Consider the following 72,089-nt stretch of genomic DNA (forward strand, 5'->3'; position numbering starts at 1 on the left):
ACCTATAATATAAACAAAAAAAAAGTACCTAATATACAATACAACCTCACTTTTTAATATTGTGTCAATTTCAGTACAAGAAATTAGAACATGTTTTAATTTTTAGTACTAAATCGGCGCGCGCATCTAATTTGTAGATACAATATTTTTGGTACTAATTTCAGTACTAAATTTAGCATAGTGTCAAGTGGACCTAAGATACAAACCAAGGACGTATGACGTAGATTATGGAGACCTACACAGAGGAGAGGAATCGAGATAGGACGACCTTGAAATTTTTGTACACGATTTTGCCTGTTTGCTTGGTTTCTCGCTAGGGCGGCGGTGGCGTAGAGATAGATGCTACTTTTGCATTGGAGTGAATGTGAAAATTTCGAAAATAATTAATTATTCGTAGTTAATATAAGATTATTGGTTTTGGTGGTTAATATTATTTAAATATGAGTGCCAAGAAAGCTTACACTAAAAGAACTTGCTTCGTACCGGGATTTATATTGAGTTATCGTTCCGATAAAAAATTTAAAAGGGAACTTAATGAAGTTAATAAAGACTTTTTATAAATATTTGTCTTTACGTTATTTATAACGTTCATGGATTATACCTATTCGTTTGTATGTTATTTCCTTCGGTGTAAATAAAATTTGTCCCTATTATTGGTTTTTATTTTAACCTGAAAATTATAGTGATAATAGTAGGAGGATCTTGGAAAGTTTTTCTGTCGAAACAATGCATTTTTTGAGACAAAATATTTCACAAAAATTAACATTAATTTTATAAAAGTCAGACTATCGTCTGCGTAGTTTATAGACATATATTTTTATTAACTAAATTTAAACATCTGATAGGTAAGCTTTCAGAATATAGATAAATGATAGTATTCAAAAGAAAAAGCAGTTTAAATTTTGATAAAAAGAATAATTAAAAAAAATTGATCAATAAAGTTCAAATTATTTAAATAACTTTTTAAACTTTTTAAAAACAATTACGTACAGTTAAGTCAATTTTTTCAACTAACAAACTTTTTGATATCAGTTACAAAGATATTAAAAAATTAATTTGCAGTTGAAATACCATTGGTATAAAAATGTGGCAGTTAGATAATGTGACAAAATATTTCCGCTTCAAAATAAGCTGTCCTACATATTAAAGTAATGACAAATTTAAATTTGATGTCACATCTCCATCTACAATGGTATAAAAAGAATACACTTTTTACCACACGTCGATATGTTATAAGGTTAAAATAATTTGTTTTTGGCATAAAACATATTCAGCTACAATCCACCAATAAATGAATGTCTAATTACGCTAAAAACAAAAATAAAATGAGTTAAATATTAAATAAGTCCATAAGAGCTAATGTATTTGTAGCACCTATTCGAACACTTGCGCCTCTAGCGGCGATTGCTGAAAGTTGAATTAGAGGTTGAAAAGTTAGCCCACAAACGATGCATTGCGTTTCCACTCCTTCTTACAGGTCTCCATAACGTAGATATACTAATATTATGTGACACCTGACAGAAGCTCGAAACAAGTGACAATCGATGAAAAGCCCTATTCAAACTAATCGGACATTACGAATGATTACGATGGCGGTCTCCAGTTACGTCACGACTTCAGGTTGTGCAATATATTATCTTGTTATTGAGTTTTTACGTCAACGTAAACCTTTTTGAAAGGTTAAAAAATACGTTGTGTCTAGGTACACGCTAACGTGTACGCAAATAAAAAAGTTAGGTACACGCGAAACGTCATCAAGTCAGTGACGTCACTATTAAGCGTGCACCGTCACTGGTTTTTGCATACACGCTAACTTAAACCGTGTGTATGCCGCAAGATACTGCGAGTATCAAGAGAGTCAGAGTGTTAGAATTATTTGTTTAACCGCGTTGTGTTTACACTTTAATGTTGATTAGTAGATTTCTTATTTTTTATTTGTTTAGTGTTTGTTTTTAAATTAACTATGGCGTGTGGACAATTATTTAGTTCTTTTAATGAGTTTAACAACATTTTAAAACAGTATGAAAAAGATAAGAGACTACATATAAATTAATATATTAGTAAGTCAATAATCAGTCGTGTGATGGATGACCGAAGTTAAGTTTAACGTTTGAGTTAAAGTTAAGATAACTCTCAGGAGTAACGTGCTCATAACTGTATAGGTAAAATTAGGTGTGATGTATCGCTCCAAGTTATGAAATAGTTATATCATCAACGTTATATTAGAAAGAAGTTTTGAGGAACAAATTTTGAAGTAACAAAGAGAACCTTATGTACAAATAGTACAAGTTGGAGTGAGCGCGAGAGATTGTTCCGAACATACCCGTCGTCGGCTACCGCCGATGACCGAACAGCAAACAGCTGTTTGGGTTCCTTGGTGTTTCTAAGTTGCTTTCAAACGGTAGATAGAAACAGGGTTGCCAGATTGGTGTATTTTCCCAAAATTTTGGGTTAATTTGAAAGCGTCTATTGAAATTTTTCTAAGCAGAAATTGTAGTGGGATTTTTTGGGGGCGGAAAATTATGGATGATTTTAAGGGGTCATGGTAAATTAAATTTGCGAATGTACATAGAACTGTATATTATACTCCCATATAATCGAAGACGATAGGAACTATGAATTATTTCCATGGCCCTCGTTGATATTGTAGTATGAATTTTGCTTTACTGTTCTCTTCATTTGACTAATAATTTATTAAAATGCGGCAACAATTTAAATTTGGGGACTTTGGGGTATTTGAGCTTCAATTTCAGGGAATTTCAGTTTCTAAGTGGGGGATTTATAAAATATCATCTGGTAACTCTGGATAGAAAGCTCAGTAGGTACTTAAAATAAAATTTCAACTTATATCGCTCGATTTGATTTTTGTATAATTTTTAAAATTGTATTACCCTTCTATTCTTAATTATTAAATTACTAGCTTCTAAATTCACTTGATTTCTGTCTAAAAACAAGTCAAAAGATGAACCTAACCTTGCATAACTACAGAGTTATCTCATAACTTGAGGTTTAACGTCGCGTTATAAAGTGACCAGATAACTCAAGAACTGTCAAGAAATAACGCAAATAGTTAAGTTAAGTATGATACATCACACCAATTCGATGGTTATATAACTTTACGTTAACGATAACTTCGGTCATCCATCACAGGGCAGAATATCGAGCTAGTACATTTATATTTTAGTATTACTTATACAGGGTGTCCCGAAAAGATTGGTCATAAATTATACCACAGATTCTGGGGTCAAAAATAGGTTGATTGAACCTCACTTACCTATATACAATAGTGCACACAAAAAGAGTTACAGCCCTTTGAAGTTACAAAATGAAAATCGATTTTTTTCATATACCTATCGAAAACTCCTAGAGGTTTTTTATTGATAATCGACATGAATTTTTATCACAGCAACATCTTAAAAAAAAATTATAGTGAAATTTGCGCACCCCATAGAAATTTTATGGGGGTTTATTTGTTCCCTTAAACCCCCCAAACTTTTATGTACAATTAAATTATTATTGTGGCACCATTTAAACACAATATTTTTAAAACTTTTTTGCCTCTTAGTACTTTTTTGATAAGCCAGTGTTTATCGAGATATTTTGAATATTTGTCGAATCCACCACATATTTTGTATATGGTTAAGTATGGTTATAGACACCTGTTAATAGTCTGAAAATTTATTTATACCTTAAATTTTTTGGTATATTTTGAAAAAGAAGCCACATCTCGATAAAAGTTGATTTATCAAAAAAAGACTAAGAGACAAAAAATTTTTAAAAACACTGTGTGTAACTAATGGAACCACAATAATACTTTAATTGGAACGTACACAAACATTTGGGGGGTTTAAAGGAACAAAACCCCCATAAATTTTTTTATGTAAATATAGTAAAAAGAAGCCGCATCTCGATAAAAACTGGCTTATCGAAAAAATATTAAGAGACAAAAAAGTTTTAAAAACGTTATGTTCAACTAATGGTACCACAATAATGAATTAATTGGAACGTACACAAAAGTTTGGGGGGGTTTAGGGGAACAAAATCCCCATAAATTTTTTATGGGGTGGACAAATTTCACTATAATTTTGTTTAAGGTGGTCCTGCCATAAGAATGATATATATCTTCTACTTTAAAATGTATATGTCTGAATTGCCAATATAAATGAGTCAGATTAAATAAATTATTATAAGAATTTTTTTGCTTAGCAACAACACTTTTGTTTATTTTAGTAATATTTTGTATTTTGACAACGGCACCCGATTTGGGCGTCGAAACGTTAATAAAATTATTTTTTTCATTTTAATTGTGGCTTATTTCCCATATAAATAATTAATCATAAAAATTCCACAAGGAAATAGCTCAGAACAACATTTTTTTAGTTATAAGTGAAATATGTAGTATTAGTATTACCGTCGAAAATTAAAATAAAAGGAAGACCTATAAAGCTTTCACAATAATAATTAACTTGTTCTGAAGCTATTTTCTTGTGGCATTTTTGTAATCAACTATTTTAAATAGAAAATAAGCCACAATTTAACTAAAAAAATGATTTTATTAACGTTTCGACGTCCAAATCGGATGTCGTTGTCAAAATACAAAATATTGATAAATTAAACAAAAATGTTGTTGCTACGTAAAAAATGTCTTCCAATAATTTATTACTCTTACTGATTTTTGTTTTTTGACAACGACATCCGATTTGGTCGTCGAAACGTTAATAAAATCATTTTTTTAGTTAAATTGTGGTTTATTTCCCATTTAGAATATTTTTTTTGGTTTTGTGGCATAGACTTGGGTGTCAATTAGCCAGTCCCAACTTTTTTTCTATTCATACATAAAGAAGGCAATGAGGTCATTAGAGTTCCATAACAAAACTGTTACACAGCTCTCTACTCAGTTCAAAAGCTGCAGCTGGCCTCTATGTACTATCCAAAATTAATAATATAACATTTAGAATAGTTGATTATAGTAATTAACTTACGTATAAAAATTATTTTAACAATATTTTGTACATGTCATGTCAACTAAATACATATTTATTTTGCTAACCTGAATATATACTTCTTTTATATATACATTGATTTAATTACAATTAAGTTTGAAACATCTGAATAGTTCTGCTTCCCTTCCCTTAATAACAAATATTGTTCTATCAAAAAAACCCTAAACATATTAAAATAGCGTGTCACTGCGCACGCTAAATAATGACGTCACTGGCTTGATGAAGTTTAATTCGCGTGTACCTAACTGTTTTATTTGCGTACACGTTAGCGTGCACCTAGACACAGCGTAAAAAATATAAACCTTAGTCAAAAAAATTCAAATTGAACTGCCAAGTTTTCATTATAGGAAGAAAGTTTTTATACTTTTTCAGTAATATTAACACTTCTGGAGTTATTTGGAGGTCAGTTTTGAAGTTGTTCAACGTCCATCTACCAGAGAAAGGAAAAAAAAGCTTGGTGGAGGCACCTAAGTATCCTTAGAATATCCTTAAAAATATATTCTTCTAATACAAAGATGTGCAGTAGTACGTTCTAAGTATATAAATAGAAGGTTTATAGCACTTCCTTGGAATATTCTAAAAAGTACGTTCTTAGTATAAACTAAAAAGATGTGCGGTAGTACGTTCTAAGTATATAAATAGAAGGTTTATAGCACGTCCTTGGAATGTTCTAAAAAGTATATTCTTAGTATATACTGAAAAGAAGTGCGGTAGTACATTCTAAGTATATACATAGAACGTTTAAGTACTGTAATGTAGTATATACTCAGTATGTGCTCTGCACATTCGCAATGGTTATTACGCATATTCTCAGTATATACTTTTTCTGAAAAGTATGTTCTATGAATCTACGAAGAACATGAAATTGTTATGTGGGAATGTAGATACTTTTTAATTTTTCTGCAAATTTTTAGGAAAAGAAAGTTTTGGAAGAAAAATAAGGATTAGGTATTGTAAAATCCAAATGGAAAATAATTTCCTGTCGCTGCCTGTATCTGTATACTGGTGATGTAGCGGATATTCGTATATTTTTTCACGTTCGCATTCGTATTCGCATCCGCAAAATTTGTGCGAATAGTTTGCAAATATCGGATATGATTTTGAGAAAAACAATTATTTAAAGATGATGTTAGATTAGGTTCATTAAGTCAAAATCTATTCACTTCTCATCTTTTTTTTGTTAAGAAAAGGTAATAACCTCGTACAATCACATTATCAGCCTTCACTATATTTTATTATTTGGTATTATGTAAACGTTATAAACTTCTCATTATAAATTTATAAAACATTACAAGAATAGAACCAAATTTAAAGAAACTGAATATTCGCATTCGCATTCGCGAATGTCAGTAGCAGACATTCGTATTCGCGAATGTTCAAAAAATGACATATCGTTACATCATTGTTGTATACCATTAATCAGTACCGGCCGGCGCTAGGGTATGAGACGCCTGCCTGCAACACTAGCATAGGCGCCCTTCGGTTTTTTAAATTAGTATTTTGTATACCACCAGCAGAAAAAAGCTCAGTTTGGCGCCCGCCTGCAGTGCATCCCTTGCAGGCCCGTTATCGCCGGCCCTATTTAATCACAAAAAATTAACAAAATCCTTTATAAAGGTAGGAGGTATATATTTTTATTTAGAACCCCATTAAATGACTAGGTACATCACAACAGAAGCGGATTTAGCCATTTGCCTCGGGAGGGGAAATTTGTCTTAGGGGGGAACTTCCAATGAAACACCAACCAAAACACATAAAAAAGATAAATTCAAACTATATAAAAGACGTAAATAATGACTTATATGCATTATATATTTTCCTAACTAACCTGTTTATTGGGTTGAATTTGTCTGTCTGTGGTTTAAGTTTCATGTTTCATGTCAACCAAATATTTTTATAAATCAAAACGGGAACTGGTGTATGTTCTCAAAGACTGATAGTGTGTAAATAAATTTATTAAAATCAGCTACCTAAGTACTTTCACCATTTTTAATGCCATCATCAGAGCTATCCTATAAAAAGACTAAGTTGAAGAATCTTATTCATAAATTTATAAAGTTAAACTATTATAAACTTTATTAAATTGGTTAATTTTTAAATTACAATGTGTTTGTTCAAAGTTTTCTCTTCATTTGAGGTAGTTACAATTATAAGACGTAAGTTTCACTTTATAATTTTTTATGAATAAGAGTCTTCAACTTAGTCTTTTTATAGCATAGCTCTGATGATATGCTGAAAGTACTTAGCTGATTTTATTAAATTTATTTACACACTATCAGTCTTTGAAAACATACACCAGTTCCCGTTTTGATTTATATAGAAGTGTCTACAAGTCAAACAGTCTGTTTTTATTTACATATTTTTATGTTTCAACCATTTTTTCTTTAATTTTGGACCTATAGTGGGACATTTCCCCTCCCCGTAGATCCGCCACTGCATCACAGAACGTTTTCGAACTAAAAAGTTCATCATCAGCGTTGGGGTTTCACCCGTATATTTTGGTGGCTCAAACACGTTAAAAACTTATTACTATTTAACAGCACTAATGATGAACTTTTTAGTTCGAAGACGTTCTCTGATGTAGCCCTTTATTGGATTTTTAAATAAAATATACGCTTCACAAAGGTTTATACTAATTTTTTTACTGATTTCAATAATTTGCAATAATTCTATTGGCTCCGTGCGTCTCCCCTCTACTTACAATCACGTGACACGCTGTCAGATTTTGTCAGGACGTTTTAACATTAAGTCTTATGGGATTATTTTGTTAAACTTGAATATTTTATTTTGTAGTGATAATAACCGAATACAATTGTTAGAATTCATTAGTTATTAATTTATACTGTAATTTATAGTGCAACAAAAATATTTTCTTTTTCGTTAATAAAGATTTATTGACATAAACTGCGATAGTGAGGTTATGTATACAAAATCAAACTGATAATCAATATTGGAAATAGAAGAATTTATATCAGATTAAGTGCGTTTTTATTTTCTGTTTATATTAATAGGGCTTTTCATTCACAGTCATTTGTTTCGAGCTTCTGTCATGTGTCACATAATATTAATATATCTACGACATACGTTATTGGTATATACAATGATACAAACCAAAGACGTATGACGTAGATATATTAATATTATGTGACACATGACAGAAGCTCGAAACAAATGACAATCGATGAAAAGCCCTATACATAATATCACTAGCGGCACGGCATTTTTTTAAATGTCTCATTTAAACATACACATAGCGTCCTGATAAAATTTCAAAAAACCGCCACCATGAGCAGGTCGGTCGATTTTGCTTTGACACTTTGTTAACGCTCAGAGCGAATACCTATTCTATTACCAGATCTTGATGACATAAATATCAAAGCATTTTAAACATCATGGAATAAGAATTTTTAAAGAGCTTTAAATTTTAGTCTGAAGGCCGCGTCTCACCATCAAATAATATGATCAAACAGTTTGAGCAAACTCCGGAAGTACGTCAAAGTGACGTCACAATTGCTTTTTTTTGAAATTCTAAAAATCTGTGCTCTCTAGTTTGATCAAATTTTTTGTATTGAGTTGTCTAACTTGTTTGTACTTTATTTAAAATTAAAATTTTTCATTATTATCCACAATGAACACTCCGGATGTGACGTCACTAACTGTCACTTTCGTTCAAACCAGTTTGATCAAATTATTTGATGGTGGGACGCGGCGTTGAAGGGAGAAAACTTATTTCCTACTTATTACAATCATTTTGTAAAGGTCTCCTTCTTCATGTGTCATCTCCTCTATATCGGAAACCATCATGGCAATTCGCACTTTCCATACCCCTGCTCTAGAGATTTTTAAAGGTAGAGTGAACTGAATTAAATTTGTGAAGTTAATAATATACATTTATATAAAAATTCCTCAATTATTGATCAAATATGCGATGAACTCTTCCTAACTTTTATTTTCTCCAACCTAATTTTTATCTCCCTGGAAAAACTCTATTCTCCTACTATGGTAAATCGTCTCTACTCTGTGACACACTGTGAATCCGAAATGTGACTGACCTTTAACTTTAACCTCAATTTTAAACGTCACTGTCAAAAGTGACAAAATGAAAATGAATTTAAATCAAAATATTGATTAATTCTGTTTTGTTTTGGTCAGCTCAGTTCCAGTGAAAAATAAAAGGAACAATTAAAAAAAGTCACTTTAATTGAGGGTTTACGCAGAGTAAAACAACAATTGTATTGTTTTATCTCTAGTATCAAAATGAATACTGCTATAAATATAGGTGTAGAAGACATGACTGTAACCATAGTCCGCTATGGTTTATATTTAGGTGCGATATTCCAAATAGTTTGTCTAGTAGCTTGTATTTTTATATCTGACTCACCAGAAGACAATCTTTCATGGGGCTCGAGGGTAAGAGTTATTAAAATATTTAGTTCAAAATTAGTTATGCATTGTGAATTTTAGATCGACAGTGATGATGAAAGTTCTGAACAAAGTACCCCACAAAATACTCCAAGAAGGCCTTATCATAGAGGCAGAAAGCAAGAAAAGAAAAAGAGACGTTAAAGCCTATACATATTATGTTTAGTCTGTACTATCTGTGGAATTAGGATTTTATATTTGTGTGATATTAACTTATTTTTAAAAGCTTTCTTAGTGGTAGCTGCATGCGTTATTTCTTTTATAACTGAAAACTATTTGGTTTAGTTTTAAGAGATTAAAGTCATTATGAAGAATGTTATTTACTGAACTGTAGTACAGTAAACAACTTTTATTTTGCAATTTTTACTGTAAAATAAAGAAGATGTATTAAAAAATATAATATGCTGAAAATTAATACAATATTTCAATTTATCTTTACACTTAAACAACAATCTAAACTTGTTTGTGTGAGGCAGTATTCAATACAGTAAAACCTCGATATAACTGACTAATTAGGGGGATGGGGAGTCTGTTAAAGCCAAAAGTCCGTTATATAAAAATACTTTTAAAATAAATCAGACTATTTATTTTAATATCAATTAGTGGTTTAGTATAAGTATAGTATATTGTTTAATATTAGTATGTATTTTATTATTAAAATATAATGTACATCAGTTAAAATTAGGAAATTGTGTCTATGAAAAAGATAATAAAAGAAAATTTGAGCTGGCCAATTGGTTCAAACTAAGGTCATACATCCAAACACACAGACTATTTAGAAATGTGTCCTCAACTTTTTATTATAGCATATCATGTTTATTGAAATTCTTTGTAAATTACAGTGTTTGGGGTCCACGGGAACCCCGTTGTTATGCAGTGTATCTTGGTAAGGGCAGGGTTAAGTATGTATAATATTAACAGGACGTTTTTAATTTTTTTACATTTGACCAGATTTTTTGTCCATTAAATAGAGGTCCGTTATATCAAGGTTTTACTGTATAAGTAAACTGCGCGTCATAGAAAACGGGCACCCTAAAAAATGGGTCATTTTTGATGTCGCGTATCTCCTAAGCCTGTTGTCCGATTTAAGTGATTTTTTGAATATGTTATAGCCCTATTCTTTGTCAATATCATTGTATTAATATTTTTGCAAAACAGGTAAACTTTCATTATATACCGGGTGTACGAATCAAACTGTGTTTTTTTCTCAAAGTTCGCAACACCCTGTGGCATATTCTAGCATTTATAAAATACTGAAATTAAAACCCAACTATAGCCTCAGGTTTTCTTAACATTCTGTTTTTTGACTCATTCATTTATGATGGATAATACAAAAGTTATGTACTTTAACAACTAGGCATGCTCTTTATCAGTACAGGGTGTTTCTAAAGAAGTACGACAAACTTTAAGGGGTAATTCTGCATGAAAACATAATGACCGGTTGCTTTATAAACATATATCCGCAAATGCTTCGTTTCCGACATACAGGATGTTGAATTTTTTCTTAAAAATTGACGATTTATTTATTGCCCTAAAACCGGTTGAGATATGCAAATGAAATTTGGTGGGTTTTAAGACGTAATTTTTTAACATTTTTTGATATACAATTAAGAATTTTTTATTCACCATTGGCGTACATACGAATAATATGATCGGTCATATTACCCGTATGCGCTCCAATAGTGAATATAAAATTCTTAGTTGAATGTCAAAAAATGCACAATAACCATCTCTTAAAACCTACCAAATTTCATTTGCATATCTCAACCGGTTTTAAAGCAATAAATAAATCATCAGTTAGTAAGAAAAAATTTAACATCCCGTATCTCGGAAACGAAGCTTTTGCGGATATATGATTATAAAGCAAACTGTCATTATTTTTAATGCAGAATTACCCCTTAAAGTTTGTCGAACTTATTTAGTCCCTAAAACACTTTAGACTTATCACACCCTGTACTGATGAAGAACATGGCTAGTTGTTAAAGCACATAACTTTTGTATTATCCAACATAAGTGAATGAATCAAGAAACAGAATGTTAATAAAGCCTGAGGCTATAGTTGAATTTTAATTTCAGTATTTTATAAATGCTAGAATAATCCACAGGGTGTTGCGAACTTTGAGAAAAAAACACAGTTTGATTCGTACACCCGGTATACAATGAAAATTTACCTGTTTTGCAAAAATATTATTACAAAGATATTGACAAAGAATAGGGCTATAACATATTCAAAAAATCATCTAAATCGGACAACAGGTTTAGGAGATACGCGACATCAAAAATGACCCATTTTTTAGGGAGCCCGTTTTCTATGACGCGCAGTTTATATTGCCTGCAACCTAATGCCTTGCAGTCATGTAAGATTTGATGGACTGATTTAGGTCCTCTGCTGCAGAGTCTTCATTTCCCAGTGGGAGTTATGTTGCCTTCAGATCCAGGCTTTTTCCAGTTGTAGACAAAGCTCTGTGGAGGAAGTCGTTTTGTTACATTGTTAATATCGAATATATATTTCTTCTATTATACAGGGTGTCCAGAAACTCTACCGACAAACGAAGACAGGATATTCTTCAGATGATTTAAGCCAATTCACTTAGTCCGAAAATGCTTCCTAAGGGAGCTAGAGCTCTTTGAAGATGGCGTCTTGTAATTAGTTTTTCTTAAATACCTTCAGAAAGCTTCTATTTAGAAAAACAAAAATTCGTACGCGTCTTTATTTTCAAGATATAAATCTAATCCATCCATTGCAAATTTCTAGTACCGATCATAGGCGTCCGTTTTGGGTAGGGCAAAGGTTATTTTATCGCATAACTTTTTTATCTTTAACTTTTAAGCATTTCTGACACTGGATTATTAAATACTGAAGTATTCTAGTACAAAAAGGTACTCTTGTTTTAAATCAGTAGGACACACCGTTTTCTAGGAAAATCGATTTGAAAATTTTTCGTTTTTTTAATTAAAAAAAAAAAAAAAAATTAAAAAAAAAACTGTTTAGAAAGACGAAAACTGGTACATTTATTTATATTCCAGAGATAAATCGATTTCATTAATTGCGAATTTCTAGTACTGGTCATAGGCGTCCCTTCTGGGTAGGTCAACAGTTATTTTATAGCATAACTTTTTTGTCATGAATTTTTGAGCATTTTTGACACTAGATTATTAAATTATGAGGTATTCGAGTACTAAAAGTTACTCTTACTTTATGTTGGTAAAATACTTCGTTTTTTGTTGAAAAGCTGTTTCATTTTTTATTCAAATTCCAAAAACTAAAAACTTTCAAATCGATTTTTCTAGAAAACGGTGTGTCCTACCGACTTAAAGCAAGAGTACCTTTTAGTACTAAAATACCTCACAATTTAATAATCCGGTGTCAAAAATGCATAAAAGTTAAGGACAAAAAAGTTATGCGATAAAATACCCGTTGCTTTACCCAAAACGGACGCCTATGACCGGTACTAGAAATTTTCAACGGATGGAATCGATTCATCTCTGAAAAGTAAATATGCATACCAATTTTTGTTTTTCTAAATAGAAGCGTTCTGGAGGTATTTAACAAAAACTAATTTCATGACGCCATCTTCAAAGAGCTCTAGCTCTTTGAAGAAGCATTTTCGGACTAGGTGAATTGGGTTAAATTGTCTTAAAATTATCTGAGGAATCTCCTGTTTTCGTTTGTCGGTAGAGTTTCTGGACACCCTGTATAAGTTCACAATATATGTTCTTAAAAACAAATCTATTTTGTATGTTGACCAAATAAATTCAGTTCTACTCAGAAGTCTACAAGTCCTCAGTTCTGACATACACAGCATCCAAATATATGATTTATAAGGAAGGTAGAAAATAATTAGCCCCTTTCCTTTCTAGATGTTTGTCAATCATGGATCGAATGATCAAATGGACTATTCTCTGTAAAGAAAACTGAATCATACAAACATGCTTCATTATACTACCATTCACCTCGAAATAATTGTGTCATTAACTCTTCTATGGGACTAGTTATATTTCTAATCTTTGGTATCGCTACTCTATGTTCACAATCCAAAAGATTATCCACCAATATGTAACTCCTGCCACATATCCACATACATCTAACTCTGCTTCTATATCTGTCTGTTGTTTTCCTTCCATATATGTATTTGCTTTTATCGACAAAATAGGCAAAATTCCCCACAAAGTAATCAGGATCACTTTACAAGGACACAAAATACACAGTGGACAATTCGATGTAAAATAAGGTTCGAATTGTTTTCTAATGCCCTGTATCCGTTTCTTTTCAATTGACGATGATAAATAAATGTTTGAAGTCGTGGAGTGAAAAAATATGGTTTTATTGACAGCTACTGAATTATTACACTACAGGTGTTGATTAGGTAAAATTTTATAATAGACTGCACCTCAAAATAGTCCTGAAAGCTAATTTATAATCTCACCAAAATGCTACGATTCATCAATAAGTTTATTGCCTTTTTGCATAATAACAAAAGTTTGAACTTTGAAAGCTTAGAACTACAATTTAATTGAGCACGCAATTGCAACACTTGGAAGTACAATTAGAATAACAACTATTTGGCAATTTTAGTTCACAGGAAGTTGAATAGACTCTAATAATTAAGCTATTAATCAATATGGTTCACAATTATACACGGTGAAACTATAAAAATTAAGGAAGTTAAGATTAATGTGAGATTACAAATTAAGGGATTAATTTGTGATTGAACACACAGAATTTAAAAAAATGCATCAGATCTGGTTTTACCTTCCGTTATACAGTAATACAACACTGTCCAAGATACAGGTCATTTCATATCGTTTGAAAAAATTAATTTTGTTTCTAAAAATTGAAGAAATTCCTACTTCTGTTCCAGAAAAACTCGTGAAGCGGTAGAAATCAGAACGCATCTCGAGAATACAAATAAAGAGGAATGCTACGTCTTATCTCCGATCTGGAATCCAACTGTTTTGTCTGGTAGAATGCATTGAGTATATGAGTTACTGTCCTTGAACCCCCGCTGTTAATTTTCACATATGGGTACATTGATGTTGCTCTGAAGCTATTTTCTTGTGGCATTTTTGCAATTAACTAGTTTTGATGGAAAATAAGCCACAAGTTTACTAAAAAAATGATTTTATTCACGTTTCGACGCCCAAATCGGGTGTCGTTGTCAAAATACAAAAAATATTAATGAATTAAACAAAAATGTTGCTTAGTAAAAAAATTCTTCTAATAATTTATTTAATCTGACTCATTTATATCGGCAATTCAGACATATATTATACATTTTAAAGTAGAAGACTTTAAAATGATATTGCCAATATTTATGAGTTGCGTTCCTGGGACGACTTTACTGAAAGATAGTTCATTCGATTACATGAAATCAACCCCAACTCAAGAATATCCGTCACAAAAAAATCATAACATGTGATCTGTCTTTAAAAAGACAACCACAATTCCATTGGGACAGTAAAATTTTCGCGATAGAGATTCCATAGTAAATCACGAGGGAAAACTCAGTCTTTTGAATGCAGTAGGATGTGGTTACCCATACTAAAAGAGGAAGTCAATAGAAAGAAAATACCAGGATTAGTAAGCAAATAACATGAGTACATATTTTATATTCTAGTATTGTTTATATATAGTCGTCCCAGGTACGCAACTCATAAATATTGGCAATATCATTTTAAAGTCTTCTACTTTAAAATATATAATATATGTCTGAATTGCCGATATAAATGAGTCAAATTAAATAAATTATTAGAATTTTTTTACTAAGCAACAACATTTTTGTTTAATTCATTAATATTTTTTGTGTTTTGACAAAGACACCCAATTTGGGCGTCGAAACGTTAATAAAATCATTTTTTTTAGTAAAATTGTGGCTTATTTCCCATCAAAACTAGTTAATTGGGTACATTGAGTGCCTGCCTGGAAGAAGCTACCAACAAGGATAGGGAAACGTTACGATGAATTCACATGTATACCTACTGTCCAAAAAAAAAACATTGTTGTAACCTAGATAAGACGTTTAGTTACTTCTGACGCTGGCGCTGGTTGTGGAAGTCTCAGATTTCATTTATAAAAAAGTTGGTTTGTCTGGATTAATTTTGAGTATTTCGTTTTCTCTAGAGAATTGCGCCTGTAGAACGTTAAGACCATTATAAATAAAACAGATTTGATTAATAACTGTTAAATATATTACTTTCTCACTATACTTACATTGTAAAGCATATTAGCAAAAACAGCCTTAGAGTATTAGACTCTATACAAATTAACTAAGTACCTTTTTATACTTTTTATTATTTTTGTTACAAAAATAGTGCTTTTAGACTAGTATACTCTTAAGAATAAATATAAAACATTATACAATATACATTAAAAAAATGATGGTGGGGACATGGGTTAAAAAGAAAACTATTAAATAAATTCTTTATTTAATTTTATCAAATAGTTTTTCTCAAATGTCGGATAAAATACTTTTGCTCGCCAATATAAGACAAACTATTGAACTAATTTGATATCCGTCTGACGCAACGAAATGATTTTCTTACAATGCCTCTCTTAAATTTTCAGTATTGGGACCGTGAAAGTTCGGCAAAGCGACCCCTATTTCTACGCTCTGTACTTTTATTCGCACTTTTAATTATATTGGCCAATTATATTAGTCCTGGTTACTGGATAATTGTCAAGGCCATAGTCCAAAAAAATAGTAAGAAGAAAAAATAAGATTCAGGTTATGTTATGAAAACGTGAACAATTGTATGTAGTAAATAAAATTAGTTATTAAAATGCAGTACTGCACTCAAAATACAATTAATTAAATTTACCTTTATATAATAATTGCATATCATATCAATATTGTGGAGCAATATATAATTTTTCTGCTTCAATGACAGAAGGTATGAAATATACGTCAATTTGACAATTTCAATTGACAATATGAATTATTTAAGATAGTTGCAATATTTCTCCGCGACTCGCGCACGGTCGTTTCTCGTTTCCCTTCCAAGTACTTGCACACCGCGAATAAACTGTTGGAGCTTTGGGTTTTTATCAATTTTTTGACATTCTTATTGACGTCTACTAGGCGTTTTCCTGTTTCTTAACTTTTGTCAACTTTATATGTATAAAATTAAAAAATCTTAATCACATTTTGTTAGTTATTTCGCCGATATTATTTATTTATTTTATGACTATATGTAAGTTTCATAATCTTTTTCACTTTCCCTTACCCTTGTTCTCTTTTCAATGATTCTGACTTTTACTATATGGTCATTAGGTAGGTATGTATTACCTGATAAAGATAACCTTTTACTTCGCACAACTCTAACTGTTCCAATATATGCCCAATGTGTTATCAATTATTCCATTTTGTTTGGTGCCGGTCATGTATGTAGTTCTTGGTGTCTCATTTATTAATTATTACTAGAGGGTGCAATAATTAATATCTCATAACCATACATCTAATGATTTTACGATTATAGTCTAACCATGATATCCGTCATGGCTAGTCAGTCGTCCGATTCAAACATCGTGCCATCTTGAATTTTCAATGGTTATTCTTAAACTATCTCCATCTTTCTCTACCCTCCGCAACTCTGAAGCAAAGGTTTAGTGGACAACTCTTTTGTAATGTGGTCCACATACCTTGTTACTGATCTTCCCCGACTACTCCCTACTTGCACCATCCTATTGTAATTTCAGTTTTTTCAGACCATCTCTACTCACCACATTACCAAAGTAAGCGGTGGTTTTTTTCGGTCACAATGTTTCGAAGCTTACTTCTAACGTGCAGCTGTCAGAATAGACTCGTTGGTTCTTTGCGCTCCAGAGTATTCTTCGCCAGCAAACATTTTAAACGTGTTTATAGTGAGTTTATAAACTTCCTTCAAAGAAACTATCCCCTATTGGATACTTGATGTCAAACCTTGTAGGTACATTTGTAACTCAATTAAGGATTAATGGTGACAGAAATAAACATAGCTCAGCTAGAAAATACTATAAAATTACCCCATGCCAGAATTTCTGAATGGCATGATACAAACGTTGCAGAAATAAAATGTTTTATTGGGATCTTGATTTGGATAAGCTTGTCTCAATTTTCTTCAATTGAATCTTATTGGTATAAAAGTAGTTGGTTCCAAAACAACATTTCATTTAATTTGATGGGTTGGTTTACTTCTTTAACTACGTTGTCCAAGAGCGCCCATATAAAATTTTTTAGGTAGGGTAGATATTTTTTGACAAAAATACGTTTGTCTATATATGTATATACAATACAAATTTAATTTTTTGTTCTTTCCCAAAAGCTAGGAGGCAGTGGCGGCTCGTGGCTTTAGGGACAGGGTCGGCAAGGTTTTGTCTCCTCAGATAGGTATGCCATCTAATTAAAAGGCTTCAATTTCATAGGAGATTTTTGGTTTTTGTTTATTTTTTTTGTTCTTTCCTATAAATTTAGAAACTAAACCTGTTTATAAATTAACTCTAGTCTATGTTGTTTCGAAGTAGCAAAATGGGTTAGAAGGTCATTGTAAAATTTATTATTGTTTTGGAGAGATTTTAAAAGTTTTTTTCTATTGACATTTGAGAGAAGCTTGACATTCTCTCTTGTTTCATGGTGTTTCGACAATACGTTTTGACTCTTTTGAGACAAGAGAAATCCCGTTCATTTGAATCAGAATTTGCCCACATTTGAGAACAATAATTTATTAATTTCGGGAACAGTTTGTTGTACCTATTGAATTACAGTACATAAAATTATACATATTTTATAACTTATCTCACCTTCCGAAAATATTTGAATCAGCATATACAATTTTGTACAATAAACTCTTAAATTTTGAATCGTCAAAGAGGTAAATGACTTATGACACCGAGCAAATAAAGCGGGGGTGTAATAGCTTTTGCCTGGAGACCATACAATTCACCGGACATCAAGGCAGCGCCGTCATAAGTTTGCCTTACCAATTTATTTTTGATATCAAAAAATTTTAATCTGTGCTTTAAAACACCAAAAATATATTCTGTGTTATGGCTTCTACTCACGTCGGAAAACCTAAAAACCTCTGATAAATATTAGACGTAACGCGTATCGAAGAATAATTGATAATTGTGTTACCTCTGTCAGGAGTTTCGTCTACTTCTACCGAAAAGGATCAAAATGTAACTACTAATTGATTCTTTCATTCTGTGCTGTTTTAGGCACGCCGCTAAATCTCTTCGAGACAGAAAGTAAATTAGAAAATTCCAGATCGTATTTGTTAACCAATTTTATTTGTTCTCTATAATTAACTTGATTTAACGAATGCTCAGATTCATCCTTTCCCCTAAATGGCAATTCCTGGCAACTTAAATAACTACAATATCAATAATTAAACGACGTAAAACCACTTATTTTATAGTTTCATCCCGGGCGCACTAGCAAGGTACGTGGCTAGGTACGTGCCTTGAGTTACTGCCATTTGCAGATCACCGATCGGCAGATTGGTATCTGCCGGACTTGTCATTCAAATGAATACGGGAAATATATAATTGGTTGCCCATCGGCTAATATTCCATAGCTTCTTATTACAAGCAAATCGTCAATCTGGGGACGGCTTGCCGAAGCGGGCCTATCGCAATCGGGTGCATGGCTATAGGATCATTAATTTGAAAAGTCTCTTACGCACAGCGCACAGGGATCACTTAACGTATCGGATCGATCGAATTCTTTTAAAAACAGTGAATAAAATTTAGTCTGTATTATCTCACAGATATTTTTTGACTTCACAGAGACGAATATCATCAACTCTGATTACATTAAATATTTAAAAAATCTATAATGTGTCCATAAATGTCAGGTTCGGCACTGCCGACCCTGACCAGCCGCCACTGCTAGGGCCCCCTTGTCCAAGGGTATGGGCGCCTATGACAGTGTCATTAAAACAAGCTTGGTTTATAGAGCTGAAAAACTATTTGCAAAATTAAATAAAGTCAATATAAGGTTAGTTCCAACACACAATTTTTGTACGGACCAGAAATCATCACGAAACTGCTTGCATCGTTTTTATGCGCATGTCAGTCCAACGAGTATTGCATTTATCCGAGTATTGAAACAATCGGCAGGACGATGCGATGAAGGATCATTGTTTTGTAGGAACGTATTTTATTTCCTGCGCAGAAGCGTGATCGCTACATAACCGTTTTTCGTTGTTGGAACAAACCTATTGTAAACGCCAAATTTGATGAACCAACTCTAATTAACAATTCGTTTATTTGGTATCTCGTTCATCAGGCGAGGCGAATACTCGGGGATTTTTTTTATTTATATTTTTAATAATACTCTAATTGTAATCGTGACTTAGCTGCTAGAAAGCGAAGTATAAAATTGACAATATCTCAAAAATATAAGGCGTTAAAAATTTCAAAGAATGCAGTCTAAATGTAAATTTTGGTCATTTAGAATATTCATTAAAACCATTTATCTCAATAATTAAGTTATTTTGTCAAAAGTAGAATTTGATATTAAACCCCTATTTTTAAATATGCATATAATTCTCAAGAATTTATTGCAGACTTTGATGGTCAGTTTTTGAAGTGACTACTCCTTATCGCGCGGTATACCTGTATGTTTTTACATGGGCCCGAAATAATCTCATGCGTGACCGAGACGCTTGCAGCAACATTGCAGTATACTGTGCTATAAATAATAATATATACTTATTATTCTGATCATCGACTTCATACATCCTATTTTTTAGAATAAATTTAAGTATAATCCAAATGAAGTACAGTGGAACCTCGATAACTCGGATTAATCGGGACCACGACCGATCCGGGTTATCGAAAATCCGAGATAGCCGGAGAATATGGTAAAAATTAATAAAATACGGTATACTTACAGATAAACTCCGTTAGAATTGAAATAACATGAAATATTTTTATAAATATGCACAGTACATATTACCTACTCATTACAATTCTAAAAAAAACCAAACCCAAACAATACAAGACACACAATACTAAAGACCATTGTTTATAAAAGAATTTTTTAAATAGTCTTTCCTAAACAATGCTGACAGTTTGAAATAAAAAGGAATAGATACTGCAGACAGCTGGCTGTTGTTTCTGCGGCGTGTACTATGAGTAATTTTTAATCTCGTGTTCAAATTACACACATAAGTACACGACACAGAGAGTCTAGACACATTATCTCTCAAATATTATATTACATACACTTTTATTGTTGAAAGGATTGTCTGATAATTAACTATTTTGATTGGAAATAAGCCACAATTAAATTGAAAAATACAAAATATTGAAAATCAAAATGTTTATCTGATGAAAATCGGTCCGGGTTAGCCGGACTTCCGGGTTATCGGGGGCCGACTTATCGGGGTTCCACTGTAATTAAACAAATACAAGATAATACTTAATGATAATGAATAAAGTATAAAATCAAACAAAATTAAATTACATTTAAATAAAATAAAAATAAAATAATCTTATTTTATTCATCATAAACCAGTGTGTTAGTTTTCGAATATAATGATAATCAAAATCAAGTAATTAACCATAAATACAAGATAATAATGAACATGTAAATATGAATATGTGAATAAATTCTATATAATTTAACACATTTTGAAAATTAATAAAATTATTAAGCAAAATTTTTAAGGAAAAAAATTAAAGTTTTGGAATTTTAAAAAACTTAAATGTGTGGGGGTTTTAAAAAAAAATTAACAATTTAGTAATAAGCAGACAAAGAATTTCATTAATCCACATCAGGCCCGTGCGCAGGGGGGGGGGGGGGGTTTTGGGGGTTCTACCCCCCCCCCCATCGAGAATTTTTCCACATAATTTTCCACTAGCAATAGTCCTTATTCTACGAAAGTCAAACCGACTTGATAATAAATATTTTGTCTACGAGTTTGCCAGTTTGCTCTACGAATGATAATCTAAGTTCATACGATATAGGATTATTCGTACAAAGGTCTTCGGCTGATGGGATAAATTTAATCCCTGGATTGCAAAAGAAAATTTGGACTCCACCTGACGGCTACAGTTTTCCCGCATCGGGCCCTAGAAATTTGAAGTTCCAACGCTCTTGGCTCCTGACATACTCATGGCTGGCGTACTCGGAGAGAGAAGACGGTGCATTTTGCAAATGCTGTGTCTTATTTTGTGCTCGAGCGGGAGGGGTTGGTCGCCAAACCTTGGGCCAGTTAGTCACGAATCCATTGAGAAACTGGAAAAAAGCACTGGACACTTTCGAAAAGCACAATGCATCAGAATATCACAAGAGAAGCCTGTTGCAATGGAGCTTGAGACTGGAAATCGAAGACGAAAATGCTTTATCCATTGATTTACAACTTTCGAAACAAAAACTTGACTTTATAAATGAAAGTAAACTACGCATGATTCCAATTATTGAAACAATTATTCTTTGTGGCCGGCAAGGGCTTGCTCTTCGGGGTTCCAGGGATACGGGGAGAATTTCTGAAGATGAACCGTTAATTAATGATGGAAATTTCCGAGCTCTCTTGAGATTTCGAGCAAAAAATGATGAGACACCGGACATTGCAGGAATAGAACAAAGTTCAATTTGCACTCGATACTTGGATAAGAGCGACGGGAAGTTTATCATTCGTGAAGATTTTTTGTGCTTCATCACTATCGCAGATTTCACTGGAAAAGGAATAGGAACTTCTTATCTCAATTTCTTGGATTCTTCCGGACTTAATTGCACATATTTTCTCGGACAGGGATATGATGGCGCGAGAGCGGTTAGCGGAGAATTCCATGGAGCCCAAGCTGTTGTCAGAGAGCGTTATCCACTCGCGCTCTACTCCCATTGTGCGGCTCACAGCTTTAATTTGGCAGTCAGCTCTGCATGCAATATAACAGCAATCAGAAATTGTTTGGGAACCCTCGAAAGCATTCATACTTTCTTCATGTATCCGAAACGCCAAAATGCTCTTCAAGATGCGATCAATGAAGATGAGACGCTACGTGAAAGTCGGTTGAAGAAATTGAAAAAATTTTGCAAAACCAGATGGGTAGAGCAACACGAGTCTGTCGCAACTTATCTGCACTTACAACCAGCAGTAATTCGCGCTCTTGATGTGATTTCGACCACCTGGAAGGATCCGACGACTTCATCTGGAGCTTTTCAACTTCTTTCAGCAATAAAAACTGCAAATTTCCAGGTAAAATTCAAGACTCACACTAGCACGTTACCAGCTCTCTATTATAAGATGTTTGTATATTCTTCATTCTTTGAATTTAATTTCCAGATCTCCATGCATATTTTGAGCTCAGTACATTCTTTGACTTTGTCTCTCAGTCGAGTACTTCAGTCCGAAAACCAGGATCTTGGCGAGGCTATCGAACTGGCTGATGCTGCGAAACAAGTCCTGCTTGAAAGAAGAGAAAACGCCGAAAAGGACTTCAGAGGAATTTTCAAAACCGTGAGCGAAATCAGCGCAAAATACGACATCGAACTGCGGAAACCAAGGCTCGCGTCAAAACAGACTCAACGCTCCAACGTACAAACTGATTCAGTTCAAGATTATTTTCGCATAACGATTTACATCCCATACATTGATTTGTTTCTGACCCATATACAAGATCGATTTTTGAATCACCGCAAAATTTTATCAAACTTTGCTTGCCTCTTCCCCAACAAAATGAAGAATTTCAATGAAGAATCCTGCGCTCAACTGTTTGAACCATACTCTTCAATTTTGCGGGATGATTCCCGTGACATCTGGGTAGACGAAGTCAAACTTTGGCGTCAACGCATCGCCGGAAAGAACGTTAAAAATTCGCTTGAAGCACTCGATGTGTGCAATGGAGATGCGTTTCCAAATGTACATCAAATGCTTCGCATTTTGGCAGTTCTGCCTGTAACGACAGCAACGAATGAACGCTCCTTTTCAACATTGCGTCGCCTCAAGACTTACCTCAGGTCAACAATGTCTGAAGATCGGCTGAACGGATTAGCTTCGCTCAACATACATCGCGATGTCGAGGTCGATCCGCAAAGAGTTTTGGAGAAGTTTTTTTCTACACCTCGCAGAGTTAATTTATTATATAATAACTGAATATCAAGTCAAGACCAAGACACAATAAAATGTCTTCATTTATAAGAAAAGTTTCTTATTATTTTTTATTAACTTCATAACCTAACATGATACACATATGTCAAAACCCCCCCCCATAAACGAATTCTGCGCACGGGCCTGATCCACATAATATAATAGTAACACGATATACGAATTACTCAATTCTGTCGACACTTCCAAGTGCCCCGCGCCGTTTTTTTTAAATAGAAATATACGTTTTTTTGTTTTACTCCCGAAATATTTGTTTAATATAAAATAACAATTCTCTCATTATGCAGTGATTATAGATTGGCAACAAGAAAGCTGTCTCCTTTTCCGAAAATCTTTTATTTACGAAAAAATAGAAATCATCGACTCCCCAGAAAATCAGCAATTGGACTTCACAAGTCCTAGGTTTTCACCCAACGTGACGGAGGTCGATCTATGAACTATTAGTATTGCGTCGATTGATATTACAATTTCTCTAATTTTGATTCATTTTTGCCAAACTTCCGGTAATAACTTTTTAACCGGAAATGACATCAAAACCGAAACTAAATATTCGAGCTCGACTTTCCAATACGCGTCCATTGATTATCACATGTACTATTTGTGTGACTCCAATGTGTCACTTTCGTTTACAGCTTTTTAACCGGAAGTGATATAATAAAAAGTATTTTTTCTCGTCTTGCTAAGGCGCGCCGAATAATATATCGCTTAGAAAGACTATAAAAAATATTGCAAATAACCAAAATCTACAGCTCAAGAGCATTCTTTTAATAATAAAAAAATATGTTTTATTGAATATTGTAAACCTGAAACATTTAATTTGATTTCTTAAAAGAGAAATCTAAAAATACATAGGTATAGGATATTGTTAACTTATAAAATTGTGTCAATTTCTAGATTTAAAATTAATTTTTATAAAGTAATTTTGTTCATAAGCCAAATTAATAGTTTAAACCAATATTATGCAGAATAATAAATTTTAAGATAAACTTAACAATAACAAGTGATTCTGAAAAAAAACTATGTCATGTATAATCTGAGAACAATAATTTTTAAATACCGCCATCTGTTTGGTCGTATCTTTCTTGCTGACCCTGTTTAATATCAAGAGCACAAAACTAGTACAGTGCATTTAAATACGGTTTGAAGAGCATTGTATACAGTTGAGTCCCTGAATCTTTACCCGTGCCTCATCATTTAAAGCATACGAAATAAGTCGATGATAAGTCGGAAATTGAAATTTACTAAACGCAACAGCAAGTGACAGTAAGTGACTTGCTGTTGCGTTTAGTAAATTTCAATTTCCGACTTATCATCGACTTATTTCGTATGCTTTAAATGATGACGCACGGGTAAAGACTCAGGGACTCAACTGTATGTGACAAAAATATGAATGTCCACAAATTAATTGATCTCTACCGATGTTGGTATTTTTATTTGTTTTTAGCTGACGTTTCTTTCATTTATGATAAATTTAGTACCTACCTAATAGTTTAAGATTTCAAAAACATAATCGTCAGGTGAGGTGAACATTTAGAACAAAATAAACTTATTCAAAAGAAAGATTGTTGTGTAATAAAGGCGTGTTAAAAAAGTGCTAAAAAATATGGTACACAACTATAACAATCTAACAATAAAATACTAAAAACTTTTATTTTCAATACTTTCACAAAACTTATTTTAACTTAGTGTCACCACAGCTGTTTCGGCAGGCCTTTCTCAAGTGATTTACTTTACTATGTGCATGCATTTTAAGTCTCTAACTGAATAGGTTAAGAAGTGGGGAGCTATTTGTCTTAAGTTGTTCATTCAGAATTATATCGTTATTTTTAATTGATTAATTCTCACAGATTCTAATAAAGATAGCTTAAGCCCTCTATTTTGAATATGAAACTTTTCATTAAAAGAATGATTATGATCTAGAAGTGCGTACATATAATCTGTTTTTCTATCGTTGAACGCCCTTTTGTGTTGTGCTATCCGTTTGTCAAAGGTTTTGCCAGTTTGACCGATGTAAGTTTCTGGACAGTCACATGTCAGTTTGTAAACACCACTCTGTAATTGCTTTTTCTTTTGGCTCTTATTGTTCTTAATATATTTGCTTAAGTTGACATTAGTTAGAAATATCAGAGACTGAACCGGCCTTGATTCAACATCTTTGTTTAGAGCCGCATTGGACAGATACCGATTTGACAGTGTAGTCGCTAACGTCCACTAAAAGAGAAAGCACCGCAAGAAGAAGAGGTTAGTTCTGAAAGCTGGCGTTATTCCGTTCTTTTTTATTTGTTTGGCTATTTTGGGTGATATTTTGCCTTTATCTGTGAGAGAGCAGAAGGTATTGGGTTTTTTCTGTGGCGCTAGGAAGACTAATTATTACAGAGCTTTCTTATGGAGTCAAACAGCTCCCCACTCCTCAACCTATTCAGTTAGAGACTTAATCACTGGAGAAAGGCACTCTGCCGAAACAGCTGTGGTGACACTAAGTGAAAATAAATTTTGTAGAAGTATTGAAAATAAAAGTTTTCAGTGTTTTATTGTTGGGTAAAATGAACTTCCATCAAGTAACTGTCGAATCCATCAACTATATTGTGATAACACAATACTGAATACATTTACAAATAAATTTACTATTAATTGTCTATATTTGAGTATCAAATATTATAAGAATACTTAACACATATTTTTTTAAAACATTGTTACTATATCACAAATAGTAAAATCTAGAAATTCACAACAAATATTTCATTAGGCAAAATATTGAATAATTTTTAAGATTTGAGAGCAGCCAACCTACTTTGCATTTCTTCAATTTCCTCTTCATCCTCTTGAGGTTCTTCCACAGACCGCGACGGTGTAGGCCCAACCTGTTCCGCTGGTTCTGTAGGAGGTAGGGGAGCTTCTCCAATCTTTCCTTCTGTAATTTCAAACAGAACTTTATCGATTTCGCTCTGTGCCGCCTCTTCCATTTCTTCAGTGTCTTCTAGGTCTTCCATTGTTTCATCTAACATTTCTTCTATTATTCCAGCTTTCATCATTTCTTTGGACATCTCTTGCATCGTCTGAGCTACTTCTGGGACTCTTACAAGACGTTGCATGGCTTGCATTACTTCGGTGGATTTTTGAAGGGCGCCTGCTATCCTCAATGTAGCTAAAATTATTTTATAATTCAGATTATGTTCTTTAAAAAAAAAAAAGAAAATAATAGCTAGTAACTATTTTTTAGCAATTGTTTGCACTCATTATCTAAAAAATATTTATCCTTATAATTACCAACTCATTTTATTTTTCTAAATGTCATTTGTATGAAATCTGTATTATGTTTTAAACATCATCAGAAACGAAGGTCTACTACACCTGACCGAATAAAAGATGGTAAAAAAATAAGAAAGGAGATAAGCTTAAATGTGAAAACTATAGAGGGATATCAGTGACTAGTACATTCAGCCGTTTGTATGGACGAATAATTAGAGACCGCATTGAGAAGGAGTACAAAGACCAAGAGGAAGAAGAACAATCCGGTTTTCGAACAGGAAGAAGCTGTACTGATAATATCTTCTGCCTCAAACAACTAATAGAAAAAAAAAAATTAAGCACAAATCAAGAAACCCACCTCATGTTTATTGACTTGCAGAAGGCGTACGATACAGTTCCTGTAAACAAACTCTGGAACGTGTTACGACAGACGAATATTAGTGTCACCCTAATAAAAGCCTTAAGAAATTTGTATGAAGGGTCAACATCACAAATAAAAACTGGAAACAGATTATCGCAAAGCTTCCTGGTTAATAAAGGTCTACGTCAGGGGTGTTGTGTATCACCGACCTTATTTAAAATATATGTTGCAAAAGCATTGAAAGAGTGGAAACGAAAATGCAGAGGCATGGGCGTAGACCTTGGAGAGATTTGCTTATATACATTGCAGTTTGCTGATGACCAGGTTGTTATAGGAAACGATAAAGATGATTTAGAGTACATGGCAAGGAAATTACAAGAAGAATATAGAAAGTGGGGACTAGAAATTAATACAGAAAAAACAAAATACCTGCCAATAGGTACCGAACTATCGAACATCACATTAGAAAATAATGAAATCATCATGCCCTGCGACCATTACACATATCTAGGAATCGTTTTTGACACAACGGGGAAAGATGATGAAGAAATAAAGAGAAGAATAACACAATCCAGAAAAACAATAGGTTCTCTAAACAGCGTACTGTGGAATCATGAAATAGGAAAAAGAAGAAAACACAATATCTACGAATCTCTTATTAAAAGCAGTCTATTGTACGGAGCAGAAACTTGGCGGATAACCGAAAACAACAGAAGAAAACTGGAGGCAGTAGAAATGGACGCTTTTAGAAGATCAGTAGGAGTGTCACGCAGAGAGAGAATACGTAATGATGAGATAAGACAGCGAATGGGGGTTGACGGCTCTCTAACAACAGACATAGAAAGAAAACAGCTGATATGGTACGGACACGTCCAGAGGATGGGTAACTCGAGACTCCCTAAAATAATTATGCAATGGGTACCACCAAGCCGCAGAAAGAGAGGAAGACCCAAGAAATCTTGGAGAGAGGGAGTAACGAAGGCGATGAGCGCAAGAGATCTTAGAGAGGGCCAATGGGATGATAGAGTGTCATGGAAATTAGGCATCGGACAACGTCGCAAGACGTTTTAAAACCGATTGATATATATAAAAAAATTAAATGAAGTCCAGAAAGTGGGGTTGGATCGGTCACACACTCCGAAAAAATAGTTCCAGTATTGCACAGACTGCCCTAGAGTGGAATCCTCGAGGAAAAAGAAAACGAGGCCGCCCAGCACAAACTTGGAGAAGATCCATCTAGGACGAGATTAGAGGTCAAGGAAAGTCTTGGAATCAGGTGAAGACCATATACCCCAGGCTGTGGGTGAAAAAACGTGATATAATTCAGGAATTTTTGAAACCTACCAGGTGTTGTAACGGACGATGGCAGGAATAACTTCGACTAAAATGTAACCACAAATTTTGTGCGGTTTTTTTATTTATCGATGGCTTAGTGTGAAAACCTTGTATCTCATTAAATTACAATTTTACAGGAGAGGCAAAAAACTGATTTTCTGCATAATATAAACTAAAAACAAAAATTACCGCTACATATTTTTAATTCGAGCACATTGAGACAAATATCTGATATTGACCTAGAGCTAAAAGTGTTACATGTTGCTATTAAATTGGAAATACAAATATTAACTATGAAAAACACGTAAATATCCTTGCAGTATATAGAGCCTTTGCCCAAGTAACTATGATAACCTCGTATATCTTGATATACGTGTTTTTCATCTTAATTGAGGTTGTATTTATTATTATTTACGAGGTTTTCATTTTTCATAGCTTATTGCACACCTCCAAATACTAGGTTGATACAGTACAAATCTTTTGATTTAAGGTTCATAAAATGTTTCTGTACGCAGGACTACCTTTTACTGTTCACAAAAAACATTTCTCCAAGTCAAATCTCTCAAACAAATACTCCAAATTAAGTACCAAAGGCTTGGTTATAAATATACGTGGTATTCACACTAAATCAAGAGAGCAATTGATATCCGCTACATCGATACCTACTACAGGATTACTAGTATAACTTTTACCGGAAATTTTCTGGAAAGAAAAAAGTGTTGCCTATACTCTGTGAGTTTCGCTGGTATGGCTGCTATCGCCATCTAACGGTTGACCAGTGTTCCTATTTCGGCCGGAATTTTAAAGAGGACAGTAGAAAAGCAAATAATAGTTGTTTCAAACTTATTATTTAATTCTTACCGTGTAATATTTACAACGTAAAGTAGTAATTGGATTGTAATCGATAATTAATAGCAGTAAGTACAGAATTTATTATTCATTATGATTATTTTTAAGATTTTGCTTATCGTTTTGACGTTTATGTTGACAACTAATATTAGAAAAAAATTATTCTGCAAAAAAGTATAATAATTTAATAGAATTATAGTATAATACGTTTGCTGGGATTGGTCGTTATCTGCACGCATTCAAATTTTGTTTCAGGATTGGATTGTAAAATTGAAACCGTTTCGAGAGTGTGCTAACTGATCCTTTAGCTCAAATTTTTCTACTGTTTTAAAATTAAAATTGTGTTTACTTTGTCGTTGAATCACCTTATGCTTAGGGACGGGAAAGTTGTAGAATACACAGTTACTATTGTAACCAGTATTTCGACACTATTTAATACAACAACTTTCGTGAGACATTTAAAAGCTATAATATGCAACTCTTAATGCAGAACGTCAAAAAGCAAATTTCCAGTAAAGGTTTACAAACTTGTCACTACTGGCGCTCGCGAATTTTTAATTATCCCCTCTACCTACGAGCTCACAGCGTATACGTGGTTTCTTTTTTCGGCTGTAGAAAATAGTCTAGTGTATTTGGATTTTTTCTAACAGTTGTAAATCGTGAGATACAAGGTTTTCAAACTAAAACCACCAAAATGTCATTTTAGAAAAAAATGAGATACGAGGTTTTCACACTAAGCCATCGTTATGACGTTTTTCATTTGTTAAATTTGCTATTATTAAAGATTTTGAATTTTGCATCTTAGGATATTATTTCACAGAACAATTAAAAAATTATTTCACAGTCATTGACTAAAGAAAGACTTATATTATCTTATAAAGTGTAGTAGAGATTTATTTTTGGTTACGAATGTGATTTATTGTGTCGGTTACCCTTAGCAACGGTTAGCAACTTATAATACATTGAATTACGGTTTTTCCTTTAAATTTTAAAGCACCGCTTGTCAAAGAATAAAAATTATATTAAGCCTCTGTGTGCTTTTGTCCCGGGGGTGAGTTTCACCTCTTATAAGGGGTGAAAAATATATGTTCAAAATAAGTTCGGAAATGGATAAAACGTCTAATTCTTAGCACCTTTTGTTCTATAGCATTTTTCACCAAGTTAATACTTTTCGAGTTATTTTCGAGTGAATTTGTACATTTTTCAACAAAAAAAAAAAAAAACACAATTTTAGGCGGTTTTTGACAAATAACTCAAAAAGTGAGTATTTTATTGAAAAAAACATTTTTATCAAAAATATAGCAAATTAAAAATTGAAAAAAATGATGTATGCATGAACTCTCTAGACACAGTAAAAACAAAGTTCTAACTAATAAACAATAGGTCCATATCCGTCAAATTTCAACGTGAGATAACCAAAAAAATTATGCACTTTTTGGAGAAAAAACTTTTTTAAAGTGTTTGAAAAAATATGTATATCTGTTTTTTAAAAAAGTTTATAGCATCAAAAGTAAGCAAGTTATGCTGAAAATAAAGTTAGTCTTTTTTTTTGGCCAAAAAAACTCGGGAAAGACTCCCTCTAATTACTTTTACTCGTGTATGTGTCGTTTATGTCTGTAAGTTTCATCGGTTCAAAGTGCTTATTTTTGAAGGGGCTGTAGTTAAAAGGACTTGAACTAGTCATGTCTTAACCAATTTTTGCTTTTCAAAAAAAAAGCAAAAATCCAAAATATTCAGAAAAGCAAAAACTACATTTTTTACTCTTTGTGATTTTTTTTCACACTAATAAATTTTAAGTTATTTTGAAAAAAAAAAGATTTTTTTCAAAATTAAAAATTAAAACAGATTTTCTTTAAAACCATTTTTTTTAAATACGCCCTTTGAACCGATGATACTTACAGATCATATAAATAATACATGAGCACAGTAACTTGTGAAGCGGTAATTATTAATTTGATTTAAGATGGTAATTAGGGGGTGACTTTCCCGAGTTTTTTTACAAAAAAAAAGAGATCAACTTTATTTTCAGCGTAACTTGCTTACTTTTGATGCTATACACATTTTAAAAAAACAGATATACAAATTTTATTAAACATTTTAAAAAAGTTGTAATGATTTTTCTCCAAAAAGTGCATGACTTTTTGGTTATTTTAAGTTGAAATTTCGCTTTGAAATTTGACGGATATGAATCTATTTTTCATTAGCTCGAACTTTGTTTCTACTGGGTCTAGAGAGTTCATGCATACATCATTTTTTTCAATTTTTAATTTGCTATATTTTGATAAAAATGTTTTTTTTAATAAAATACTTATTTTTTGAGTTATTTGTCAAAAACCGCCTAAAAAGGTGTTTTTTTTTTGTTGAAAAATGAAGGCATTTATTCGAAAATAACTCGAAAAGTATTAACTTGGTGAAAAAATGCTATAGAACAAAAGGTGCTTAGAATTAGACGTTTTATCCATTTCCGAACTTATTTTGAACATCAATTTTTTCACCCCTTATAAGGGGTGAAACTCACCCCCAGGACAAAAGCACACAGAGGCCCAATATCATTTTTATTCTTTGACATGTTATCTATGTGTTTGCCCAATTTCATGTCAATCCAGGCGGTGCTGTAAAATTTAAAGCCAAAACCGTGATTCAATGTATTATAAGTTGCTAACCGTTGCGCGTTGCTAAGGGCAACCGACACAATAAATCACATTTGTAACGGAAAATAAATCTCCACTACACTTTAAAAATCATTTTTAACAATTAAATGTAATTTTCGGTTAAAATAATTTTACTTTAAGATAATATAAGTCTTTCTTTAGTCAATGACTGTGAAACAATTTCTTAAGGCTATGGGTACATAATTCGCAAATATTTTACGTGTATCCCTACTTTTTCTGTCTTTACACGGCAAATTACGTGTAGTAAAATTCACACTGGTATGGATATGTAAACATTACTAGAATCAGGGCCGGACTGGCTCCTAAAAAAGGCGCCAACCCAAATTCTAAAAAAGGCGCCAACCCAATCTCTAAACAAAGGCGCCAGACCCCCTTCTAAGCTTTTGCATCAAACTTTTTTGAAATCCTAGTGCATTAGGCCTGGATCCCGCGTACCAAAAAAAGTTGTATAATAGCAAGCTGAAAATTTGTTAATAGGTTAACGATGTCTAGTCGGATAAACTTGGATGTATGGGAACACTGGAATATGTGAAGTTTTAATTGTGGTAACAGGTTAAAAATTTGAAACGTCAGACTACGAAAACTGTCACATGTATTTTGTCGGACAGAACTTCCAATTTATTTTTTACTCACTCATTAAACTCTCATGGAAAAATCAGACTGGTACCAACTGAGCATTTTAATAAGTCAGACACGTAGAACATGTTAAATGACAGAAATTATGTTGGTGATAAATAGCAGTCTGATTTTTGCATAAGAGTTGAATGAAAGGGAAACAAATTAATTGGAAGTTCTGTCCGACAAAATACATGGGACGTTTTCGTAGTCTGACGTTCCAAATTTTTAACCTGTTGTACAATTAAAACTTCCCCTGTTCCAGTGTTTCCAAACACAAGTACATCAAAGTTTGTCCGATTAGACACTGTTAACTTATCAACAAATTTTCAGCTTGCTATTATACAACTTTTTTGGTACGCAAGATCCAGGCCTACATGTAAAGTAAATTAATATTACTTGTGAATTTTTTTAAGTTTAATATTAATTTAAAACAATAAAGTAATTTACCATTTTTCAACTGCTTCTACAGAAGAATCTACTGGTTCAAAAACATTGATCAACAATCATGATCATTGGTGTTCAACAGAAGGTACTTTTAAAATTATTTCGAATTCTTAGAGCGCTCTAAAATAGCAGAGTAAACCTCGATAAAAAAAGCCGCAATCACACTGTTTCAGGTGATCCGTAAATGAGCAGTGAATGGCCTAATGTCAGTCGCTCGCAAACGGAGCCCTCGGAGAACTGGCGAAAGTCCTTTGTAATTCAAGCCTTAGCGTGGGCAAGGGCTCACTGCCTCGCCGGACAGTATAATTCTCTCCTAATCGCGGGAACTATATGGATAAGTATTTAATCACTTAGGAAAAAATAAAACAAAACGAAGTGAGAATGGAGCGTGTCACCGGTGGTGGTGGAGCTTTAACAAGGTATGAATGAGATGATAAGGTGTTCATTCTAGTAAAGGGAACAAAGGAAAAATTCTAAGCGAAGAGGGAAAGAGGAAGAAAGAGACTATGATCTTCGGAAGAATGGGATCTGTTCGAAGATCTCCGGTCAGTGGTAGGGACCTGACCAAGACGGATCTCCCAGGGGAGACAACCTTGCAAAGGAGCTCCTCACTTGGGGAGAAAAGACCTAGAGAGAAGGAGGAGAGCTCCGACATAACAGTCATGGTAAGAACAATGGATAAACTTACCAGAGTTTCAAATAATTTAGTGAAACTAATGTCCGACCATACAAACACGAAGGTCGAGATCAAGAATGAGGTAAAAAACTTAAAGATAGTCACCAAAGACATGAAGAGCAATCTCAGACAAGTCGCCCTCGGCAGCATTGAGAAACGAAATAGAATAGTAGAGCAAACCGGTGAGGAAGGAACGACTAAGGAAACGGCAGGAGTGTCCACACAGGTCGGCTTCGAAGAGTTCTTTCCCGAAAAACTTAGTGAAGAAGAGATAGAAATGATCGCAACGGTTCTGAACGCAGGAGAAAGAGGCTTTAAAAATAAAGGACATCATAAAGATGGGAAGAAGCTCACTATAGGGTCGCCAAACCGGGAAGATAGGATAAGCCTACATGCGACTTAGTAGTGGTCATGGATTCAGTGAGGGGGAAAGGTTCCACGACCTGACAAGGAAAAACAGGAACTGGGAGTATGTGCAGGAGGTACATACAGACCAGGAAAGGTAGAGTACTTCCAACTTAGTACTATGAGCAAGATGACAAGGACGGGTCAGAAGGAAGAGAACCGGGAAAACCGTCAGAATATTTTCATGGTCCCTGTAGAGAAAGGGGTGACGGAAATCGACGGGGACAAGAGAATACTGGCAATTATTTCTAAATTGAGGAAAGACATGGAGATACTGGGGACCAGAGAGGCGTCTCTAAGAGTAGTGGGGGCTACAAAGGTAGGAACTTCAGGAAGCTCCTGGAAGTTACATTTTTTGGTATGGACTTTCACCTCGCGCAGGTGGAGTATGAATGCGGGGAAAGTAGGATGTAGACGCAGAAGGTGATCATGAAGGAAGGTAGAAAATCCCATGCCGAATTGCTCAAGCAAATCAAGGGTAGCCTAGACACAAAGAAGGAGGCGATTAGCATCACAAGCGCTAAGAATACTACGGACGAGGACTTCACCCTCAAAGTGGCAGGGAAAGAACAGGCCAAGCGCCTGAAGAAGAATATCGTGGCCCGCACGGAGGAACGGAAAATAGAGAAGGGAACACAAACGTCATGGTCGGACTGACACGCATCACAGCCAAGAAGCCCCTGGAAAGAAAACATATACCAATTAACTGGAACTCGTGCAAGATTCGAGAGAGACTGCATGCCCAGCGCTGCTTTAGATGCCTGCAGTTCGGGCATAGTAAAACCGACCGCAAGGGAGAAAACATGACGGACTCCTACTACAGATGTGGCAAAGGGGGCACCAGGCACGATAGTGTAGTAGTAAGGCGACTTTTTGCCTCACTTGTAAAGAATCCGGTCACAGAGCAGACAGCTTACAGTGCCCGCAGTATAAAAAACTCATCCTCGAAAAGCGGGGGCTTAAGAGACACCTGGCCACAAGGGATGAGGAAAGGGTGGATGAAAGCACCTAGGACCAGAACTCAGACAGCCTATAGGTATGTTAGAGAGATAAGAACCATCTAATTCGAAGTTCCTTTAAATAAATATGGAAACGGCGAGGGCCGCTCACGACGTTGCAGAGGTACTCACACGAAGGGAATGTTATCACGTTTAGTCTCTCAACAAAGAATCATTAAAGATAAGAGATCTAACGTCACCATATACGTGATGAACCGAGGAGTTGGCATCACCAGACACTTTGTTAAGAATCGGTATGTTGAAGTACAAGTTTGATACCTGATGGTGTGCAATTGCTATGTTTCACCAAATGTCCCGCTTTGAGTATATGAAGAGTATATTGACTCGATTATCCAAGAGGCTGGGACGGAGAGTGTACCGGTCTTCGGTTACCGATGGTAAAACCCATCGTCTATTTGTTGACTTCAAAGCCGCGTACGACAATGCTAAGAGAACAGTACTATACCAATCAATACATGAGTTTGTTACACCAGAATAACTATAATGACCAACTCCGACCAACTAGAATGACAATGTCTGACTTAAAAGAGTGCGTAAGTATAGAGAAATATAATTCTAGAACTTTTGAAATAAAGGATGGACAAGGGGATGCGCCGGTAACCTGAATGTGAACGATCGTCCATGGAACCAAAGAGTTCAAGATGGGAGAGGGAAATACCTATGATAATGGATCCATGCACCTACGTTCGTAGGTAATAGTAAATACTTTCCGGACATCTCGCTGGTTTCAACGTTACTTCTAAACAGGGTCGTAAGCTGGACTGTTTTAAAAGAAGAATCACTCAGCTTACATAAATGTGTGAGTTTTGAACTAGCGAGCAAAAGGAAGAAACGGAAAGATGAAGATATCGATCTAAAGAGATTTTTAAATGAGTAAGTCTTTGTGGGTGCTTTTAGCTTGATTGGTCTGAGATGCGAGGATGTGAGTGAGTTGATCGAGGATCTGAGTGGGGCACCGGAGTTGGCTTGTGTTAGGTCAAATGGGTGGTATGAAAGAAAATAACCGTACTGGTAGAATGAGGGGCTTGAATATCAGAGAACGAATTGTATGAGAGTAAGAATGGAGTGGAAGAGGTTATTAAAATTTCAAGCAGGAAAAAGAGAATCAATGAATTAAAGCGAACGCAGAACCAGTACAGAAATGAGATTACATGATTGAAGAGAGAAAAGTGGAGAAACCTGCTACAGGATCTCAAAAGAGGTATCTGGGGACAGTGTTTCAAGATGGTGTGTATCACTAACAGAAGGGGAAAAGACACACTATCCCCTGCCCGAGGAGAAGAGACTGTTTAATACGGGAGCGCTTTCCTCAAGTGGAGAACAGACGTTTAAGTGTTACTTCTTTCATAGAGGCGATACCCTTTACTGAGTTGGAACTCGGCGAGGCCGTTGGATGGATAAATATTGGAAAGGTACCTGGCATAGACGGAGTCATACCGGAGAAGCTAAGGCTCGCCGCACAACTGAACCATAAGAGGTCAGAAAAACCTTTGTGCCATTTTCGAGCTATGTGTGTTGGCCTTTGATTACCTGATACGAGTTGAATTTTGTTGTACCCACTGGCTTCATTATGATGTATGATTCTAGGGTGCAAAAATCCTGTATGTATGATTTAGTTATGACGCGCAGAAAACTGCACTCATTAGGCCAATTGTGGGATGTAACACTATTGTAATATAATATAAACAGATGACATTGATACCTACGAAAGGCTCCTGAATCGTAAAATAGCCGCGCGACTCATCTAAGCTATTTATTATAACAGAAACCGTGGATAGGAAAGGCGCCCGAATCTTAAAAATGGTCTTCGAGGGCGCCGTGCGTCCTCGGAGCAGATATTGATACCAATAAAAGGTCTTCGAGGGCGCCGCGCGTTGCATCTAAGCTTTTTATTATAATAGAAACAGCGGAAATTGATACCCACGAAAGGCGCTCAAATCGTAGAAATAGTCTTCGAGGGCGCCGTACGTTGCATACAAGCAATTTATTATAATAGAAACAGTGGATGTTGATACCTACGAAAGGCGCCCGAATCGTAAAAATTGTCTTCGAGGGCGCGCGCGTCCTCGGAGCAGATATTGATACACACAAAGGCGTTCGAATCGTAAAAATGGTCTTCGAGGGCGCCGTTCGTCGCATCTAAGCAATTTATTATAACAGAAACAGCGGACATTAATACCTACAAAAGGCGCCCGAATCGTAAAAATGGTCTTCGAGGGCGCTGCGCGTTCTCCGAGCGGATATTGATATCCACGAAGGGCGCCCGAATAGCCTACGTTATTTGATTATCTGCTATCTGGTATTTTGTTGTACCCACTGGCTTCATTATGTAGGTTTCTGGTGCCAAACGGCGAAATCACAAGCAAGTAGAAACATTTTTTAGGGGAATGGTAGCTGCATCATATTTGTGTAACAGTTCAAAAAAAAATTTTTTTTCAGCGTTTAATTTTTTTAATGGATAGATAGTAACCAAGGCAAAAGGCGCACCGGCCCGATGGCCGGTGGGCCGGCGGGCCAGTCCGGGCCTGACTAGAATGTCATTCTACTTGAAAATGTCATAATTAATTTAAAAAGATGGCTTTTGAATGTTCTTGGATAACTGTTATTTTTATAATTGCAAATTATTAATTCAGTTAATAAATGTGATAATTTTTTCACTAACTATGTTTTCAGTGATTGTAATAATTTATTTGTACAACAAAAACTAATAATCAATCGAGAAAAGAGGAAAAGTATTAAAGTGATTTTTTAATAATATATTGTTATTATGGAACGCTTACAATTTTGAACATCTCTAACAACAAAATACTTGGATCACAGGATATATCTGATGTATTCTCTGTTTGGATCTTCCACAAATAATACACAATAAATAACTTTTTATTAAGTTCACGTCTTTAATCAATTTCTCAAAATATTCCCGATGCAATGTCAAATATTTAAAATTGTCACTGATTGTCAGTGTGTGACTGACAATATATGCTGACAATATTATATTCGGCTGAGTGCGTTGTAAGACAAAGACAGATTTGGAAAATATTACCACGGCATTGTGTTCATTTTTTTCGAATCCTGAAAAAACCAATAAATATTTTGAAAAATTTAAACGCAGAATGAAAGACTAAATTATTACCAAGGGCCGAAAGTCCCTTAGAATAAATAAAAAGTTTATTTTGAATGCGATATTTGAAAATAAAAATCACACTAAATTTTCCCTTAGTTTTTCACCCCTGTAACTTATTAAAATAAACATTATAGAAGTTCTCAGGGACTTTCGGCCCTCGCTAATAACGTAACCTTTCATTCTGCATTTAAATTTTTCAAAAATACTTATTAGTTTTCTCAGGATTCGAAAAAAATAAGTCCCCATTTGAATAGCATTGCAGCCGAAAATACGTACCGATCCTTTTAATTGTTATAAAGTCACTACGATTTAAGAAAACAAAAACAATTATCTCGGCTTTATTTGGTCGTAGAAAATGTTTATTTTATTTTGAATCTTTATTTTGTCTTCAGCAACAAAAACCTGCAAGTTAGAAACTCATAGGATGTACAGGGGCGGCTTCAGTTCTAAATGTTTATAACGAAATTTGCTCCCTTATTTTCAAACCCGAAATAAGAGGTTGAAAAATGTTATACGCATTTATTTACATCAGAATATAAAAACATAATAAGTCTTTAGAAGAAGACTGGATTTTGGATTAACTCTCTACGATTTTTTTTTGAAAAAGTTATAGCCTTGGCATTTGAGCCCTTGGAATAAACAATTTATAATATCTAAGCAACAAGTTCCCAATCGGGCTGTACAAATTTTTTTATGTTTGGTATTAGAACATCTTCATTTTAAAGCATTAAAAATACTTACATAAAAGTTATTTTTACAATAAATAATGCAATTACAAAAAACGGCCATTTTGGACCTTTCCAATGTCTCAGAAATGTGGAGAACGCACTTGTGCGCTTTATAGTACATTATTTGACGGTTTTTGCTGTAAATTTTAAAGAACCAAATAACAAAGAAAAAAGTGATATTGTGTCGATGTATGCTTTTGCCCTGGGGGTGAGTTTCACCCCCTCTCAGGGATGAAAAACATACGTTCAAATTAAGTCCGAAATTCGATAAACTGGCTAATTCTAAGCAACTTTTATTCTATACAGTTTTTTCACTAAGTCAATACTTTTCGAGTTATTTGCGCGTGAATATGTTACTTTTTCAACAAAGCAAACACGTTTTTAGACAATTTTTCGCAAATAATTCAAAAAGTAAGTATGTTATCGAAAAAACTATTCTTAGCAAAAGTATAGCTTGTAAAAAAGTGAAAAAATGTTGTATACATGAAGTCTCTAGACCTAGTAGAAACAGAGATATAGCTAAAGAAAAATAGGTTCATATTCGCCAAACTTCAAATAAATATATTTCAAAGTGAAATAACCAAAAAATTAAGCACTTTTTGGAAAAAAGCCCTAACAACTTTTTTAAAGAGTTTAAAAAGCTTTATTTCCATTTTTATAAAAAAATATTCCAGCATCAAATGTAAGCAAAGTTACGTTCAAAATATAGATGGTCCCTTTTGATTTGGCATAAAAAAATCGGGAAAATCGCCCTCTAATTAACAACTTAAATAGAATTAATCGTTACCGCTTCACAAGTTGCTTTATTTATGTTGTGTTTATATGATCTGTAAGTTTCATCGATTCAACGTACTTATTTTTGAAAAAAAAAAATACTTTCTTTCAAAATAACTTAAAAATTATTAGTCATACCAAAAATCTCAAAGAGTAATGAAATATACGTTTTGCTTTCTGGATATTTTGAATTTTTTGTTTTCCTGTTACGACAAAAATTGGTTATGCTATGGATGTTCAAAGTTTGCATACACTCGGAATTAATGACTCGTTCAAGCCATTTTAACTACAGCCTTTTCAAAAATAAGCACTTTGAACCGCTGAGTATAAAGAATAAATAAGCAAAGTAACTTGTGAAGCAGTAACGATTAATTTTATTTGATATGCTAATTAGGGGGTGTTTTCGCGATTGTTTTTACCAACAACAATACTATGAGCATAGCTCACTTAGTTTTAAGGTGATACAGTAGCGATCAACAGGTAGCAAAAACGCGTTCCAATATTTTTTCGAGATATTTGGCACACGTATTCGTAATATAATAAAGAATGGCGGTACAGAGCCCAATTTGAAAAATATATTTATATGTGGAAATTACTCTGTAATTAAATACAATATTAAAAAAACGAGCATGTACCGCCATTAAGAAGAACAAAGAAATACACTTTCTTTAAATAAACTTTTTTATTCGATGCCTAGATTTTGTGTCATTTTGGAACTACTAAAATTTTTTATTTCATTAGTAGTTAGAAAATGACACAAAATCTAGGCATCGGATAAAAAAAGTTTATTTAAAGAAAGTGTATTTTTTTGTTCTTCTTAATGGCGGTACAGGCTCGTTTTTTAATATTGTATTTAATTACAGAGTTATTTCCACATATTAATATATTTTTCAAATTGGGCTCTGTACCGCCATTCTTTATTATATTACGAATACGTGTGCCAAATATCTCGAAAAAATATTCAAAATTGCAGCCGCAATTTTGGAACGCGTTTTCGCTACCTGTTGATCGCTACTGTTTCCTCTTAATTTTAGAAGTTAAAAAAAACAAAAATAAACCTTTTTTTAAACACTTTAAAAAAATCCACAGGGAAAAAGTTTTCCTGTAATTGGCTGTATAAAAACATTGTATTAAAACTTTAAAAAAGTTGTAATGAGTATTCCCCGAAAAGTGTTCCGTTTTTTGGTTATTTCTCGATGAAATATTCGATTTAGAATTTGACGAATAAGAACCTACTTTTCATTAGCTACAACTTTGCTTCTACTTTAGACTTAATATATACACCACTTTTTTAACCATTTTGTAAAATATATTTTTATTAAGAATATTTTTTTCAACAAAATAGTTACTTTTTGAGTTATTTGCGAAAAACCGTCTAAAAACGTGGTTATTTTGTTGAAAAATGAACAAATGCACTCGCAAATAACTCGAAAAGTATCGACTTGGTGAACAAAGGTTGCTTAGAATTAGTCAGTTTATCGAATTGCGAACTTATTTTGGACATATATTTTTTCACCCCCAAGAAGGGGCGAAAGTCACCCCCAGGGCAATAGCACACATCGGCACAATGTCACTTTTTGTCTTTGACTTATTAGCTACGTGTATACCAAATTTCATGTCAATCCAAGCGGTTCTTTAAAATTTAGAGGTTTTGCAATATTTTACCGTCAAAGAACGTACTATTAATACAAATTTTTGTATTTAGTAAACTAAATACAATTTTTTGAATCCAAACTAAACTTTTATTCATAACAACAGGAATATGAAAATGTAAAATATAAGCACACAAAATATTAATTAAAAAAAAAGTAGATTAATAGCAAAATGAAAATTTGTTAATATAGCTAACATAGCTAACAGTGTCTACTCGGACAAACTTTGATGTACGGGAGAACACTGGAATAGGGGAAGTTTTAATTGTGGAACAGTTTAAAAATTTGGAACATCAGATTACGAAAACGTCCCATGTATTTTGTCCGAAAGATCATCCAATTGATTTGATACCCTTTCATTAAACTCTCATGCAAAAATCAGACTGCTATTACTAACCAACATGATTCCTGTCATTTGACATGTTCTTCATGTTCGACTTATGAAAATGCCCAGTTGGTGATAAACACCCGTCTGATTTTTGCATGAGGTTTAATGAAATGGTAACAAATCAATTGGAAGTTCTGTCCGTCAAAATACATGGAACACTTTCGTAGTCTGACGTTCCAAATTTTTAACCTGTTCCACAATTAAAACGTCCCCTGTTCCAGTGTTCCCATACATCAAAGCTTGTCCTACTAGACACCGTTAAGTTATTAACAAATTTTCAGCTTGCTATTAATCAACTTTTTTTTTGGTACGCAGGATCCAGGTCTATATGTCATTCTATATTGATACATGATATCCTCTGAAACAGTTGCCTAAGCAGAGGCCAGATTTATTGGGAGATTCTTGCCAGTTTCAAACAATATCTTTATGTATCTTATTTTTATTGCATGTCTGACATTTTTTTCTAAAAGTTCCATTCATGTCGAATCAGAAAACTTTTCTATTTTGGAAAATTTTCAGAAGGGGGTGTATCGTAAATATAGAGGTTTCTAAACTTTGGTGCGTCCTACAACTGGAGTACCCTTAAAAATTTGTTGGACAATATTATCAAATAATTGTAAATATTTTTATAAACAATCCTGCAAAAATCAGCAGTGAGGGTATAAATTTTATGACTTTATGACCCCCTCCCCCATATGGGATACACTAGGAATCAAAAATGATTTTTTTGTAGGATTGTTTGACAAAAATACTTACAATTTACTGGTAATATTTTCCGACCAATTTTTAAGGGTACTCCAGTTGTTGGATGCACCAAAGTTTAGAACCTCTATACCAAACCTAACTACGTGAGCCACTGAGCCGCAATGCCATTTATGAATAGAAATTACCTTTAAGAAAATGCGGAGAAAGTTTTCTTGATCTCCTGAAACTGTGTCATCTTTAAAAATGTATATGGAAATCACCACATACACAGGCGACTCAAGTGCACGATACGCGTTTTATAAAGAAATGGGAGAGCGCTCATGTGTGCTTTATGCAGCGAAAGGGTTAATGTCATCAGCCTATCTTATTTTTGGCCTTCCCCTGCTTCTCCTTCCTAACCATGGTCTCCATTGTTGTATTTTGTGATTCCATCTTTTATCCTTCAGTTGGGCATTTTGTCCTGCTAAGCTCCATTTTAATTTGGCAACATCTTCTCCTATGTCTTTTACTTTGGTTTTGCTTCTAATTAATGTGTTTGTTTTTTGTCTATAAGTCTCACCCCTAGCATTGATCATTCTATCACTATTTGTGCTTTTACTATTCTACTATATCCATATTGGACTTGGTGAGTGTCCACCTCTGTGAACCATACATGAGTATAGGGAGGATACACTGATCATAAACTCTGTTTTTCAAATATTGTTCTACTTTAGTGTTCATTTTGTAAAATAAGGATGCTAAGTTATATTATATTATTCATTTTTGTTTATTAGGAATATTCATTTTTATGTTTGTTTTTGATTGAATTATTTATAATTATTGTTATTAAATTGTGGTTAACATTAGTGATGGGGTCCTCGAATACTAAGAATCGTTAATCCGTGGAAGTGCTCGATTTATCTCGAGAACTTAAACCAAAGCATCCGAATATTAGTTGATGAAGTGGTTGCTAGTTTATTAAGGTACTTGGACTCGATCGTGGTACTCGGTACTCAAGTATCAGCAGCTATTTTTAAATGTGGATGATGTCTCCCAATATTAGCCAAGAAGTTAGTCTTATAAACAAATGTTTTTGGAGGTCAAATAATATAATAAACTATCATAATCCGACAATACAACTGCACAATTGATACTTTATTATTTTTAATAGCATTCTTCATTCAACAAAGAAAACATGCTTATTTTCAAGATCATCAAAACGACCAATTCAGCCTATCACATTTCTGTAAACATATTTCAGTAAGTGTGAGAGCCATATTTCAGTAAGTGTGAGAGTACCGAATTCTCAATCCTTGAAATTCTGCACATCACTAGTTAGCACATTGTAGTTTTTTAAAAGTGGGAATATTCCACAAATAAATAAATACAGTCCGTCTAATTTACTTACTGTTGCACATCATTATTTACGTTAGAGATCTAAGTTGACATTGTTGCCCAATAACAAAAAATTCTTGAATTCATTTTAAATCAAATACATCATAAAATTTTTGCGGAAGTGGATTATACAGCAAAACAAATTAATATTCAAGGTAAATAAATAAAAACTTTAGAAATAGAAAACAAGAATTAAGTTATAATCTTACGTTAAAGTACATAATAAAAAAAGTAAATATAATGAAACAAATACTTATAGTAAAGAATATAAACAAATATGAAGTGTCATCACCACAACTGTCAAATAAATGTTACCAATTTATGGCAAAATATCACCTTCGTTCGATTATAGTTACAGTGTATTCCGAACAAATGTGCTTCATAAAAACGCTTTATAATCCATTTATACAAATTAAATGAAACATATTATTGTGTATTTCTTTAAGTTAACATTAATAGAAATCTTTAAATATTATTTCTATGCGTATATAATAAAATATGCATAGTGGTTGTAACGCCAGTGTACTCGGCAAAGTGATTCTAAAAAAACACCTACTGCCTAAATATTTCGTGTTGGTATCATGTGATGTCTCGGGCTATGACACGGATGACATGCAACGGTAAGTAAATTAGATGGAGTATATACTACTTCTTAAAAGGTTTGTTAATTAAATAACTCAATCTATTGAACAGGTTTTCTAGATAACCTTGGCATACAATTAATTAAAACTAGTATCTATTTCTTAAATAAATACTTGTTCTCACCTAATTGATTCTTCATTTGTAACATTACTGAATTAAGGTGGGCTTTAGATGTATATATTTTGTTTATGGCTTTTCTAGAATGTATAATTTCTCTGGCTAAAATCAGGCAGGTGTCCTTGTCATTTTTCTTGGCTGCCTCTTTCAGTGATCTTTTGACTTTTTCCTCTTCGCGTTGAATAGCTAAAATCAAACAGTTTTAACAGTTATGTCTAAAATTCTGAACATTTAATTACCTCTAATTTGTCTGTCCAGTTGATAGCCTTCTTTCCTTAGTTTATGATTCCATTCTGTAACCTGTTCAAAAGTGTAAAAATGATTACTATATCACTAAGACAAACAAAAATAAGCCTACCATATCTTTGGGATTTCTTTCTGGTGTTTTCCCAAATAATCCCATATTTTTTACTTAGTTTTCAATGTTTTTATCAAATAGCTCTTGAATGAAATAATTTCTATTTTGATTTTTGACAAATGCAGTGACAGTGACATATTATGTCACGCCTTTAATCAAAATATTTGTATTAGGCAATTCACAATACACACATCTAACAGTTATGCAATTAGTAATACTTTTACGTTTGTGGCGACATCTAGTTAGTATTGATCAAATTTTTAAAAATCAAAATGCGCTCTCGCCAAATCTTTAAATGCCAAAACGTTCTCTCCAAAATTTTAACAGTCGTTCTGAATAATGGGTAGGGGAGAGTTGGATAAAACGGGATACCTAGCCTAGAGACCCAACTAGTGGTGCTATCAATCAGACAACGACGAAAACTTGTTATCAGTCGTCATTTTAACATTCTGAGTTCGTTTTACCTCGATGCCACTATTTGATGAAAAGTTGTTGTGTTTAGAATTGTTTGACTCTATTTTTTTGATACTCTGTACTTTTAAGTGCGTTGTTTTCTACATTATACTGCCTACATATATAAAAATATAGAGGAACTGGTCCGAATATGGGCCCCTCATTTGTTTTTTTATTGAAACTTGCTTATTATATTTTGATAATACTGTTTAAATGTCATGTATACATGCTATAAGACCTTAGAAATAAAACTGCTAACTATGTATTTTTTATTATAAAGCTTATTTATTTTACAGGTAATAATATGAAGTGGGGCATATTTTTCTAACAAGGCCAGGCTGTCTCAAATATGGGCCCCATTAAAAAACTATCAAAATTTTCTTTTGACAATAAAAATACGACATAACTTATCCAACAATTCATGCTTAAGGAATAATAAATATCTCTGAAAAATAAAATAAAATTATCTACAAAAATCGCAAACGTAGATAAGAGTCTCTTTCAGCTCCGGAACACTGTTCGTGTGCCCAGAGATTGCACATTAAACATTGAACCAGTTTCTTCTCCATTATCTAGTATCATCAGAAAACTCTTTTTTACATACATAATAGACATGTGGCTCCACTGCTTTCAGGAGATTACTGTCCTATCAGCGTTATGTCAAGGTCTTCATCAGCGGGCAAAAATTCCTCTTTATCTTCTTCATCACGAACTGAATTTGGTTTTGTTTTTTCTCTTGGATTTCTTTATATTTTTCCCCTATTAGCTTCCCCTTTCCTTCCTTTATCTTTATATTTTCTTTTAATTCAACTGAAAATACTGTTCTTTTTTCCTTCCCTTCTTTTGATTGTCTTATATTCTCAATTGATAATTAAGGAACCAATTTATACGGAGATAAAGTTATAACTTGAGAACCGAGAAGTTTTAATTTCTCTTAAATACGCTCGGTTCGTAACTGATGGGACAGGTGAATGAACGAATGGACTGATGAATATTTTTGAACAATGTTCTGGCATACTTAGTTGTTCCGTTCGCTGTGTTCCTTAATGGTCGATCTGGGTCTTTAGAATAACTTGGTCCTTGATCTTCTGAACGAACCGTTATATTTTCTAAAGAAATCGTTTCTACAAGGTGACCTGTCAATCCTTCCAAATAAATTCCAGTCGAGTTACAAGTTTTCTCAGATTCAAGTTTCTCAGCACCGAAATCAGCATCAGAAAAAATGGTTATATTTATTGGTCCTAGTCCTGTTACTTTAAACCCATTCTTAGCTATTTCTGCCATCTGGCATTTCAGAAAGGCTTTTTCCAATAGTTCTTCTAGATCAATGCGTGCGGTCTGAATATGAGCCCCTAGCCCATATTTACGTCACACAAGGGGCCCATATTTCAAAATATGTACGTTCAAGAAAAATATTAGCGTATGATTTTGTAATTACTTTTTGGTCAAAATCTACATTAACACCCTTTTCTTCCCTCTTTCTGTCGCACAAGCAAAATATATCAATTCCGAAATAATGTCCATAAACACAAATATCACTTTATATATACTTACCCAATAAAATTTTTTCAAGAGTCAAAATCAAACGGTCTACACTGTGTAACAACAATATATGCACTGGTGGAGGAATCTGTAAATATATGACAAGAGAGGGGCCCTCTAGTATATTTGGGCATTTTCGAACAGATAGCACTACTTGTTTCCTAGGTAGTGTGGTGGCCCATATTAAATACATAGCCCATATTCGGACCAGTTCCTCTAATTCCGGTGACTATTACATTTAATTAAGCAGTCATTAACGAATATTCTCATGTGTAGTTTATTTACCTAATTTTACTTTCAACTTTAGGCAGCAGCCATTTTTGTTTTGAAAAATGTCTGAGTTTGACAAAACGTGACACTTATAAGTTGGATAAAATGGGATATAGTTTCTTATGTCCCGTTTTATCTACTTATTTATTTGTTGGCCTATTAATTTTTTAAATAGAGATATGAAGCGTTTTCTTATACCGCAGAAAAGAACAACATATTTTTATGTGACTTTTGTTCTGACATACGTACCTAGTCCTAAATAAAAGGTCTTATTTCCCATTTTGCCATAAAACATAAAAATCGTCTATTTTTAAGTTTCTGACTACTGAAGATATTATTCTTTCAAGAGTAAATTTTACTATACAGTTTAATGTCTACTTAATTTAGACATAAATTAAGTTTTAGATAATTTGATATAAAAAATTAAATAATATAAACCTATCCCGTTTTATCCAACCGTGGTTGGATAAAACGGGATGTGCAGGACTTTAATAAATATTTTTTTTACTATTTTTCAGTTATTAAAAATAGCTAAAGATATGTGTTTTGCGTGCTGCAATAAATGTTCTACCTACAAAAAATAATATTATGATAATTTTTTACATATTTTCCGTAGTAAAAGTAAACAAGAATGGTATCTCGTTTTGTCCAACTCTCCCCTACTTAATAAGTCGAAACTTCAAAATTGTTTATTAAATAAGACTAAATGCGATTTATATATCAAATTTTATTGATATCAGGTATGTGATTGCAAGGATCTGTAAATAATTTTTGCATTGTTGGACACATTTTGATAGATTTCTTCGGAAACATAAAAATTTCTAGAGTCTTTTCACTCAGCTTGGGCATATTTTGAAACCTTTGTTGTAGAAAACATCATCATCATACCTAATTATATAATCGTCATCATGTGACAATGACGATCTCTCGTGGATTTCGGCTGAACTAGCTTCGAGGGGCTTTTCATTGTAAACGCTGAGCGCACATGCATTTGAGTCAAGATGGTAAAATTCATTATCGTTCAATATTATTTGCCGAGCAATCCTTGATAGACAAGTTTATTGTTGATATAATATTGTTTTTGAAGCTGTTCTGAAGCTATTTCCTTGTGGCATTTTTATAATTAAATAGGTATTTAGATGGAAAATAAGCCACAATTAAATTGAAAAAAAAATATTAACGTTTCGACGCCCAAATCAGGTGTCGTTGTCAAAATACTACTAAATTAAACAACCATGTTGTTGCTTAGTAAAAAATTCTTCTAATATTTTTTTTTTAATCTGACTCATTTATATCGGCAATTCAGGCATATATATATATATATATATATATATATATATATTGATGTGATCTTGATTATTGATATGAGATAATATTCTTATATGTCATTTAATTTAATCAATGTATTAATAATAATCTAATTAATTTACCAGATCACATATCAATATGTTTTCAATCTCAGGGCTTTTTATAAAATTAATTACTTACTTACGTGGCTTCTAAGTATTTCTCAATGGTTCCTAATCGGGATAGGAAAGAAAAGAGTAAAATAATAACACATATGGGTTACAATTGTAATCAAAATATTGTTTATTTTATTTAAATGGCAATCACTGCTTAATATTTGCTATATCTTATTATTCTTAAACATAACATTTACACATGGGAATCTTATTTCCTTTTGGTTTCCAATTGAAAGTTTTTATTAACATTTAACTATTATGATTTATTAGCAACAATTCTATTTAAGTTTGATGAAGCTTTTCTGATATTATTGATTATGTTTCTTCAATTTTAAATGTGGTATTTAATACGAAAAACCCATACATTCATGTCCAAACAAATGAGACTGACCTTTTTCTGGTGAACTGAGAATGTCTTCACACAAAACCCGTTTGCTGCTATCCTTGGCTGCAATCAAAACCTCGTCCTGGCTTCCAGTAATGTTCTCCTCTGAAACTAGCTCGTATAGCTCTCGTTTCCTGCTTCTGTCGTGATGCTGTGTTCTACCTTTTTCGAAACTGCAATCAGCTACCGGGAACTCTTGGCTCAAGGAGGTTCTTTTACTCTCAACCTGGCCTACCTCTCGTTCCACGATAGATACTCCACACTCACGGAACTACACCGGCTTTCTCACTCTCCGTACACTACCGTCTCCTACTGGACTTCACTTCTCGACAGCTCAAAACATTCTGATCTCTATTTGTCATTCATTCCCCTACTTTCTAAATATCCCTTCCAGATTCACAAATCAAACTTCCACCACCAACTCTCATTCGCAGTATTCCTCAAAACCAATTTTTAATCTTTCTAAATATGCTTAATGGATTTCAAAAGAAAAATAGTTAATTCCCATTCTAAAATTACTTTCTACTAATTACAAAATTTAATGATCTATTATCTACTTCCACTAAGTCTTATTTAGCATCGGCTAATGATCGAACCTTCCGCGAACAACGATAATGACCTATTATCGATTTCACTTGAGTTTTATTTAATCACTTCTTAAAATTAAATATAACAATTTGTTGTATACAGGTTGTTCTAAATTTATATGCCCGTGATTGAGAAAATTGAAAATATTTTATATTAAATTGAATTTTGTTTATAATTATCAAAATTTAATTTTCATATCAAATAGAAATATAACAAATCCCCGCCTTGTATTCGATAAAATTTATCTGCATTTTTTAAATAAATTTTCTCGAGGCAAAATCAACTCCCTGTATATTTCCTTACTTTAATCTACGTCTTATACCCCTTCTTCTTGTATTACTCTAATTAGTCCCACCTGTAGAGTAATTGTTTCCTTATTTTCAGTGTCCTCATCCTGTGTTAGAGTGTCGGCTATTATGTTGTTTTTCCCTTTTTCCCATATCAATCTTCTGTCTTTTTCCTCAGATTTTTCACATACTTTTACCGTGTATTCTGCATCCTCGTTTGCATATACCTCCTCTTCAAATACCACTGTTTCAATCATATTCTTTTCACTTTCATTTTTTAGCTTTATTTCTTCTTCTCCTGAGCTCGTCTCTTCTTTTGAGGAATCCCAGGTTTCCTTTGTTTCTGATACTCTCAAATTTTCTTCTTCTGGGCTCAACTCTTCTTTTGAGGAGCCACAGGTTTCATTTTCTTTTATCCTTTTCTGACTTTTTCTCCCTTTTCTTCTTTGTCCTTGCTTCGTTGCCAAATTCATTTCCACTGTTTGTTCTTTACCTGATTCGTCCGTATTTTGTTTCTCCTGTTCCTTGTCCTGTTCCTTTTCTTTTTCTTCTGTTAGTTTCATCGTATTATTTTTAAAATCTATCACTACATATTTTTCTGCCAATTCGTCAACTCCTACTATCATGTCATGTGACATATTTGGCATTATTACACATTGTAGTGCATACATATTCTTACCCAGTCGTACCATTACTCGTATGCCTTCATTTATAGTTGCCAATGTCCGTTTGTTTGCGCCCACTAAATTTACCCTAGGTATTTTGTAAATTAAATTTGTTAAGTTAACTTCTTCTATTAGTTTTCTGTTGACCAATGTGATTTCCGATCCAGTATCTATCATAATTTTAATTGGTGTCTCGTTGATAAATCCATCCACAAATTTTAAATTAATTCCATTTTTCTTTTCGTTGTTTCCTGCCAATTTAATAAACTCCTTGGGGTGACAAAAGATTCCTGTTTGTTTTTTTGTTTTTAGTGAGCGCCGTCGTGAAAAGACGCCCGTTTGCTCATTGTTGTTTATATTTTCGTCATAATTTCTCTCTCCGTCATATTCTTCTGTCTGGGTATTATTTACCTCTCTTCTATTTTCTCTTGGTCTGTCGGATCTGTTTCGGTTTTCTCGATATCCCTGTTCATTTTGTCTACCATTATTTCTGTTTTCTTGATTTGAGCGTGTGGTGTTTCTATTCTGGTATTCTCGATTTCTGTCCTCATTCCATTGCCTATTTCTTTGTTCATAATTTCCTCTTCCGTTGTCTCTATTTTCGTTTTCCCTTCTGGGATTAAAATCTCGTCTTGTATAGTCCCTCCTATTTTGATTTTTATCTCTGTAATCTTGTGTTTCTCGGGGCCTGTAATCTTCTCGCGACCTTCTTGATTTTCTTTCTCTTAGACGTGATTCTCTTATTTGTAGGAATTGGCATAAACTATCTATGTCTTTGTAATTTTGCAATGTGATATGGTCTTCCAGCGTTTCCTCGAAATGTCTTGCAATCAGTTCGACTAATTGTTCCGATGAGTAATTATATTGTAAATGTTTTGCATTATTGTAAATTTGCAAAGCATATGTCCTTTCTGATACACCCATCCTATCATTGTATTTCCCATTTTGCAATTCCTTGTTAATTTCCAATTGTTGGACCTTTCCCCAGAAATAATTCAAAAATTTTTGTTCAAATTGTTGCCAATTGCCGAATTCTTCTTCTTTGCTATCGAACCATAGGCTTGCTTCATATTTGAGATGGTTTCTGATAGTTTCTTTTGCTGTTTCGAAATTTCCGATGTGCTGTATTTTCTTTTTCAGGCTATTTATGAACGGCACTGGGTGTAATCTTCTTACATCCCCGCCAAACCTTATCTTCACGTCATCTGTGCTATGTATAACCATTTCTCTTCTTTCTCCGACATTCTGTTGCGTATTGATTTCCGCAATCTTTCTTTCCACTTCTTCTATGTCTGCTTGAATAGCGTTTTGCAACTTGTTTTCCAAACTTTCCATTTCTTTTTTCTGGCAATTCGTTATCTCCTTTATTTTATTTTGAATTTTCATTTCTTGTTCTTTCATCTCGTTTTTCATTGTTGTTAAACATCCTTTTACTTCCTTTTCTATGCGTTCCTCCATTTTCTTGTTGTTCTCTTCTATTGCTTGTTTCATTTTTTGTTGTGTTTCATCCATTTTTTTATCCAATTTTTGTTGTGTTTCATCCATTTTTTGTTGTGTTTCATCCATTTTCTGTTGTGTTTCATCCATTTTTTGATCCAATTTTTGTTGTGTTTCATCCATTTTTCTTTGTGTTTCCTCCATTTTTTGATCCATTTTTTGTTGTGATTCATCCATTTTCTTTGATGTTTCTTCCTGATTTTTATCCATTGTTAGTTTTGTTTCTCTTTGATTGTCATCCAGTTTTTGTGACTGGAGTTGCATCAGTTGTAATAGTTTATCTATTCCTGATAATTCTTGCTGTTCTGATGCCATGATTGTCGTGTCTAAAATATCTTCTTGGTCTGAATGTTCTTTTTGTTTTTTGTTGTCTTTGCTTTGGCTTCTTCTCACAGACATTTGTTTTCAAGAAGTACTGTCCCCGCCAAATATGAAATTTTACTAGTATGTTACCAAGACGACTTTTTCTCACCCAAATATTATAAATTGTCAATAAATATATCAAATGTAAATATCGTAAAAATAAAATATTAAATCAGTTATGTAAAATTTGTACCTAAAGAGATCTAAAATTTTATGTTATCAAATGTAAGTAGGTATCTCACTTTTTACCACAGGCATATAAATTTTCAAATACCGGCTTTACTCTTTCTATCCTTCAAATTTGCCACTAGAAATACTTTACAATGCTTTCCACGTTGGACGACAGTTGATGTGATCTTGATTATTGATATGAGATAATATTCTTATATGTCATTTAATTTAATCAATGTATTAATAATAATCTAATTAATTTACCAGATCACATATCAATATGTTTTCAATCTCAGGGCTTTTTATAAAATTAATTACTTACTTACGTGGCTTCTAAGTATTTCTCAATGGTTCCTAATCGGGATAGGAAAGAAAAGAGTAAAATAATAACACATATGGGTTACAATTGTAATCAAAATATTGTTTATTTTATTTAAATGGCAATCACTGCTTAATATTTGCTATATCTTATTATTCTTAAACATAACATTTACACATGGGAATCTTATTTCCTTTTGGTTTCCAATTGAAAGTTTTTATTAACATTTAACTATTATGATTTATTAGCAACAATTCTATTTAAGTTTGATGAAGCTTTTCTGATATTATTGATTATGTTTCTTCAATTTTAAATGTGGTATTTAATACGAAAAACCCATACATTCATGTCCAAACAAATAAGACTGACCTTTTTCTGGTGAACTGAGAATGTCTTCACACAAAACCCGTTTCCTGCTATCCTTGGCTGCAATCAAAACCTCGTCCTGGCTTCCAGTAATGTTCTCCTCTGAAACTAGCTCGTATAGCTCTCGTTTCCTGCTTCTGTCGTGATGCTGTGTTCTACCTTTTTCGAAACTGCAATCAGCTACCGGGAACTCTTGGCTCAAGGAGGTTCTTTTACTCTCAACCTGGCCTACCTCTCGTTCCACGATAGATACTCCACACTCACGGAACTACACCGGCTTTCTCACTCTCCGTACACTACCGTCTCCTACTGGACTTCACTTCTCGACAGCTCAAAACATTCTGATCTCTATTTGTCATTCATTCCCCTACTTTCTAAATATCCCTTCCAGATTCACAAATCAAACTTCCACCACCAACTCTCATTCGCAGTATTCCTCAAAACCAATTTTTAATCTTTCTAAATATGCTTAATGGATTTCAAAAGAAAAATAGTTAATTCCCATTCTAAAATTACTTTCTACTAATTACAAAATTTAATGACCTATTATCTACTTCCACTAAGTCTTATTTAGCATCGGCTAATGATCGAACCTTCCGCGAACAACGATAATGACCTATTATCGATTTCACTTGAGTTTTATTTAATCACTTCTTAAAATTAAATATAACAATTTGTTGTATACAGGTTGTTCTAAATTTATATGCCCGTGGTTGAGAAAATTGAAAATATTTTATATTAAATTGAATTTTGTTTATAATTATCAAAATTTAATTTTCATATCAAATAGAAATATAACAATATATATATGTATATATATATATATATATATATATATATATATATATATATCAAACAAATGAAATAGAGAATGTGGAAAAATCCCCTTACGAATAATTCACACATCCACCATTTCGGGCTGGGAAAAATTTTTTGAATAGAATCAAAGATCCAAACACCAGTTCTTAGAAATGTGTTTCGCCCTCTTCAACCTCTCTGGGCTCATCGGTAAAGATGAGAAGTTGAATATCTTTAGACACATTCCAATCAAAAAACAACATTCGAGTCCTAGACATAGCAGGAGCGTAAATCTACGCCCAACCTGAAAATGACAGTCTCAAGTTTTAATTCCCTAATTACTTTGGAGTAAGTAAGATAATGTTTATGAAAAAAAAAGATTTAGATCTTTGAAACACAGTCAGTGATCAAAAGATCCACAGGTACTGGTTTAACGACCACTCGTACGAAATCAAAAAAAGTATATACAGGGTGTCCCAGACTAATTTACCAACGCTATATCTCTTAAACGAATAAAGATTTTCGAATGAGACAACAGGTGATATATTCTACTTGTGATACACTTTAATATGGCGTACAAAAAATCATCCCCTAAATAATCATCCCTTAGTTACAACCCCTAACTTTAATTTTTTTAATAGCACCCTGTATATTTTTTTATAGTTTTGGATGTGGTCTTCTATCGTCTATTCAACACATTTTTTGAGAATAAAATCGGTTCGTAAATAACCAAGAAAATAGCAGTTTAGTTTTGTTAATTATGTGTCCCAGACTAATTTATCAAGGCTATATTTCATAAACGAATAGAGATTTTCGAATGGGACAAAAACTGATCTATTACATTTGTAATACACTTTAATATGGTGTAGAAAAAAATATCCCCTAAATATTCATCCCTTAGTTACAACCCCTAACTTTATTTTTTTTAAATAGCACCCTGTAAGTTAGGGATGAATATTTAGGGGATGAATTTTTTCTACGCCATATGAAAATGTATTACAAATGGAATAGATCAGTTTTTGTGCCATTCGAAAATCTCTATTCGTTTAAGAAATATAGCCTGGATAAATTAGTCTGGGACACACAATTTAACAAAAATAAACTGATAGTTTTTAGGTTATTTACGAACCGATTTTATTTTCAAAAAATGTGTTGAATAGACGATAAAATACCACATCCAAAACTATAAAAAAATATACTGGGTGCTATTAAAAAAATCAAAGTTAGGGGTTGCAACTAAGGGATGATTATTTAGGGGATGATTTTTTTGTACGCCATATTAAAGTGTATTACAAGTAGAATATATCACCTTTTGTCCTATTCGAAAATCTCTATTCGTTTAAGAGATATAGCGTGGGTAAATTAGTCTGGGACACCCTGTATATATATATATATATATATATATATATATATATATATATATTATACATTTTAAAGTAGAAGACTTTAAAATGAAATTGCCAATAGTTTTGAGTTGCGTTCCTGGGACGACTTTATTGAAAGATAGTTCATTCGATTACATGAAATCAACCCCAACTCAAGAATATCCGCCACAAAAAAATCATAGCATGTGATCTGTCTTTAAAAAGACAACCAAATGCAACGGCGGTGACAGTAAAATTCTCACGTTAGAGATTTCATAGTAAATCACGAGGGAAAACCAGGAAAAAACCTCGTGATACCATCTCGACATCATAAGTATTTGATCTTACATTTAGTTTACTCTCAAAACTAGGTAATACCAAATTCTGACTTTAATATATAATATATAATTCTGACTTTAATATATAATATATAATTCTGACTTTAATATATAACAACATATATATGTTGTTTAAATTATAAATAATGTTAACAATACATAGATATATAGTCCGTCCGCTATAACTTTTCTCATGCGGTAAGATTCATTTTCAATCAAATTAAGTCAAAACAGAAAGTGAAACGTACGGCGATGTGTGTAGTATATAGTATACGGTATACAAAATGTATATACACATCGACGTTCGTTTTAATTTATGTTTTGACTTAATTTGATTGAAAATGAATCGTACCGCATGGGAAAAGTTATAGCGGACGGACTATATATCTAAGTAATACTAAAATATAAAATATGTAGGTACTTTTTAACATCGCCGTTTAGCCTTTTCAATTTTACAATACTAGAATGTAGATTGAATTATATCTAAGTACAACCATTGTTTGTTTCTGGGGCTAGTTAGCAAGTATATCGGTATGAATTTACTGATCATGGACTGATATGTCCGAAAACGTTATGAATGAACCTATTTTATTCAATCCATTGGGATTTTTAAAATTTTAGTAATAAATATACGTATTACATAGAAGTGGTTTTACTTCATGTTAGCGTTTTTTTTAACTATATGGTATACAGCCAACCCAGGAAACTACTCCTTTTACAAAATGCTTGGTTATAACAGCAGATCCAATAAGATGTAAATTGTAGCTGGAAGGTCAGACAATAGAACAAGTGATGGAGATTAAATACCTAGGCATCACACTATCTAGCTACGGAAGGCTCAAAACAGAAGTGGAAGATCAAGTGAATAGAGCAAACAGAGCTGCAGGATGCCTGAATGACACAATATGGAGAAATAAAAATATCGGAAAAGAAAGGCAGAATTTACAAATCAGTCATCAGACCAATAATGACATACGCGGCAGAAACACGACCCCACACAGAGAGGACAAATAGATTGCTCGAAACAGCGGACATGAAAACCCTTCGAAAAATCGATAGTAAGACCCTATGGGACAGAGCTAGAAGTACAGATACCTATACGACGGAGATGCAAGGTGGATAACATTAATAACTGGGTAAAAAGCAGAAGAATAAAATGGAATGACCACATAAGCCGAATGACAACAAATAGGGTAGTCAGGACAGCGAGAGACGGTTCCCAAATAGGAAGAAGATCAGTGGGAAGACCACGAAAACGATGGAACGACAACTTACTAGAGGCACATTGAAAAAACAGACAGAGTCATGTCTATACAAAAAGAAAAAGAAGAAGAAGTTATACAGAGGGTCAACTGTAGAATATCCCTCTTTATAACCTGCCTGGTATTCCAGTAAAATCCCCGACTCTGTCCACTTTTTTATTTTGGGCAGTAACAAAAACGAAAACAGCTTGGCTACAACGTTCAGGTAACTTATTCCCCTCTAATTCATTACATCGTCTGTCGATTCTTTCTTATGCAAAGGAAAAATGATCGCGTCCCGGAAAGAATTCGGAACTGATGCTCGATTGAATATTGCGTTAAAAGCAACCAATAACTTTGCTTTCCTAATAACAGACATTTTTTTTTATAAAACTCGGCCGGTACCCTATCGGTACCAGGTGGTTTATTATCCTTTAGGCTTATGAGCGCTATATCTTATTCCGCCATATTAAGGCTCACACCCATACTTTCATCGACAACATAAGGCTTTGCATCACTTAGTTAGTCTGAGTGAAGTGCTGGATTTAGGAGACTCGAAAAGTGGAGACGAAATATCTGATCTCTGAGATTGATGCACATCTCGGCCTATTTTTAATTTTAAAAACTCCTACCACAGACCAAAGCTCTTTACAGTCACGTGCTCTTCTTAGATCCTCTGCCACTCTCACGTAATACTCTCTCTTTTTTGCTTTCACAAGTCTGTTTGTACTCAGTCTTTCTCTGCAAATACATATCCCTCACATAATCTCCAACCAATTTCCTGAATATTTTTTGGAAACTCATTACCAGTTTTCTCAAATTACCACATTCTCGATCAAACCATACTTGCCTATTTTTTCTATTACCCCATCTCTTACCTTTCTTTTCGCCTACTCTCCCCATCAGACGATCTCCATAATGGTTCTGTGCAATTCCTCAAAAAGAACTTTCTGGCCTCATCATCTCACGTCTATTCCCTGAATACGTTCCTCGATATTATTTTCAAAATTTCTTAGATCTTGTTTTGTCCACTTAATTTTAGGTAATAACTATAAAATTTGTCTTATGGCAACGTGTCTTATGTCATCTTAAAATCAGAACATTGTCTCCAATAAAAATACACAAAACTTAAAACAAAATCTTATATTTAAATTTTTTGTTTTTTGATTGGGTTTCAACCATACGTCTGGCACGCTTATAGACTAAGAGCTAGAGACGAAAAATCATCGTCATAAGTAATATGGAGTTTGGCATGTGAAATGTGTCTATTGTATATTGATAATTATGACCCCTTTCAGGCTGACACCTCAGTGGATACAGGAAGTAGCAATAAGGGATGAAAGGGGAAAGTTAGTGCAGTCATTAAAGGTTTTCACCTCCTATTTTGTTAAACCTCCATCGATTTGCATGAAAATTGGTGAATAGTTAGAGCATACCTCAAGAAACAAAACTGATTTGGTGCCAACTTGCACTTTTGCCCTGGGGTGGATACCACCCCTTGTCGGAGGTGAAAACTATTTTATTAAAAATAACCCCATAAATCGACAGAGGGACAAATTTTAAGTAAAATTTGTTATATCATATTAATAAAATAAATCAACACTTTTTGAGTTATTAAAGATCAAAGATTTGAATTTTTCGTGAAAAAAATGCATGGTGTAAAGCGGATTTTCATAAATAATTTAAAAACTATTAGTTTTATCAAAAAAGTTATAATTATCAAAACTGAAGATAATAAAAAATAAAATAGATTTCTTATTCGAAAAACCTTTGACAATTATTTAAAAGTGAGTTAGTAGCTGATTGAATGTATATTTTTTTCGGCTAGGACTCAAATCTAAGTGTTCAAGCTTAAGGTGATACAGTAGCGATCAACAGGTAGCAAAAATGCGTTCCAAAATTGCGGCTGTAATTTTGAATATTTTTTCAAGATATTTGGCACACGTATTCGTAATATAATAAAGATTGGCGGTACAGAGCCCAATTTGAAAAATATATTATTATGTGAAAATTACTCTGTAATTAAATACAATATTAAAAAAACGAGCCTGTACCGCCATTAAGAAGAACAAAAAAATACACTTTCTTCAAATAAACTTTTTTATCCGATGCCTAGATTTTGTGTCATTTTGGAACTACTAAATTTTTTTATTTCATTAGTAACAACAATGTGGTTATTTATTCTGTGTCTTTACTATTTTTGACATATTATTTTACATACATATATATTTACTATACCTCGTAAGACATCCCCTCTTTGTGAATACACACACACATACCTCGTAAGACTGTCAAATTTATGCTTTCGTTACGGGTACAGGAATAAGGAAAATGAATATTAAGGAATAAATGAATTATGAATAAATGAGTAGCAACAAAGTTACTTGGGAAGACTTCATCAAAATAGTTGAGGAGATTACGCAAGAAGTAACAAGACGAAGAAGTAGAAGAGGAAAAAAGTGACGAGGAGATAGAGGAAAAAATTGACGAGGAAATAAGAGAGGGAAAAAGCGACATAAAACAAGAGATAAAAATATTAAACATGGCTCTGACAATCAACGAATTTTTGAATATTGCAAGCAAGTTATTGCCCAATGAGTTTGATGGAAGCGCAGGGAAATTACAACCATTTTTAGACGCATTAGAGTTACTTGGAAAAATAGCAGAAGGGCATGAAGAAACAGCGATAACATTAATAGAAACAAGATTGACTAATAAGGCTAGAAACCTGATAACCACAGAGGATACGATCCCACTTATAGCAGCGGCACTGAAGAAGGAATTAAGAGGCGACAATCCGAAAACGATAATAGACAAGTTAGCAAAGAAAAGGCAAGGAAACAAAGATGCAGCAGTGTACGCATCCGAAGTAGAGGAATTAGCGGAACAGTTGAAGGTAGCATACATAGCGGAAGGAATGCCATTGGAGCTAGCGAAAAAATACACAACGGAAACAGTCTTAGCAATAATGAAACGAAATGTTAATACGGATAGAGCTAAGTTAATACTGGAGGCAGGTAATTTCACAACACCGCAGGAAGTAGTATCTAAATTTTTATCGATTGATACGACAGAGGAGAACACACAGGGAGGAGTGTTCAATAATAGGACGAATTATGAAAATAGGAGAGGACAACAGCAATACCGAAGAGGATACCATAACAAATACGACAGAGGAAGAAGAAATAACTTCGGACAACGGAAGGAAGGAGAAGAAACAGGAAACCAAAGGAATTATTCCAACAGAGGATATAGACAATTCAACAACCAAACGTACAGAGGGAACCAGAGAGGAGGACGTAACAGAAACGTAAGGCTACTTGAGTTAGAAGACAGCCAAGAGGAACCAGAAAACCAGCAGTTGGGGTTTTGAATGAACGAAACAAGGAAAGTACACAGTCAGAAGTGGAATATAATATTTACAACTTCGATTTAAACCTAACGAATTTTGTACGAATGAAAACAGGAATCTTAGAAAACACAAATACCTTTATCATAGACACAGGAGCTGATATTTCAATACTGAAATGTTCACAAGATTTTATGAAGGAACATATGAAACCAAACACAAAAGCGAAAATAAAAGGAGTAACTAAAGGAGAATTACAAACAATGGGAGAAGTTGAAACAACGCTAGAAGTAAAAGGATCTCGATTTGAGCATATCTTTCAATTAGTGGAACCTAGCTTTCCTATTCCAACCGACGGAATCATTGGGAGAGACTTTATTTCAAACTTTCAATGCATACTAGACTACGCTAACCTTAAAATGCACATTAAAGAGGACAACGATTGTTACATTAGTACAAACATTTTGGATAATATAGATAATGACACGATAGTAATACCGCCTAGATGTGAAATTTACAGAGTCGTAAAAATTTTTCAAACGCTGAAGAACGACAGGATAGTGGAGCAACAGGAAATACAACCAGGAATATTCATAGCGAGAGCAATTATTTCAAGTAATAATCCGTACATCAAAATTTTGAACACAACCTACGAAACAGTAAAAGTAGAGACAAACGCAATCAAAACATTATACATTAAATTATTCAACATACCTATATAGACTGATCAACGACAGCAAGGATAGGAAAAAGGAATTACGGTAATCATTGAAGTTAGACATTCCAGAATACATACGCGATAAGTTAGTATCTTTATGTGAAGATTATTCAGATATATTCGCCCTAAGGCATGACATGCTAACATGCAACAACTTCTACGAGCAGAAACTGAGAGTTAAAGACCAAACTCCGGTATATATTAAAAACTATAGGACACCTCATGCACAAACAGAGGAATTAAACCGTCAAGTACAAAAACTGAGAGACCAAGGAATAATAGAACCATCTACATCAGAATACAACAGCCCAGTAGTGCTGGTACCGAAAAAGGCGATAGATGGAAATAAAGCATGGAGATTATGCATAGATTTTAGACAACTGAACAAGAAAATAGTCACAAACAAATTTCCTTTACCAAGGATAGACTCCATACTAGATCAACTAGGAAGAGCAAAATGGTTTTCAGTTATAGACTTAATGTCAGGTTTTCCTCAGATACCATTAGAAAAATCATCGAGAAAATACACATCGTTTAGCACAGAAAATGGAGCATTTCAATTTACCAGATTACCTTTTGGATTAAATGTAAGCCCAAATAGCTTTTCAAGGATGATATCAATAGCATTTTCGGGATTAACACCAGACAAAGCATTTCTTTACATGGACGATATAGTAGTGATAGGAATATCTGAAAAACATCACCTAGACAATCTGAAAAAGACATTCGAGACATGTCGAAAATTCAATTTGAAACTTAACCCAGGAAAATGTCAATTTTTTGGAAGAGAAGTAACATATTTAGGACATGATCTTTCTCAGGAAGGAGTATCACCAGACAAAGCGAAATATGCAACTATTGAACAATACCCGACACCTAAGACAGCGGAAGAAACAAAAAGATTCGTAGCATTTTGTAACTATTATAGACGTTTTATTCAAAATTTTGCTGAAATATGCAGACTACTCAACAGATTATCAAGAAAAGGAGTAGAATTTTTTTGGTCAGAAGAATGTGAAAAAGCATTCAATAAGCTTAAATCATCTCTGATGAAGCCACCGATCCTAAAATATCCGGATTTCAATAAACAATTCATACTAACAACAGACGCATCCAACGAGAGTTGTTCAGTAGTTTTAAGTCAAGAGTATAACGGAATAGACCTACCAATAGCATACGCATCAAGAAGTTTCAATAAAGGAGAATGTAATAAACCTATAATCGTTAAGGAATTACTAGCGATTCATTGGGGAATTAATCATTTCAAATGTTATTTATATGGAGCACCAACATTTTTAGTAAAAACGGATCATAAACCACTAACACATTTATTCGCAATGAAAGAACCAACTTCGAAACTTACAAGAATCAGATTAGATTTAGAGGAATACGATTTCGAAATAGAATACATAACAGGGAAAAATAACTACGCAGACAGCCTTTCAAGAATAACATTACATCAAATAAAGAACCTATACATAGACAATACCCATATATTAGCTATAACACGAGCTCAAGCAAGAGAAAAGAAGAAGGAAGCAAGGCAAACGAAGGCAGAAAGTGAACTCGCACTACAGCCAGAAACCCACAAACAGACAGTAAGAAAGGTACTAAATAATTTAGAGGCGCATAGACTACCAATTTTGTCTTTTGGAGCAGAACTAATCTCACCAAGACTGAGCATTAGGGTCAAAAACAAAATAAAGTGCAGCAAGAGCATAGCCACAGGATTCAATCATTTTGATTTAAACCAAATGTTGGCACAGCTTGATAAGCTGGCGGTAGAGAATGCAGTACGTAAAGTAAAAATATACGTAAACGATATTATTTTTAAAGTGTGCACAATTGAGGAATTTATTAAACAAGGAAACGAAATATTGAAGAATGTAGAAATATACATATGTAAAGTACCAGAAACAATAGAAGATGACAAAGAAAAACACAGGTTAATAGAAGAATATCATAATCATCCGATGTTTGGAGGACACGTAGGAAATAACAGACTCATAAAGAAGCTAAAAGCAAGATTTAGATGGAAAAATTTGGAAAAAGACGCAAGAAAATACGTTAAACAATGTCATAAATGTCAAATTAACAAACCAAAAAGAACACATGTCAAAGAAGACGTGATATCGGACACTTCTTCGAAACCAGAGGACACAGAGTACATAGATACGATAGGTCAATTCACTAGAAGCAATGAAAGCAAGGAAGACAAAAAAGAGCGGCAAGAAGAAAATAAGCCCAAAGCAACACCACAACACTTTAAAATAGGAGACCTAGTCCTGGTAAAAAGGGAAGAGAATGGTAAGTTTGATAGTCTTTATGTAGGCCCCTTCACAATAACAGAGGTAAATAATGTTAATTGTAAGATCAGATTGGAAAACAATAAAATCAGGGAAATACATAAGAATAGATTATATGCTTACAATCCGAGAACACAGTGAGTGACTAGTGAAACGGGAACAATGTTGATAACGAACATTTTTATTTTTTTGTATTTAATTATTATTTATAGGAAATAAAAAATGTATATATTGTATTTATTAAAACGCAGTAAGCAGGTGGTGGTACTAATAGAAAAATTTTCTTCCTTTTCCGTAGTCAGAAAATTTTCGGAAGGAAAGGAAGATGTGTTGGGATACACAGCATCTCAGTAAACATCTTCTTAAGACAAACTCTTTAATAATTAAATGCCCGTGATAAAAACAAATATGTTTGTTTTTAATAAATACCATTAACCTAGATTACCACATCGATACATGCTAGTATTTAATACAAGGTCAAGTTGCAATAATAATCAATGTATGTTTGTTAGCAGTCAGCAGTTTTGAATCACTCTCACTTTTGCTTACCAAAACATAAAACAAAACAATCGACCTTTAATTATACTTTCACGGGGAACAGATAAATTAATTAGTAGTTGAGATTCCAGCGAGTAACATCACATTAAGCAAATAATATACCACCAGCTACTTACCGTTAAATACTCCACGTATAAATAAATGTATTAACTGTGAGAGTTATTTACTACATCAACCCTTATGGTCGGGGGTAACCAACCCCTAATTATCTAAGGTGGCTCAGAAGCCAGGAGCCACCATACCCAGGGTAAAAGTGCAAGTTGGCACTAAATCAGTTTTGTTTCTTGAGGTATGCTAAAATTGGTGGAGGTTTAACAAAATAGGAGGTGAAAACCTTTAATGGCTGCACTAACTTTCCCCTTTCATCCCTTATTACTACATCCTGTATCCACTCAGGTGTCAGCCTGAAAGGGGTCATAATTGTCAATATACAATGGACACATTTCACAGGAAAAACTCCATATTGCTTATGACGATGATTTTTCGGCTCTAGCTTTCCGTCTATTAGCTATCAGAACGATGGAATGAATCACTTTAATGGTATAGATAGAATTAAGTATAAAAAAATGAAACTATAAGTGAAATATAAGTTTTTATTTTATTTTGTAAGATACATATAGTGTTTAAATATTTAAACAAAATATTTTTATTTTTTCTTCATTTTCTGAAAACAGGCTATACACCCATGGACAACTCTAAAAACCTGTAAAATTTAATCAAGTAAAAAGTTTTTAATCCTGCTTTAAATTGTTTGTGGCAAAATAGTCTAAATAATACGTGTAAATTGAATTAAGAGCATAGGCGCAAAATATCGGGCCCATGCTTTTTAAATGCATTCATTTTTTTCGAATCCTGAAAAAACTAATAAATATTGTTGAAAAATTTAAACGCCGAATAAAAGATTACATTATTCTAATATAAAAACATAATATACAGGGTGTTTGGTAAAGAATGGGCCATAACTTAACCTTAGATTCCTGAGTTAAAATAGGTCGATTTAAGCTAACTTACCTTAGTACAAAAGTTGATAATAACCTAAACACAGGGTGTCAAAGTTAAACTTTTATTTTATTTATTTTTTAATATTTCCTGACAGGCATGGAACAACAACACGAAATTTGGTAAGTGGTGCTGGCATTATACAATCTACTAAATTATGTGGAACAAACAAACGTTTCTGGCTACTACCAGAGGCGGACGACGGGGGAACGTGAACCGTTGACCCTTCTCAAATTCTACGCCACTGGCGGAATTGCTATTTTAGTACAATTTTTTGATTCTCCAATACTTTCCGTGTAAAAAGTATACTCTTCATTCGTAACGATAAAGCTATTAGTTTTCGAGATATTTGAAGCTAAAATCGAAAGAGCATAATACATTAATCAAAATAAGTGTGCCTTTTCATTTTTAACTTCAAATATCTCGAAAACTAATGACTTTATTGTTACGAATGGAGAGTATATTATTCGCATAAAAAGTATTGGAGAATCTAAAAATTATGTTAAAATAGCAATTTCATCAGTGGCGTAGAATTTGGGAAGGGTCAACCATTCACTTTTCCCTGTCGCACGCCTCTGGTAGTAGTCAGAAACGATTATTTAATACAATTTAGTAGGGTGTACAGTCCCTACACTTTCTGCTAAGTATCACATGGATATGTCAAATTATTTTAAAGTATTCTTTTTTTTTAATAATTTATTCTTCATTTAAAACTTTAAGAACTATGTGTGCCCGGTACTATAAAACTATTTGACATATCCTTATGGTACTTGGCAGAAAGTGTAGGTACTGTGTACACCCTACTAAATTATGTTAAATAATCGTTTGTGGTTAATACCAGAGGCGTACGACAGGCGAAAGTGAATGGTTGACCCTTCCCAATTTCTAAGCCACTGATGAAACTGATATTTTACCATAATTTTTAGATTCTCCAATACTTTCTATGCGAAGAATATACTCATTATTCGTAAAAATAAAGTTCTTCTTCTTCTTTCTCGAAACTCCTTATGCCCATCAGGGGCGTCGGAGGTTTTATTCATCTTCTATCCATCTCTTCCATTTCTTGCGGTCCTTTGCTAACTCTTTCATTTGTTGATGTGTTTTTCCTTTTTCCTGTCCAATTTCTATAATCTGATCGATCCATCTCTTCCTTGGCCTCCCTTTCCTTCTTTTTCCATATCTTTTCGATTCCATCACCTGCTTTGGTAGTCTTCCCTGGTCCATTCTGTTAATGTGTCCATACCATTTTAATTTTCTTTTTTGTATCTTGGTTATTATCAATTCTTGTTTCAGTCTTTGTCTAATATCTTCATTTCTTATTCTGTCCAATTTCGTTTTTCCTACTATTTTTCTTAGCTGCTTCATCTCCGCTGCGTTTATTGTACTGTCTATTTTTGCATTGTTTACCCATGTCTCACTTGCATATATTAAAGTTAGCACAGAGATTGCGTTGTATACCTTCAGTTTTATTTCTTTATCTATTTCTTCCTTTCCAAATATTGTTTTATTTAGTGCATAGTAGATCTTATTTGCTTTTTTCGCTCTGTATGAGATTTCTTGATCTATATTTCCATCCTCTGATATTATTACTCCAAGTATTCAAACGTCGAGACTGTTTCTATTATTTCGTTTTTGCACCTAAATATCGTTTGATTTATTTCTTCCCTTTTCTTTTGGGTTACTATCATGGTCTTCGTTTTCTTTACATTTACCTCCATTCTCAAATTTTCTATTTCCTCCACCCATATATTGATTAATTTTTGCATTTTCTCTTTATTGTCTGCTATTATTACTAAGTCATCTGCATATAGTAATCCCTCCATTCTCACTGGTACTAAATTCCTGTACCCTATTATTGACTGTAATTGCCTTGACCTTCTTTTAGCGCTCTTAATTACTCTATCTCCCCTTGTTTTATTCCTCTCCTTAGGTTTATTATTGGCGATCTGTTTCCATTTATTTGTACTTTAGCAAGTATGTTTCTATACGTACTTTTTACCACGCTTACTATCTTTTGCGGGATTTGCAGATCTTCCATTACTGACCATATTACTTCTCTATTTATAGAATCAAAAGCAGCTTTAATATCTATAAACGTAATATATAAGTCTTGTCCTATTTCGTTTTTCCTTTCAATTATATTTCTCAGTATGTATATATTATCTGTTGTTCCTCTTTCCTTCCTAAAAGCCGCTTGTTCTTCTTCTAGTTTTCCTTCCAGTTCTTTCCTGAGCTGCCTTTCTATTATCCCGGTGTAGACTTTATATGCCACTGATGATAAGCATATAGCCCTATAGTTATCACATTCCGCTTCATCTCCTTTCTTGTGTATTGGTATCAATAAATTTTCTTCCCAGTCTTCCGGTATCTTTTCTGTTCTCCATGCTTCCCTCATTATTTCCAGCAGCCAAAGCTTGCCTCGTTCTCCCACGTACTTCATCATCTCCGGATCTATGTCATCGGCACCTCCCGCTTTTCCAATCTTTATTCTTGCCAATCCTTCTTCAATATCTTTGATATGAATTTCGTCTACTCGATTGTCTCTATCCACTTCTCTTGCCTGCTGTCCTCTCTCCTCATCTTGTTGGTTACTTGCCTCGAATTTTTCATTGTAGTGCTTATTCCATATGGTTAGTATGTCTTGTATGTTTGTTTTCAATTTATTTCGCTCATTTCAAATTCCTCTTATTTGTTTCTTTTTTGTTCCTTTCATGCTTCCTATTTTATTCCAAAACTGTTTATTGTTATTCCCAAAACCTTCGTTCAATTCTTCACCGAATTCCTTCCAGCTCTTCTTCTTCGCATCTTTTACTAGTTGTTTCACTATATTTCTCTGTCTTCTGTATTCGTCTCTGTCTTGCTCTTCATTTGTGTTTATGTATCGCTTCCACATTTCTTTCTTCCTTTTTACAGCTTGCTTTATTTCCTTATTCCACCATCCAGTTCTTTTATTATTTTTACCATTATTTCTTATTCCACATACTTGTTTTGCAGTGTTCCATAACGTGTCTCTCAATTTTTTCCATCTCTCTTCCATATTCCATATTTCCTCATTGTTTTCATACTGTTCCAGTATTTTATCTGTCTCTCTTTGGTATAACTTCCTCATTTCCATATTTTTTATCTTATGTATTGCTATTCTTGTATATCGAGGACTCTCTATTATTTCCATTAGTTTCATGTTTATCTCTACTGTCACTAGTCTGTGTTGGGTACCGAGTTCGGCTTCGTTCTCTGTTTTTATACTTTGTATCGTTAGTTCTGCGTCTCGAGGATATACTATGTAGTCAATTATGCTTCTCGCATTTCTTTCTTCTGCTACGTATGTATATTTTTCGTTTCTCGGTTGATACCAGAAAGAATTACCTATTAACAAGTCATTTATTTGGCAGAAACTTATCATTCTTATACCATTTCTATTTATCGTCTCTTCTCCATACCTTCCCAAGCAGCCTAACGCCATATTTTCATCATTTCCTATTCGTGTATTCCAGTCTCCTAGTAAAATGATGTTTTTGCTGTCTTCTTGTATCTCATCAATAAGTTTCTGTACCTCATCATAGAATAGTTCTATTTTTTCCTGCTCTGTTCCTTCTACCGGTGCATATACCTGTATTATGTGACATTCTTCTTCTTCTAACTCTATTTTTATGTATATGGTTCTTGATGATACTGGTTTGAATTTGGTTATTCTTCTATTCATTTCTTTCGTTAAAACTATTTCCACGCCTTCTTTTGCCCTTTGTCCTATCTGAACTCCGGAATAGTATAGTATGTGCTGCCCTCCAATATCGACAATTCCATTTCCTACTTTTTTCGTCTCGCTTACTCCTATCAACTGCAGCTCAAATCTTTCCATTTCCTCTGTTAATTCACGTTCCTTTCCTGTTATCGAGGTTATATTCCATGTACCTATTCTCGTTTGACATTGGTTTTCATTTTTCTTTTCTTCCTTGTTATTAGTTTTCCTCGTTGTTTGCTCTTTCATATTACTGGATGTTCCATGTCCTTTCCTGGTCGTCATCAAAGTCTCTCCGTCCAATTCGCTTATCAGTTTTTTGGATGGATTGTTCCTGGGTATTTGTTGCTTATCGCAGGTATTAGTTTATCCGCATCATTGTCCCATATCCATTCTTCGTTATCTATTATCATTTTTTGAAACCTTACTTTGACTTTCTTCCCCTTACTTCTTTCTTCTTTTGCCTTTATTCTTATTTGTCCTTGTATATCCCTCTCCTTCTTGCTCATGTCCTCATTAATATATATTTTTCCTTGTCTGTACCCTCTTAGTTTGATTTTATTCTTCATGACATTATATTTTTCAGGCTCGTTGCTTAGCTTGATCAAACAGGTTTTACTGCCTAACTTTTTAGCCTGTGCTACTGTTACTTGCACTCCAAGTTTTCATTTCCTCTTTTAGAATGCTGTGTTCATCCGTCTTGACATTAAGGCCTTGGATTACGATGTTATTTCCCCTTTCTTTGTTTTCTAATTTATCTAATCTATTATTTATCATGTTTATATGATTTTTCAGTATCTTGTTTTCTTCTTTAATTAATTCATTCTCTTTCACTATTTCCTTCATCTCATTAAAATACTGCTTATTGACCTCCTTTATATCTTTTATTTCTTGATGCACAGCTTGTAGCATCTCCAACAACGCCTCCATTTGTTTCTCCATTTTTATTTGAATGGAATCAGGTTAGGCATCCACCGCGTCTCGAGTGCAGTTCATAAGGCGTGAACCCTACTCAATTCAAGCTCACCCTTCCCTGTCTTCTGAGCTGGCCGTGTCTACCTTCCTAAAACCTCAAAATATTTTCTCTATTTTTGATGTTGTCTGCCGTACTTGAAATATCTCTTAGGCCGGCCCTGTTTTCTTTCCGCTTCCAAATAATGTGGTTCTTGTTCTTATCAGTACTGATGTCGCTTTTCTGCTTTTTATTTTGGCTCAGCTGACGGCGTTTGTTATTGTCTAAATTAATTAAATGTATTTAAATTAGTTCTACTTACAGTTCTTTCCCGCTTTTGTTTCCTACATGCAATCTCTGCTATGGCACTTAACTACACAATCGATCTAATGAATTAAAATACACTAATAACCTTACAAAAATTGGATTTGATTAGGAGCACTTTATACACAACTAATCGCTTTCCACTCGCAGGACCGTCTCCAAATTATGGTAAAATAGCAGTTTCATCAGTGGCGTAGAATTTGGGAAGGGTAAACCATTCACTTTCGCCTGTCGTACGCCTCTGGTATTAACCACAAACGATTATTTAACATAATTTAGTGGGGTGTACACAGTACCTACACTTTCTGCCAAGTACCATAAGGATATGTCAAATAGTTTTATAGTACCGGGCACACATAGTTCTTAAAGTTTTAAATGAAGAATAAATTATTAAAAAAAAAAGAATACTTTAAAATAATTTGACATATCCATGTGATACTTAGCAGAAAGTGTAGTCACTGTACACCCTACTAAAATGTATTAAATAATCGTTTCTGGCTACTACCAGAGGCGTGCGACAGGGAAAAGTGAATGGTTGACCCTTCCCAAATTCTACGCCACTGATGAAATTGCTATTTTAACATAATTTTTAGATTCTCCAATACTTTTTATGCGAATAATATACTCTTCATTCGTAACAATAAAGTCATTAGTTTTCGAGATATTTGAAGTTAAAAATGAAAAGGCACACTTATTTTGATTATTGTATTATGCTCCTTCGTTTTTAGCTTCAAATATCTCGAAAACTAATGGCTTTATCGTTACGAATGAAGAGTATATTTTTTACATAGAAAGTATTGGAGAATCAAAAAATTGCACTAAAATAGCAATTCCGCCAGTGGCGTAGAATTTGGGAAGGGTCAACCATTCACGTTCCCCCGCCGTACGCCTCTGGTACTAGTCAGAAACGTTTGTTTCACATAATTTAGTAGACTGTATAATACCATCACCACTTACCAAATTTCGTGTTGTTGTTCCATGTCTGTCAGGAAATATTCAAAAATAAATAAAATAAAAGTTTAACTTTGACACCCTGTATTTAGGTTACTATCAACTTTTGTACTAAGGTAAGTTAGCTTAAATCGACCTATTTTAACCTCAGGAATCTAAGGTTAAGCTATGGCCCATTCTTTACCAAACACCCTGTATATGTATACAACAATTATTATTATTATATGTATATTTATACAACACAGCGATTTTACAGTATTACAATGTTAAAATGAAGGTGTAAACCGCAGTGACCGCAGCTATACAAACATTCACTGTATCGAGTGTACCTAATTAACAAGGGAAAACTTACCATCAGCAATAGTTCTCTATTTATAACAGGAGCCCCGAAACATTTTATTACTACTGGTTTCTGAATTTGCAGTAGTAACATAATTAACATTTGGCAATTTTTCTTATCCCATTGGTACCATCTAAACTGTAAGATTTTTTTTAACATGTTCTCGCTCTAAAAAATAATTGTGATTATATTTGCAAAGTATAATTCATAAAATATTTTAAGAATAATAGATTTTACTTCAATCTCCAGTTGATGACCAATCTCAGATCCAGCCACAAACATTAAAACAGCACTAAAAACCATTTCCGGATATTTTGTCCTCTGACGTTCACTGTTTACCTGAAAAGCCGTTACGGTGAATATAGGGGAGTCAATAGAGTTTTTGCTTACGGAAAAAATCAAACAAGTTCTATTCCAGAAGTGGGTGCTTCATTTTTTATTAAACCAATAAACTGCGAATTTAGTTGTTTTTTAAATACTTACGAAAATATGAATCTTAAAAAAAAACTGACTTGACCATTGAAAAATTCAGAAAATTTTACACAAAAACGTTTTTTTGTAAAGATTTTTCTAAAATTAAATATATAGCTTCTATAATTTTTTATTTATCGCTAAAGTTACGCTTCTCACAAAGATTGGCGCACTTTATACTAGAGTTCGGCAAAGCGCACGGTAAATTATTTTAATATAATTCTTAATAATAATGGATCAAATGAAATTTTCCAAATTGGCCATAA

General features: G+C 33.4%; 3 protein-coding genes across 3 annotated transcripts; 2 read left to right on the forward strand and 1 right to left on the reverse strand.

Annotated features, from left to right (window-relative positions):
• Positions 1–9,086: 9,086 nt before the first annotated feature.
• Positions 9,087–9,845, forward strand: LOC114328111 (protein anon-73B1). Its single transcript, XM_028276884.2, has 2 exons — positions 9,087–9,413; positions 9,468–9,845. Exons 1-2 carry the CDS (start codon positions 9,261–9,263, stop codon positions 9,567–9,569), a joined length of 255 nt encoding a protein of 84 aa, XP_028132685.1. The 5' UTR covers positions 9,087–9,260; the 3' UTR covers positions 9,570–9,845.
• A 5,746-nt stretch (positions 9,846–15,591) lies between these two features.
• Positions 15,592–45,143, reverse strand: LOC114328112 (charged multivesicular body protein 3). The gene is made up of 4 exons (XM_028276885.2): positions 45,007–45,143; positions 44,888–44,948; positions 44,655–44,834; positions 15,592–26,661 (listed from the first exon to the last, which is right to left on the reverse strand). Exons 1-4 carry the CDS (start codon positions 45,049–45,051, stop codon positions 26,282–26,284), a joined length of 666 nt encoding a protein of 221 aa, XP_028132686.1. The 5' UTR covers positions 45,052–45,143; the 3' UTR covers positions 15,592–26,281.
• On the forward strand, positions 22,353–23,504 carry LOC126880894 (52 kDa repressor of the inhibitor of the protein kinase-like). The gene has a single exon (XM_050644968.1). The coding sequence runs from the start codon at positions 22,353–22,355 to the stop codon at positions 23,502–23,504; it is 1,152 nt and encodes a 383-aa protein (XP_050500925.1).
• Positions 45,144–72,089: the final 26,946 nt, after the last annotated feature.

This window comes from Diabrotica virgifera, chromosome 2 (genome assembly GCF_917563875.1).
Source record: "Diabrotica virgifera virgifera chromosome 2, PGI_DIABVI_V3a".
NCBI classification, from domain to species: domain Eukaryota; kingdom Metazoa; phylum Arthropoda; class Insecta; order Coleoptera; family Chrysomelidae; genus Diabrotica; species Diabrotica virgifera.

What these genes read in the sequence shown, in the direction of transcription:
- LOC114328111 (XM_028276884.2), top strand. Translation starts at nt 9,261, where the DNA reads ATGAATACTGCTATAAATATAGGTGTAGAAGACATGACTGTAACCATA. An exon ending in ATCTTTCATGGGGCTCGAGG is followed by an intron (nt 9,414 to 9,467) that starts GTAAGAGTTATT and finishes TGTGAATTTTAG; the next exon opens with ATCGACAGTGATGATGAAAG.
- LOC126880894 (XM_050644968.1), top strand. Translation starts at nt 22,353, where the DNA reads ATGTATCCGAAACGCCAAAATGCTCTTCAAGATGCGATCAATGAAGAT.
- LOC114328112 (XM_028276885.2), bottom strand. Translation starts at nt 45,051, where the DNA reads ATGGGATTATTTGGGAAAACACCAGAAAGAAATCCCAAAGATATG. An exon ending in AAAGAAATCCCAAAGATATG is followed by an intron (nt 44,949 to 45,006) that starts GTAGGCTTATTT and finishes ACTTTTGAACAG; the next exon opens with GTTACAGAATGGAATCATAA. An exon ending in ACTGGACAGACAAATTAGAG is followed by an intron (nt 44,835 to 44,887) that starts GTAATTAAATGT and finishes GTTTGATTTTAG; the next exon opens with CTATTCAACGCGAAGAGGAA.